The following is a 59,175-nucleotide window of genomic DNA, read 5'->3' on the forward strand; positions in this document are numbered from 1 at the left end:
CCAACATTTCTTTTCCTAAAGACATTTCCATGACCCTCCCCCTACAATTAGGTCAAATCTTTCTGTCTTTTCATTGGAAGTATTTATTACGAGTTTAATTGAAGGACCAATTATGAGCACTTGAGGAGAGCCTCTAACATGAAATATGTAGAATATGAAAAATGGGAAAACACAGAGAAAGCAAAGATTATTCATGGAGAATAAAACTTCAGTAAAACTCATTTTCCTCAGAGAGATAAGGGAATATATCATAAACATGAAATAATATACTACCAAAATTTAAAAAAGAATTCAGACAGAACTAAACAGAGTATATGAAATTTAAAAGTGTGATATTGGAAATGAAAAATTCATGGAAGAGTTGGAAGATAAAGTTGAGAAAATCTCCCAGAAAGAAGATATTAGGGACAAAAATGAGACAATCATGGCACCAGTCCAAGAAACCCAACATCAAAATAATGGCAGTCCCAGAAAGAGAAAACTGAGGGAAAAAAAAGAAAAAAGAGGACTTCCCTGGTGGCGCAGTGGTGAAGAATCTGCATGCCAATGCAGGGGACACGGGTTCGAGCCCTGGTCTGGGAAGATCCCACATGCCGTGGAGCAACTAAGCCCGTGCACCACAACTACTGAGCCTGCGTTCTAGAGCCCGTGAGCCACAACTACTGAGCCCGCGTGCCACAACTACTGAAGCCCACGTGCCTAGAGCCCATGCTCCACAACAAAAGAAGCCATCGTAATGAGAAGCCCGCACCACAAGGAAGAGTAGCCCCCGCGCGCCGCAACTAGAGAAAGTCGTACGCAGCAACAAAGACCCAATGCAGCCAAAAATAAATTAATTAATTAAAAAAAATTTTTTTAAAGGCATGCCAGGGTTTCCCTGGTGGCGCAGTGGTTGAGAGTCCGCCTGCCGATGCAGGAGACACGGGTTCGTGCCCCGGTCCGGGAGGATCCCGCATGCTGCAGAGCGGCTGGGCCCGTGAGCCATGGCCGCTGAGCCTGCGCGTCTGGAGCCTGTGCTCCGCAACGGGAGAGGCCACAACATTGAGAGGCCCACGTACCGCAAAAAAAAAAAAAAAAAAAAAAAGGCATGCCAGTGGTGTGATTCAGGGAGTCAGATTTGGGCTATTTCCATCCAAAGGAACTTGGGCAGGGGCTGCTGACAAAAGTACTGGGGAGAGACATTACTGAGCTCAACCCTTAGGTAGTCACTGCTGGGGACAGAGAGCAGAGGAAAACATTTCCTATCAAGGTTGCCTAGGAAGGTGGGTAGCAGGGTAGTGGGTGAGAGGCACTTAGGTCCCACTGATTGGCTGAACCCCACTGACCTTCAGCAATCAGAATCCTTTCACAAGGTCTTCGGGTGTGAACATAGGGGTGGGGGTTAGATTTCTTGTAGACAAGCATCAGCTTGTCTACTGAAGCCTGCACACCTAGAGTCCGTGCTCTGCAACAACAGAAGCCACCACAGTGAGAAGCATGTGTACCACAATGAAGAGTATCCCCCACTCACCACAACTAGAGAAAGCCCACGCGCAGCAATGAAGACACAACACAGCCCTCCCCCCCCCAAAAAAAAAAAAAAGAATCCGCCTGCCAGTGCAGGGGACACATGTTCAATCCCTGGTCCGGGAAGATCCCGCATGCTGCGGAGCAACTAAGCCCATGCACCACAACTACTGAGCCGGCGTGCCACAACTACCGAAGCCCACATGCCTAGAGCCTGAGTTCCACAACAAGAGAAGCTACCACAATGAGAAGCCCACGTACCACAAGGAAGTGTAGCCCCTGCTTGCGGCAACTAGAGAAAGCCCACGTGAAGCAACGAAGACCCAAGGCAGCCAAAAATAAATATATTAATTAATTAATTAATTAAAAAAAAACACTGTAAATCAACTATAATTCAGTAAAAAAATAAAAATAAACATAAAAAGCATTTAAAAAATAGTGCCTAACACAGAGTAAATGCTATATAAGGGCTAGCTATATAAGGGCTAGCATACACAATTATGTAAATATTGAGTATTAGTCTCACCAAAAGACTAATGTAATCATATTGAGAGGGTGGGGTAGTGGAAGGGTGTACATGTGTATGAGAGGCCAAGGGGAGAGTTGGACTTCCACCATTTTTTTTTTTTTTTTTTGGTCTTGCCACGCCGCTTGCGGGATCTTAGTTCCCCAACCAAGGATCGAACCTGCTTCCCCTGCATTAGAAGGAGGTTTCTTAACCACCCGACCACCAGGGAAGTCCCTACTCAAACTTTCTGAGTCTGGGTTTCTCATAAGTAAAATGAGGATAATAATACCTATTTTGTAAGGTTGTTTTGAGGGTTAAATTAGCTGATTTATTTATTAACTTTTTATTTTGAAATACCTTTTAGGCTCACATGGAAGTTGCAAAAATAGCACAGAGTGCATAAAGATAAACATATAGATCGATGGGATATAATTGAGAGTCCAGAAACAAACAAATGGTCAGCTGATTTTTGACAGAGAGGAAAGAGTGCCTTTTTAACAAATGGTGCTGGGACAACTGAATATCCACAGGCAAAAGAATGAATTTGGACCCCTATCTCACACCACACACAAAAATGAACTCAAAGGGAATCATAGACCTACAGGTAAGAACTAAAACTATAAAACTCTTAGAAGAAAACATAGGATTACATCTTTGTGACTTGGGTTAGGCAATGATTTCTAAGATTTGACACTGAAATCACAAGCAATAGAAGAGAAGATTTGATGAGTTAGACTTTATACAAATTAAAAACTTTTTTGCTTCGAAGAATACCATCCAGAAAGTGAAAAGATAATTCAAAAAACAGGAGAAAAATTTTGCATATCATATATATGACATGGAACTTGTATCTAAAATATGTAAATACAACTCAATATTTAAATAGGCAAAGGATCTGAAAAGACATTTCTACAAAGAAAATATATATGTGTTACAACAGGGATGAACCTCAAAAACATGCTAAGTAAAAGAAGCCAGTCACAAAGTGACAAGAGTCACTATTCTATGATACCCTTTATATGAAATATCCAGATCAAGCACATCTGTAGAGACACAAAGTAGATTAGTAGTTGCCTAGGGCTGAGGAGTAGGAGGTGGGAGGAAGTGGGGAGTGAGTGCTAAGGAGTACAAAGTTTCTTTTGGGAATGATGAGAATGTTCTGGAACTAGGTAGAGATAATTGCACAATTCTGTAAATATACTAAAAAACATTGGATTGTATACTTTAAACAGGTGAACTTTATGGAATGCAAATTATTTCTCAATAATGCTGTTTAGAAAATAGTACAAAGAGTTCCTGTGTACTCTTCACACACTTGAGAACTTCTTACATAACGATAGTAGGACAATCAAAACTAGGAAATTGACATTAGTACAATACTATTAATGAAAACAGACATTAGAATTTTACCAGGTTCTAGAATAATGCCTGGCACATAGCGGACCTTATACAAGTGGTAAGGACTTCACTACAGTGACGATGATGAACATCATAAAGATGATGCTGCACTTTCTATTGCAGCCAGGTTGATTGGCTGCCTGTTTTCCTAACATGCCATGCTTGTTTCTCTTTCTAAACTCTAACCCTAGTAGTTACCACTACCTGGGATTCCTTTTTCCTTCCTCTTTCTCTACCTCCTCAAATCCTTCATATCCCCCACCTCCATCACATCTTTAATAATGCTCGTCTCTCTTCTTTGAACTATATGAACCTCCACACCAGTCGGTATTTGCCTGGACTCTCCTTTGCATACTTCTCATTTTCTCTTTTGAGTCCCAAATTCCCAACTAGATGAAGAACCTGTATGGGTTACAAGTCCTCTGCATCCTCCATAATAAACTTGGTGTGAGTTCAAACAAACTTATCTGTTAAGTCAAAGTTGTTATCAGAAAATAGAGCAAGAGGCATGAAAATTAAAACAAGGAAGGCAGGAGATGGAGGGCAATTCAAGCAGCAAGACATAGACAGAGCCTGAGGGAGTCAATAAGCATTTATAGGGTATTCATTATACACTTCATAGGGTAGTCGTTGCCAGAGAGAGAAAATAGGAATGGAGATGGAGGGGGAAAAACACCCGGCAAAGTTGTTCCCCAAGGCCTCTTTTACTTTGGTAGGTTCATTGACTAACTCCTCCTTGACATGATAGGCAGGGTTATATACCCTGGCCCCGAATTCCCATCACGGAACATTGTGAGAGCCTGGGTTCTCGTCTACCACTCAGTTTCCTGAGGAGCTCCTTGAGGTTGGCTTCCCCCTCCCACCCCCCGCCCCTGGCGCCCTTCCCCTCTTCACCGCCCCACCCAACGCTTGATACAATAGTAGGCATTCAGTAACTGATTGTTGAATGAATGAATGAATGCATGAACAAAAGACTGATTGACTCGGAGTTAGTACTGCACCTCAAGTCTACATATATGAGACTAGACACAGAATAAGGTGCAAACTTCGACAAATTTAGTAAAACTCTGGAAGCCTGGGCTTCTGTCAGACGAACGCGAGCCGCTGCTGAGGCCCCAGAAACAGCTCCAGAAACGCGGAAGGCGGGGCTTCCACCTATTCCGACCACACCCCCTCGCGTCCAAATATTTCCGCCCGTGGATCCGCCCCCTCCGGCACGAATTGCAATTCTAACTGGTGAGCTCTCTAATCCGTCTGAACACACCGGCGCCTATTGGGTCAACTGCTGAAACCGGGTTGCGCACTTCCTGGCTTTAGCAACGCGGAGGGGACGTCGGCTTGCCGCCATTGCCCTGCAGGGAAGCGGCTGTCTGTGTGAAGGGCTGTAGGGGTACGTGGCGGGCTTTAAGGGCCGGGCTGCGGGAGGCGCGGTTGGGGTCGGGCTGAACGGCCGGAGGGATCGGGCCGGGCTGGACGCACTCTGAGCGAGGCGGGACTGCAGGCCGTGGGTTTCGACGTGTTCCTGCTGCCCCTCTTGCGGGCCCGGGCCCCGTCGTTAATTTTTTTCTTCCGCTGTTCCCCAGATTCTCCGGGTATGGCCGGAGTATTTCCTTACCGAGGGCCGGGTAACCCGGTGCCCGGCCCTCTAGCCCCGCTGCCAGACTACATGTCGGAGGAGAAGCTTCAGGAGAAAGGTGAAGAAAGCGTGCGGGAGCGGCGCCTGGGGGCGGGTGCGCGCGTGCGCGCAGCGGGTTTGGCCCCTTTCCGCGTTTTGGCAAGTGTCAAAACATTAGTGTTAGTGCAATTATTGGCCCCCATTTGTTTTTTACATCTAATCAAGTCTCTAAAACCATTTACTTAAAAAAAGTAAAAGCGTCTATTATTTGCAGGCACTGATCCAGACAATGAGGATACAATAACGATACAGACAAAACCCCTTCCCTTGCAGGGTTTAAGTTGCAATGAGGGAGATGGACAGTAAAAAAAAAAAAACTTTATGTTATGACAGAAATGGTAGGCAATGATACATGTGATGAAGAAAAAAAAATAAAGCAGAGCGAGTAGACAAGAGAATTGTCAGGGAGTGCTTCTGCCCGGTGCCTGCCCTCTGTCATACATCCTGACAGGAGATTACCCTAGGGCAAGAGGCGGGGGTGGTTAGGGTAAGGGTGTGCCGTTCTTTAAACTGAGGTATCCTTGTAGCCCGAAAATGGCAGCAATTGCAGGCCAAGCGCTATGCGGAAAAGCGCAAGTTTGGATTTGTGGATGCTCAAAAGGAAGACATGCCTCCAGAACATGTCAGGAAGATCATTCGAGACCATGGAGACATGACCAACAGGAAGTTTCGCCATGACAAAAGGGTGTACTTGGGGTAAGGAACATGCTGGAAGTATTTAATTTGGGGTTTGGCGCCTTTCCCTTCTCCCTGTCTCTTACATTTCAGTCCTGGATAGCTGCTCTATCATTTTGGGACTTTAATGTTCTGTGACAGCTCATCTGAGTGGTTATCAAAGAAGGGAGAAAATAACTGGAATTTCGTCATAATTTCCAGATCTTCCAGTTTTGCTTTTTTTTTTGGTAAATTAATCTTTATTGGAGTGTAGTTGATTTACAACGTTGTGTTAGTTCCTCCTGTACAGCAAAGTAAGTCAGTTATACATATACATATATATATATATATATATATATATCGACTCATTTTTAGATTCTTTTCTCTGATAGGTCATTACAGAGTATTAAGTAGAGTTCCCTGTGCTGTATGGTAGGTTCTTTTTTTTTTAAATATTTTTTAATTTATTTTGGTTGCGCCAGATCTTAGTTGCGGCACGCGGGATCTTTAGTTGCAGCATGTGGACTTCTTCTTAGTTGCGGCATGCCTGTGGGATCTATTTCCCTGACCAGGGATCAAACCTGAGCCCCTGTGTTGGGAGCACGGTGTCTTACACACTGGACCAACAGGGGAGTCCCAACAGTAGGTTCTTATTAGTAATCTGTTTTATATATAGTAGTGTGTGTATGTCAATCCCAGTCTCCCAGTTTATCCCTCCCCCACTTCCTCTTTGGTAAGCATAAGTTTGTTTTCTACATCTGTGACTCTGTTTCTGTTTTGTAAACAAGTTCATTTGTACCACTATTTTTTAAGATTCTACATATAAGCGATACCATATGATATTTGTCTGACTTACTTCACTCAGTATGACAATCTCTAGGTCCATCCATGTTGCTGCAAGTGGCGTTATTTCATTCTTTTTTATGGCTGAGTAATATTCCATTGTATAGGTGTATCACATTTTCTTTATCCATTCATCTGCCGATGGACATTTAGGTTGTTTCCATGTCCTGGCTATTGTAAATAGTGCAACGGTGAGGATCAGGGTGCATGTATCTTTTAGAATTATGTTTTTCTCTGGATATACGCCCAGGAGTGGGATTGCTGGATTATATGGTAGCTCTATTTTTAGTTTTTTAAGGAACCTCCATACTGTTTTCCAAATTGGCTGTACCAATTTACGTTACCACCAACAGTGTAGGAGAGTTCTCAGTTGTGTTCTTTATTGCCCTGATTTTTTTTCCTGATCTGGGACTGGAGCTTTATTTTATTTTATTTTTTTATTTATTTATTTTTGGCTGTGTTGGGTCTTCATTTCTGTGCGAGGGCTTTCTCTAGTTGTGGCAAGTGGAGGCCACTCTTCATCGCCGTGCGTGGGCCTCTCACTGTCGCGGCCTCTCTTGCTGCGGAGCACAGGCTCCAGACACGCAGGCTCGGTAGTTGTGGCTCACGGGCCCAGTTGCTGCGCGGCATGTGGGATCTTCCCGGACCGGGGCTCGAACCTGTGTCCGCTGCATTGGCGGGCAGACTCTCAACCACTGCACCACCAGGGAAGCCCTGGAGCTTTTAATTTGTCCTGTTGATGCTTTGATAAGATGTCTCTGTCTTTGAGTGAGTTAAAGCCCAGAGCAGGACACCTGTACATTCCTGTTTCCTGTAATTCCTAAGTGACCAGAATCTTCAGGTTCGGGGGTAGTTAACTCCTGAGGTCTTTGTACTCTTGTTTTTCTGTGTCCCCAAGGTGGATGAGTACAGCTACAAATGCCTTAGCAGATCCCTTTTCTATTTTTACACAAAAATGTTAGCCACTTGGGCTTCCCTGGTGGCGCAGTGGTTAAGAATCCGCCTGCCAGTTCAGGGGACACAGGTTCGAGCCCTGGTCTGGGAAGATCCCACATGCCACAGAGCAGCTAAACCCGTGCACCACAACTACTGAGCCTGTGCTCTAGAGCCCGCGAGCCGCAACTGCTGAAGCCTGCGTGCCTAGAACCTGTGCTCTGCAACAAGAGAAGCCACCGCAATGAGAAGCCCGCGCACCTCAACAAAGAGTAGCCCCCGCTTGCTGCAACTAGAGAAAGCCCCCGCGCGGCAGTGAAGACTCATCACAGCCAAGAATAAAATAAATAAATAAATAAATTTATTTTTAAAAAAATGTTAGCCACTTAATGAACTGGTCTAAGACAGCTGTGGAAGTTTTATTTCAAAAATATTTTTGAGATCTGTGCTGTGTGCCAAGGATATAGCAGTGAACAGGAAGTAATGGTCTTTGTGGAGCTTATAGCCTAGTGACATAATAGACAATGGTTAAAGTAAAGTGTGGTAAATATTTTATTATTTTTTATGGAAAGCTACAGAGAGAATAGACTGTGAGGTAGCCTAAAAGCTGTCTGTTAAGGGAACAGCTGTTGATTTAGAGGGACTGACACCCAGTACTGTGGGACAGTGATGTTTAAGAAGCAAAGTGGCACAGCTGGAGGTGGGGAGGCAGAGTTCCTGGTCACGGAGGGCCTGTGTACTAACTTTGGGGGTTTGGACTGTAAGACCGGTTTTCTGTGGAATGTGATACTGTGCTACCTTGTGGCTTCTCTGCATGGTACAGGTAGCAGAACACCTTGTCACTTCGAATCCTCTGTCTTCCTGTTGTTGCAGTGCCCTTAAGTACATGCCCCATGCAGTCCTCAAACTCCTGGAGAACATGCCTATGCCTTGGGAGCAGATTCGGGATGTGCCTGTGCTGTACCACATCACTGGAGCCATTTCCTTTGTCAATGAGATACCCTGGGTTATTGAACCTGTCTACATCTCCCAGTGGGGGTGAGAAGGGCTGGAACATGGTGTGTGGTGGTGGTGGTTGTGGAGGCAGTGGGTATAAACCGTTATGTGACATTGTCGACTTCCAGGTCAATGTGGATTATGATGCGTCGAGAAAAAAGAGACAGGAGGCATTTCAAGAGGATGCGTTTCCCCCCTTTTGACGATGAGGAGCCGCCTTTGGACTATGCTGACAACATCCTAGATGTTGAACCACTGGAGGCAATTCAGCTAGAGCTGGACCCTGAGGAAGATGCCCCGGTGTTGGACTGGTTCTATGACCACCAGCCATTGCGGGACAGCCGGAAGTGAGTGATGGTTGGAGTTACCACTCCTGTGAGGGTTTTGGAACTCTGAGTATTTTGGAACTTCAGAAGGGGTCCTGGGAGAGCAGTGGGTAGTATGGCTTGGCTAGCTAGCATACCTACCTGACATGGGCCTCTTTTTTTCCCTAGGTATGTGAATGGTTCCACTTACCAGCGCTGGCAGTTCACACTGCCTATGATGTCCACTCTCTACCGCCTGGCCAATCAGCTCCTGACAGACTTGGTAGATGACAATTACTTCTATCTGTTTGATCTGAAGGCCTTTTTTACCTCCAAGGCACTCAATATGGCCATTCCTGGAGGCCCCAAATTTGAGCCTCTTGTCCGAGACATCAACCTACAGTAAGTTGGAGAGAGTAGAGATTTTAGGCACCTTGGGTTAAATAAAATCTAATCTTTTTTTAAAAAAAATTATTTATTCATTCATTCATTGATTGGCTGCGTTGGGTCTTTGTTGCTGCACCAGGCTTTCTCTAGTTGAGATGAGCGGGGGCTACTTTTTGTTGCAGTGCCCAGGCTTCTCACTGCGGTGGCTTCTCTTGTTGCGGAGCACGGGCTCTAGGCTCACGGGCTTCAGTAGTTGCAGCCCGCAGGCTCAGTAGTTGTGGCTTGTGGGCTCTAGAGCACAGGCCCAGTCGTTGTGGCGCACGGGCTTAGTTGCTCCACGGCACGTGGGATTTTCCCGGACCAGGGCTCGAACCCGTGCCCCCTGCATTGGCAGGCGGATTCTTAACCACTGCAGCACCAGGGAAGCCCCATAAAATCTCATCTTGATCCTTGAGATCCAATTGTAGTTTCCAAACTGCCCAACTAGTCTGCTTATCTTTGATTTTGCACCCTAGGGATGAAGACTGGAATGAATTCAATGATATTAACAAGATCATTATCCGGCAGCCCATCCGCACTGAGTACAAGATTGCTTTTCCTTACTTGTACAACAACCTTCCACACCATGTCCACCTCACTTGGTGAGAGAGCTAGAACCCAGCTGGGGGAAAGGGGAGGTGGGCGTTTAGGTTGGCCAGGGCAGGAGAACCTTGGCTGACTCTTCTTTCATTTTAGGTACCACACTCCTAATGTTGTGTTCATCAAAACTGAGGATCCTGATTTGCCAGCTTTCTACTTTGATCCTTTGATCAACCCAATTTCCCATAGGCACTCTGTCAAGGTGAGAGGAAGGGACGTTTGACATCAGCTCTTCAAGAGAGACTTCCTGTCCGGGCAGAAGCGTTACTAGATAAAAATTCAGCTAGAGGGAGACGTGTTTTCCATCCTTAAGTGTTCCCCTCTAGCTGTAAGCTAACGTGAGAGTTTGGCACTTGGTTCAGACCAAGTTATTGGTATAATCTTGTTTCTATGATTATCCATTTGGGTTTTATCATTTCTCCTCTGGGACTCTGTGTGGTCTTATTCTGGTCTGTTTCCAATGTGTTCTTTTTTTTTTTTTTTTTTTTAATCCTTTATTGAGCTGTAATTCACTACCACACAATTCACCTGTTTAAAGTGGATAATTCGGTGGTTTTTCGTTTATTCACAGACTTGTGCAACCATCACCACGGTTAATTTTAGAACATTTTCATTGCCTCAGAGAGAAACCCTGCACCCATTAGTAGTCACTCTATTTCCCTTGAATCTTCCTTGCCTAGGTAACTGCTAATCTGCTTTTTGTCACTGTAGATTTGCCTGTTTTGGACACTTCATATAAATGGAATCATACAGTATGTGGTCTTTTGTGGCTGAGTCTTAACACTTAGCATAATGTCTTTGATGTTGATCCACGTTCCATTATGTTCTTAACATGAACAGATCTCCTTCCCCAAGCCCAGTTTTTGGAGCTTGGACAGAAGGTGATTGCAGTGTTCACCTCTTCCTGGTAATGGGGGGTCCCCTAGGAGACCTTCTGTTGGTGAGCCAGTTGGGATGTGAGGAGTGCTGCTTGCTTTCCTGGTTGGCTCTGCCTTGTTCTCTGCTCCCTTGGCCCCCTTTGCCCTGGCCCTTCAGGGATTCTCTTGTCAGGCAGCTCAGTTTCCATGGCAGATGTAGCCACTGTACTTGGCCCCAGAGAGTTTCCCTCTGATCCCAAGTGTCTGCCCAGATCAGCGGGAGCTAAATAAACCCTCGGGGGTTCTTCTTTCAGAGTCAGGAACCATTGCCAGATGACGACGAGGAGTTTGAGCTTCCAGAGTTTGTGGAGCCCTTCTTGAAAGACACACCCCTCTATACAGACAATACAGCCAATGGCATTGCCCTGCTTTGGGCCCCACGGCCCTTCAACCTACGCTCTGGTCGCACCCGCCGGGCTCTAGACATTCCCCTTGTCAAGAACTGGTAAGGCTTCTACCTGGGGGGATAGTAGTGGATGTACAGGAGGAAAGACTCCAGCTGGGTGGGCGTACATCCTTTAGCAGAGCGGCTGGAAGAAGAGATGGGCCAGGCTCTGGTGGGCTTGTTTTTTCAGGTATCGGGAGCATTGTCCTGCTGGGCAGCCTGTGAAAGTGAGGGTCTCCTACCAGAAGCTGCTTAAGTACTATGTGCTGAATGCCCTGAAGCACCGGCCCCCTAAAGCGCAAAAGAAGAGGTGAGGTGTCCTAGGGCCCCTGCTCAGACTTTTTCCATTCCAGAGATGATCAGGAGTCTAGCTCTCACTCCTTCTTCCCACCCCAGGTATCTGTTCCGTTCCTTCAAAGCCACCAAATTCTTTCAGTCTACAAAGCTGGACTGGGTGGAGGTGGGGCTACAGGTTTGCCGCCAGGGCTACAACATGCTCAACCTTCTCATTCACCGTAAAAATCTCAACTATCTGCACCTGGACTACAACTTCAACCTCAAGCCTGTCAAGACGCTCACCACCAAGGTACCTGCGTTGGACCTTAGGGGTCTCCTGGGCTGAGGGATAGACTGGGTTTGCTCTGGCCTCTAAGGAGGGCATACATCCAGTCCAGACTATTGCTGACAAATGTTGTTTCTGTCCTTGGCCTCTTTTCCAGGAACGAAAGAAATCTCGTTTTGGGAATGCTTTCCATCTGTGTCGAGAGGTTCTGCGCTTAACTAAGCTGGTGGTGGACAGTCATGTGCAGTATCGGCTGGGCAATGTGGATGCCTTCCAGGTGAGGCTAGGAATGCCCAGTCCTGGCTCCAGGTGGGGAAGCTGGGTGAAGCCTGGGCTGATCGTGGATCTGGCTCTAGCTTAAAGCCTGATGGGGCAATTGTGTTGCAGCTGGCAGATGGGTTGCAGTATATCTTTGCCCACGTGGGGCAGCTGACGGGCATGTACCGGTACAAATACAAGCTGATGCGGCAGATTCGCATGTGCAAGGACCTGAAGCATCTCATCTATTACCGCTTCAACACGGTAGGACCCTGCCCTCGGATATTCATGTTCTCAGATCCATCTTCAGTTTTACATCGAGTCAGGACTCTTTCCAGGCACCTGTTTGGAGAGAGGCTCTGAGTGTTTCATTACTGCTCTCATCTTGTGAATCTCAACACTTCCCCTCAAAGCCCACTTTTGGGTCTAAATAGAGAATCTCAGTGACTGGTTTCTTCATTTACTCCATTTTAGATATGGAGGTCTCAGAGTTTTCCCATTTTTTCCCTTAACTGCCATACGTGTGCTCTTTGCCTCACCTCTGCCCAATTTTCTGTTGTTGTCTGAATGCATTGGTAACTTGTATTCCTGATTTCTGCTTGGAATCCTAGGGCCCTGTAGGGAAGGGCCCTGGCTGTGGTTTCTGGGCTGCTGGCTGGCGAGTCTGGCTGTTCTTCATGCGTGGCATCACCCCTTTGCTGGAGCGATGGCTGGGTAACCTCCTGGCCCGGCAGTTTGAAGGTAAGTGGTTTTCTCCGTGTCCAGCTTCTCCCATTATCACTTCAAGGGTAGATCACGTGTGTTCCTGTACTGTCCCTTGTCCTTGTTTGAGACTGAGAATCCCTTCCTGTTGGATTGCCTCTAAGACCCAGTCTCCAATGAGTCTGACCTCGTATTCTGGGTCTTGGGCTTCGCTTTGGGGCCTTGAGGCTATCGAGCATTTACAGGATGGAAATTCCTCAGAAGCGTAGTTCTGAATATCTGACGTATCTTGTCTTGCATGTGCTGGGCTTTGTTTATACTTACTGATTTCATTATAACCGTGGTAAGCAACGGCATGCAGGTAGAGACGCTTATTAGGAGCAACAAATCTTGCTTTTACTCGCTTTCACTTCTAGGCCGACACTCAAAGGGGGTGGCAAAGACCGTAACAAAGCAGCGAGTGGAGTCACATTTTGACCTTGAGCTTCGGGCAGCTGTGATGCATGACATTCTGGACATGATGCCTGAGGGGATCAAACAGAACAAGGCCCGGACAATCCTGCAACACCTCAGTGAAGCCTGGCGCTGCTGGAAGGCCAATATTCCCTGGAAGGTGGGCATCTCCCCAACTGCGAGGAGGCATAGACATCATCTTCCTGCGCTCAGGATTACCACTTCTGGAATGTCTTAGGGGGGCATGTGGCTCGCATCACTTTCTCATTGTGCCTTTTGCACTTTTAGGTCCCTGGTTTGCCAACACCTATAGAGAATATGATCCTTCGATACGTGAAGGCCAAGGCTGACTGGTGGACCAACACTGCGCACTACAACCGAGAACGGATCCGCCGTGGGGCCACTGTAGACAAGACTGTTTGCAAAAAGAACCTGGGACGCCTCACTCGGCTCTACCTGAAGGCAGAACAAGAGCGGCAGCACAACTACCTAAAGGTTGGGCAGAGTAGGCTGGGCTTGGTGTGTGGGGGTAGGCAGGAGGGTGGAATGTGAAGTTGGGACCATACCTTGCCCTGGTGGGATTGGGCTATGGTGGGAAGCTAATTCTCATGTCCACTTTGCAGGACGGGCCTTACATCACAGCAGAAGAAGCGGTGGCAGTGTATACCACCACTGTGCATTGGCTGGAAAGCCGTAGGTTCTCACCCATCCCATTCCCCCCACTCTCCTACAAGCACGACACCAAGTTGCTCATCTTGGCCTTGGAGCGGCTCAAGGAAGCTTACAGGTGAGGAGTAGAGTAGACAGGCTCCTGTGGGGAGGTCATGGGGGAAGAATGGCATCATCGTCAGAGTCCAAAGAAAGAAGGCCTTCTGGGGATGGCTTCCTCTTGGTTTTCCCTTTCACCTTTACTCTTGCCTTGTTAGTGTGAAGTCTCGGTTAAACCAGTCGCAGAGGGAGGAGCTAGGTCTGATCGAGCAAGCCTATGACAACCCCCACGAGGCATTGTCCCGCATCAAGCGTCACCTCCTCACACAGAGAGCCTTTAAAGAAGTGAGTCAGATACCCTCCACATTTCCTTTGGCTTTGTGGTTCATTCACGGCACCCAGGTGGCAGGTTGCCTCAGGTGATTGGTGGGTTGGTGTGAGCCAGCTTCCTTGTCCCACAGGTGGGCATTGAGTTCATGGATCTCTATAGCCACCTGGTGCCAGTGTATGATGTGGAGCCACTGGAGAAGATAACTGATGCCTACCTGGACCAGTACCTGTGGTATGAAGCTGACAAGCGCCGCCTGTTCCCACCCTGGATCAAGCCTGCTGACACAGAACCACCTCCTCTGCTTGTTTACAAGTGGTGCCAAGGTAAAACTTTTCTGGGCTTGCCCTCGAGGAAGGGAGATGAATTAAGTTCTGTGTGAAATTTCTCATCCAGTCAGCATAGTTAGTTTACTGTCTTGGTGCGTGGTACCCAGGGAACGGTGTTGAGGTTATGTTGAGCACAGCTGACTCTCCTAGCAATACAGATGAATGAATAGAGTGGTTGTGTGATCGGGTTATGAATGGGATATAGCTCTTGTAGGCACTAGTTCTGAAACGGAATTTCTAACCTGCTGGAGACCTGTGTTTCCTACTCCTCAGGCATCAATAACCTGCAGGACGTGTGGGAGACAAGTGAGGGCGAGTGCAACGTCATGCTGGAGTCCCGATTTGAGAAGATGTATGAGAAGATAGATTTGACCCTGCTTAATCGGCTGCTGCGCCTCATCGTGGACCACAACATAGCCGACTACATGACAGCCAAGAACAATGTCGTCATCAACTACAAGGTGTGTCTTGGGGGCAGGGTGGCAAGGAATTGGGGGAGGGGTGGTCGTCTGGCCCACTGAGTTGGGATTTGCTGTGGGGAGGGCAAAAGAGGATGGGCCCCGAGAAGCCTGGGACTTGGCTGTGGTCAAGAGTTGTCTGTCTTTCTAGGACATGAACCATACGAATTCATATGGGATCATCAGAGGCCTGCAGTTTGCCTCATTCATCGTACAGTACTATGGCTTGGTTATGGATTTGCTTGTGTTGGGATTGCACCGGGCCAGTGAGATGGCTGGTCCCCCTCAGATGCCAAACGATTTTCTCAGTTTCCAAGACATAGCCACTGAGGCTGCCCACCCCATCCGTCTTTTCTGCAGATACATCGATCGCATCCATATTTTTTTCAGGTGAGGGCTTGCCTGGATTGTTATCCTTGCAGGGTGTTGAGGTACATGCCCAGCTTCTGGAAGCAGCTCTTGTACCTTAGTTGACTTGCTGCTGGGTTGGGGCTCTAAAATGGGATGAAGTCCTGTGAGTAGGGTGCAGGTTGGGGGTGGCCCCCATCTGTGGAGCTGTAGGCCTCATGAGGTCGCAGTGTGCTTGGCCCTCAGCATCGCACCTTGTCTGGTGTAGGTTCACAGCAGATGAGGCTCGGGACCTGATCCAGCGTTACCTGACAGAGCACCCTGACCCCAACAATGAAAACATCGTTGGCTATAATAACAAGAAATGCTGGCCCCGCGACGCCCGCATGCGCCTCATGAAGCATGATGTCAACTTGTGAGTCTAAGTTGGGGCCGTGGGAGCTGGAATCAACCTGAGGGACCCAGAGGACAATTAGAGGGAATTTATAAGGTGGTGTCCTGGGTGGGAGGGTGTACTCTGTTGGGATATCATCAGTCTGGCCTTTGAAGGGAAGTTCCTTCTAGGAGACTGATGTGACCCTATGTTCTCTGTGGGCAGGGGTCGGGCAGTATTCTGGGACATCAAGAACCGTCTGCCACGCTCAGTGACTACAGTTCAGTGGGAGAACAGCTTCGTGTCCGTGTACAGTAAGGACAACCCCAACCTGCTGTTCAACATGTGTGGTTTTGAGTGCCGCATCCTGCCTAAATGCCGCACCAGCTATGAGGAGTTCACCCACAAGGATGGGGTCTGGAACCTACAGAATGAGGTACAGCCTGGAGCGGGACCAGGGGGTAGTAGGAGTAGCATTACCATGCCTGTACATCCTGCGCAGGTGGGGGTGACGTATACTGCGCACCTTTCCATTGTCAGTCAGTTGAGCTCTGTTGGGAGGGTAGGGCTCAGTGGTGGTTCTTGTTCCTGTGGCAGTTCCAGAGATAGTTAACCTTGACCTTATGGTTTAGGTTACTAAGGAGCGAACAGCTCAGTGTTTCCTGCGTGTGGATGATGAGTCAATGCAGCGCTTCCACAACCGTGTGCGTCAAATTCTGATGGCCTCTGGCTCCACCACCTTCACCAAGGTACGTACAGCAGTAGTGTCTTTTGTCTGTCTCACAGCCCTTTCAGCTCTTCCCTCCTTTGCTCTCCTTTTTTCCCAACTGTGTCCAGTGTACTAGTCTCCGTGCTTTATGGTACAGCAGCTTAGAGTGTCAAATCACCCCACAGTTGTTTCCTGAGAATTCCCTGTAGGAAATCTATAGCCTACTTCTGTGTAGTTGTGATGATTCTAAGTTAAGGTCAGGGTAGAAATTGGATTTTTAAATTTGAACAAAAATCACCATTTTTGCATTGTCCCCAGGCTTGTTATCCAGGTCATACAGTTCATCTTTTGACCCGTAACATAATGTGCATGTTAAAAAGCAAGTATAATGAGCTATATCTCAGTGTTTATTTCCCCTTCAGTTGTTTCCAAAGGCCCAGCCGAAGGCAGCTGGAATTGAAAAAGAGTAATCTGAGGATTTGTTAACTGTGTGTGCTTAAGTTTCTGCAAGGTTTAAAAAGTCGCCTTGCTCTTTTCTGCTGCCTTCCCGTTCCACTAATGGTGCACATGAATGTCCTAGCTGATACTCTCAAGGGCATCAGTAATGCCAAAAAGAGAGGGAAGTGCTAGGTTGTTATTAGGTTGTGTTCCAAAGTCACTGTCCAGTTTCTAACTGTAATAATGAGGCAGGGTTACACTGGTGAATTTGAAATCATTGATGATCACAGAGTGGGCAAAACTGTGAATTTCACAGGCAAGTTAAACAAGTGATGTGATCAGCCCCGGATTTGCTGTGCAACTCAAAGATCTAGAAAAATAGCAGAATATTCTGCTCTTGCCCTATCAGTTTGGTTTCATGTACTGACAACTCAGCTGGCATTGTGGACCACAAAGAAGCAAGACATAAAAACACACAGGGAGTATTCTTTTTCTAGGAACGTTATATATACATAGAAATAAAATGCCTCAGTGGATTAAAAAAAAATCGCGTCATCCTGGTTTCTCTTAGAATAACTCTTAGTTGTAACATTTTCTCTCCTTCTGGCCTTCATATCCCTTTAAATATGCAGCATATAAAGAAGGTTTCCAATTTTTTAATAATAGTTCTGTTAAGGATACTATATTTTGCGGTACACGGGCCTCTCACTATTGTGGCCTCTCCCGTTGCAGAGCACAGGCTCTGGACGCGCAGGCTCAGCGGCCATGGCTCACGGGCCCAGCCAGTCCGCGGCATGTGGAATATTCCTGGACCGGGGCACGAACCCGTGTCCCCTGCATCGGCAGGCGGACTCTCAACCACTGCGCCACCAGGGAAGCCCAAGGACACATTTTTTTTATCTTAATATTCCTTACCTCAAGTCCCTCATGATACTTTTTTTTTTGAGTATAGTGCAGGGAAAAAGTGTTTTGTCTTTTTAGGTTGGTTTATATTGTCCAAGAGTCAGATAACAGGAATTGTGTAACTCATTCATTGCATTTGTTGATAGCCACTGTGTTCAAGGCGTTACACACACACTACATGTGACATACAGTCTCTGCCTTCCAAGAGCTCACTACCTAGTTGGAGAGACAATGCATAGTCAAGAGAACTACAGTACAATGTGTTTATAGCTCTTGTGTTACTTGGGAATCTGTGAGAATCCTCAGGTTCATGACTGTAGCCCAGTCTGGGAGAGGAAGAGAGAAAGACTTCCTGAAAGAAATAACATGTGAGAGGCAGGTGAGGGAGAGCATTCTTTCAGCCAGAGGTATGAAGAGGTAGCCAGCGTGGTACATGTGAGGCCATAAAAAGTTTGGGTTTACAGCAATAAAACTGTGGAGGAGATGGAGGCTGGGTAGGTAAGCAGAGCTAGATCATGGAGGGCATCGCCTGCCTTGTTAAGAATCCCATAAGAGTCCCAGGGGACTTCCCTGGCAGTCCAGTGGTTAAGACTCTGGGCTCCCAATTCAGGGGACACAGGTTCGATCCCTGGTTGGGGAACTAAGATCCCACGTGCCGCATGGCGTGGCCAAAAATAAAATTCCATAAGGGTCTTGAGCATGGGAGTGACTTTTTCAGATTTCCGTTCCGTGTTAGGTGGTTCACTCGTGCAGCTGTGGGGAAGATGGATTCAGAAGAGGAGGAGGAAAGATGAGGTTTGGGGACTACTGCTGAAGTCCAGATAGAGATGATGAGAACCGTGAACGTACGCAGAGGGGAACAGATTGGATAAATAGTAGATACAGTCAGCAGAGCTTCATTTTGGTGAAATGCCAGAGGGAAAGGAAGTCAAAATAACATTCAGTTTGTGGCATGGGTGGCTAGGTGAATGTTGGTGCCATCAGCTGGAAGACTGCAGAAAGAAGAGCAGGTTTAGGAGAGAAGATAAATGAACTCAGTTTAGGATATGAAAAGTTTGACATTCCTGAGAACATCCAGATAGAGGTTCCAGCGGGCACTTATTTGTATCGTATTTCTTCAGTTCCAAAATACATATATGGGTGTGTGTATTTAGTGGTACCTCTTAGATTTGATGAAAAGCATTATGAGTTTGAAGCTCCAGGGAGAGAAATGAGAAGAGAAAGTAAGAGCGACTAGGGGCAACTTAGAGGTTCCTATAGGATGTCCAAGTGGAGATAACTTTGGAATCTGAAGCTTAGGGAAGATGTCTGGGTTGCAAATATAGATTTAGGGGTCAATATGAAGGAGATGGTTGAAAACTCAAGAGTGAGCAAGATTATCTGGGGAAATTGTAAGGAGTGAGAAGAGCAGAGGGGTGAGTTTGGAACCGTAGGGAACACTGAGCAGCATGGCCAGACTGGGAGAGCGCCGGGCCATGGATGCCAAGCCTGTCAGGAATTGGGATGGGCACTTAACAGTGTCAGTTGCCTAAGTGTGTTTCAGTCAGATAAGGCCCGAAGTATCCATTGGATTTGGCAGTCAGGATGTCATGGATGACCTTAGCAAGAGCTGTTTCAGGAATATGGGGATAAATGCCAGATTGCAGTGGGTGAGGGTTTATGGGAAGTGAGGGAGTGGAGACGGCAAGGACTGTCAGTTTGCCAGAGCAGGAGGAGGAGGAGGAGGGACATTAGACGCCACCTAGAGGGAGATAGAAGTCAAGGCAGGTATTTTAAAATGGGAGTGATGGGAGTATGTGTACAGTAAGGAGCCAGTAGCGGTTCAGAGTGCAGCAGAGAATCCTGGTAGGTGATGGAACGGTGTCTGCTCCGCAGGGATAGAGTAAAGGGAAAACAGAGGGAAGCATCCTCTGAACCTAGTAGAAAGAGGTCTGCATAGTTGTGAATATAGATAAGTTTAGTGGGAAGTTATAACAAACCTTGCATTTTTCAGCTTCACCTGGGCTGGAGTGAGGGGCAGGGGGTGCTGGACTTGAGCACAGTGGTGAGGGTGGGATTCGATTGTTGAAGAAACTGCACTGAGGGTTTTAAGAGAGTGAAGACAACTGAGAGTGAGTGTGGGCTCTTCCCAGAACTTTTCAGCTTCTCAAGCTCTCAGCAACGGGCTGGAGAAGGTGGATAGATTGTAGTGCTGATTTAGGACTAGGGTTTTGCCAGAGGGCTGTTGTGGAGTGGTAAGGGGCTGGATGCAGGGGAATCAAGGGTGCTAGCCCCTATTGGAATCCTGGATATTGGGAGGGAGAGAAGGAAGAGACCAGAAGAGGCCAGTGGCCTTGGGAAAAAATACAGGGATCAAAGGAATATATGTATGAGAGGTAAGAGCCTGAGTAAAGGAGGACTGTCAGAGGTCAGGTAGGCAGTTTAATATAGTCCTTAGAATAATGGGTTCTGGAGTCAGACTAGGTTTAGTCATAGCTCTACCACATTACTCTTGGGATCTGGGTTAAGTCACCCACCCACTCTGGGCCTTAGTTCCCTCATCCATAAAATGGGGGTACTGATATGCTAGCTAGCTCAGAGAGCTTTTGCGAGAAATGATGCTTATAATAAGCTATATTACTCAACAGATTTTGTAATAAATGTTGTCGTTGATTAGAGGCATCTCAGAGATTATGATCAGGTAGTACAGTATTGGAATTTGTTTCCTGAGGTGTGTTAAGGTAAAGCAGTTCTTGTAATAAAATTTCTTGGTCCTCCAAGGTTGATAATAGAAGGGAAATCTCCAGTAGGGCTAGAGGTGGCTGGACCTTATGGCGCTATTCTTGTCCTTCCCCCCAGACTCACTTGTAGTTATTACTGATGGGGGCACTTTAGGTGCTACCCCCATTCTTGCTTTATGTACATGCAGTGCAGTAGCCCAGGCTTCGAGCCAGGACTCCTTCAGTCCTAGTAGTAGCTATGAAATAAGACTGGAACATTTAAACAAGACTTTGATATGGGCCAGGAATAACAGAAGGAAAATAGAAATGCACCACATTAGATCATATGACTTACAAGGTGCAGCCTACTTAGCTTTAGCTTATGAAGGACTGTAAGGCCACCTTCCTGCTGAGTTCCCTGTCTTCCCACAAACAGCATTCTCTCTGTCCTTCTCCAGGGAATCCCTTTAAGCATGTGTAGATGACTTAAAGTCTAAAGCCAAGAGGAAAAGAACATCTTTGCCTGGCAGTAGATGTATTTCTCTGTTCTTGTTTTGTTTTGACTTTCATTTTACATTATTTATTTTTTGAAAACTTTGATTTTTTAGAGCACTTTTAGATTTATAATAAAATTGAGAGGAAGGCACAGATTTCCCATTAACCCCTGCCCCCACATGTGCAGAGCCTCCTCCATTATCAACATTACTCACCAGAGTGGTACATTTTTTTTTTACCAAGGATGAGCCTACATCGACACATCATAACCACCCAAAGTCCTTAGTTTACCTTAGGGTTCACTCTTGGTGGTATATATTCTGTGGGTTTGGGCAAATGTATAAGAACACATATCCATCATTAAAATATCATAGAGAGTATTTTTGCTGCCCTAAAAGTCCTCTGTTCTCTGCCTGTTCATCTCCCCTGCCCCAGCTATGTGTTTAGTTTTAGATGGAAAAAATTTGTTGTCTAATGTACCATGGTTCAAAAGGACACAGTAAAAGTTCCCATTAATTTTTTACCAGTTACGTTTTCACTTACAGTAAAAAGAAATTAAATACTAACAGAACCCAGAAAACACCCAGAATCCCATCATCCTAACATCAGTTTTATTTTCCACATTCCCATCCAAGTTGGTCATGTGCCATGATGGGCAGGTTATGTGAATTGAATTTGTTTTTTTTATGAAGACTTAATCTGTGTGAAGTTCTTACCATGGTACCTAGTACATGGAATCACTCAGTGTTATTCTCTTTCTTGCCTCCCCTCATCCCCAGGAACTTCTGCTATTCTTAAAGGAATGTGATAACTCCTTGGGAATTCATACTTACTCCCTAATGGGAATAAAGCACCAGTAACTGCAGCAGAACTGGAGTGTTCTGTGATACAAACCATGCAGCTTGTGATTCAAAGGACCAAATACAGTCAGAGAACTTACTAAGACTCGGAGTTGTCTTACTGAAGTCTATTTGCTTTATTCCCAGATCTAGCCCATTCTGGTCCCCAGCTCTCCGCTCTCGTTGCTATAGGTCTGTTGCCTTGGTTGTCTCATCCTGAGCACAAGCTAGATGCTCCGTTTTGCTTTTGTGATTTGATTCAGGCTGTTACCTCATCCAGGAGTCACTTCATCCTGCCTGTCTGAATACTATTTGCTCAAGGCTAATTCCTGTGATAACTCCAGCCAATGTGATCTTTCACTTCAAGAATTGCCTAGCAAACGTATTCCTTACCTTAAAGTGTTGATTATATCGTTTGGTATTTTGTGGTTGCTCTCTTTTTCAAAGATTGATCTTTTGGTTTCACTGACTTTTTTTTAAATTTAATTAATTTATTTTTGGCTGTGTTGGGTCTTTGTTGCTACGCGTGGGCTTTCTCTAGTTGCAGTGAGCGGGGGCTACTCTTCATTGCGGTGTGCGGGCTTCTCATTGCAGTGGCTTCTCTTGTTGCGGACCATGGGCTCTAGGTACGTGGGCCTCAGTAGTTGTGACGCATGGGCTTAGTTGCTCTGCGACATGTGGGATCTTCCCGGACCAGGGCTCGAACCCGTGTCCCCTGCATTGGCAGACGGATTCTCAACCGCCACCAGGGAAGCCCAGTTTCATTGATTTTTATTTTTCTCTTTTCTATTTCATTGAGTCTGCTCTTTTGCTTACTTTGGGTTTAATTTGCTGTTAGTTTTCTAGTTTGTTAAGGTAAAAGGTTAGATGATGACAATTTTGGACCTTTCATTTTTTTTTTTTTTTTTTTTTTTTGCGGTATGCGGGCCTCTCACTGTTGTGGCCTCTCCCGTTGCGGAGCACAGGCTCCGGACGCGCAGGCTCAGTGGCCATGGCTCACGGGCGCAGCCGCTCTGCGGCATGTGGGATCTTCCCAGACTGGGGCACGAACCCGTGTCCCCTGCATCAGCAGGCAGACTCTCAACCACTGCGCCACCAGGGAAGCCCTGGACCTTTCATTTTAATAGAAATATTCAGTGCTGAAAAATCTCCTTTTAATAAAAGCACTGCTTTAGCTGCATCCCTCAAGTTTTTTTTTTTTAATTAATTTATTTTTTATTTATTTATTTTTGCCTGTGTTGGGTCTTCGTTGCTGCGTGCCGACTTTCTCTAGTTGCGGCGAGTGGGGGCTACTCTTCATTGAGGTGCCCAGGTTTCTCATTGCGGTGGCTTCTCTTGTTGCGGAGCACAGGATCTAGGCACGCGAGCTTCAGTAGTTGTGGTACGGGGGTTCAGTAGTTGTGGCTCGTGGGTTCTGGAGCGCAGCCTCAGTAGTTGTGGCACAGGGGCTTAGTTGCTCTGTGGCATGTGGGATATTCCTGGACCAGGGCTCAAACCCATGTCCCCTGCATTGGCAGGTGGATTCTTAACCACTGTGCCACCAGGGAAGCCCTGTATCCCTCAAATTTTGATAAGTTTTCATTTTCATTCAGTTAAAAATGTTTTCTAATTTCCCTTGTGAGTTCTTTTTTTGTCGTTTTTTTTTTTTACTCAAATTATATATGTATTTTTAAATTTTATTTATTTATTTGGCTGCATCAGGTCTTAGTTGCGGCACGCAGGGTCTTCAGTCATGGCATGCAGGATCTTTCAGTTGCAGCATGCGAACTCTTAGTTGCGGCATGAATGTGAGGTCTAGTTCCCTGACAAGGGATCAAACCCGGGCCCCCTGCACTGGGAGCGTGGGGTCCTAGCGACTGGACCACCAGGGAAGTCCCTCTCTTATGAGTTCTTATTTTACCCATAGGTTACTTAGAAGTATGTTGTTTAATTTTCAAATATTATTTGAGGGGTTTTCCAGGTGTTTTTCTTCTATTAGTATCTAGTTTAATTCCATTATGGTCAGAAAACACTCTTTAGGATCTTAGTTTTCTCAAGTGTATTTAGACTTGTTTTATGGTTGAGCATATATAGTGACTGCCTTCTCGTGTACTGGAGAAAGAATCTGTATTCTGCTTTGTTGGGTTTTACAGATGTCATTTAGGTTTAGTCAAGTGATTGTGTTGTTCAAGTCCTTCTATGTCTTTCTTTTTCTTATGTCTATTTCTGTCAATTACCGAGAGAAGATTGTCATAAGTCGTGGATTTATTTCCCTTTTCAGGTTCCTCTTTTTATTTTGGCTTTAGAGACACCATTCACTTTGTTAAAGGCATCCAAGCTTATAACATAAAGACACATGACATTTTTTCAGAAATTTATATCTTTTTTGAGCACAGAAGAACGTCTGAAGTTCAGACTGCTCTGGTAGCTTTTAAATATTTAGTCAAAGTTGGGCAAAGCATGATTGGCTTGGCTTACAGGTGGAAAACCAGGAAAGAGTCGTCAGGAGATTAGCAGGCTTAGGGGATAGGGAGCCATCTCATTGAGACCAAAATGCAAACTGACAAACTTTTTGTCCAAGAACCTGCATATGGGTGATGACCAAGGAGTTGTGCCAGGTGGAATGCTGTATCATGTACCTGAAGATACAGCTAGAATTAGAAATGAACTTTACAACTGATGCACACATAGACATTTCAATAGATAGAAGCAACTCTGTTGACACCCCAGCAAGAAATATGTATTGTTCATACTGTTGGGCATAATTATTTAAGTTTTTTTTGAATCTTATGCTTAAACAGGTCCATGATATTTTGCTTCATATATTTTGAAGCTCTGCTATTAGGTGTATAATACATTTATTATTTTTTTAAAGATTTAATTTTATTTTTTTGCTGCGTTGGGTTTTGTTGCTGTGCGTGCGCTTTCTCTGGTTGCAGCGAGTGGGGTTGCTCTTTGTTGCCGTACACGGGCTTCTCCTCACAGTGGCTTCTCTTGTTGTGGAGCATGGGCTCTAGGCCTGCGGGCTTTAGTTGTGGCATGCGGGCTCCGTAGTTGTGGCGCACGGGCTTAGTTGCTCCATGGCACGTGGGATCTTCCCGGACCAGGGATCAAACCCGTGTCCCCTGCATTGGCAGACAGATTCTTATCCACTGTGCCACCAGGGAAGTCCCTAAGTATGTAGTATATTGTGAATTACTATATCTTCTTAAGGAATTGACTCCTTTATCATCATGAAATATTCCTCTTTATTCCTTGTAATATTCTCTGTTCTGAAGTCTACTTTGTCTGATATCAGTAGTGCCCCTCTAGCTTTGTTTTGTGTGTGCATGGATGTCTTTTTCCATCCTTATACTTTTAATCTGTGTCGTTATAATTAAAGTTAACTTCTTATAGATTGCATTTAATTGGTTCTTGCTTTTTAAATTCAGTTTAACAATCTTTGCCTTACAAATAGTCTAAACACTCCAGTTAAGTTTACTATGACTGTTAATGTCGTTGAGTTTAAATCTGCCATCTCATCCTTTGTTCTTTATTCTGCTTTTTCCTCTTTTCCTGCCTTCTTTTTAATTTATTTTTTAAACAGGAGAAAATCAAACGAAAGTTTCATAACATATATATGTGGGAGAGACCCAGGAAAACTGAGTAACTCATTTTCCTGCCTTCTTTTGGATTGAGTGGGGTTTTGGTATGATTTTAATTTATCTCCACACTTCGCTTATTAACTACACTTCTTTGTTTTTTATTGGTTTCTCTAGGGTTTACAGTATACATCTCTGACTTACTGTGACCACTAGTCTAGTATCACGTTACATATTGTACGAGAACCTTTCAATAATGTACTTTCATTTTCCTCCTCATTTTTTGTAGTGTTTGTGTTTTTTTGTTTTTGTTTTTTTTGGCCACGCCCCACAGCATGCAGGATCTTAGTTCCCTGACCAGGGATCAAACCCGTGCCCCCTGCAATGGAAGTGAGAAGTCTTAACCACTGGATGGCCAGGGAAGTCCCTGTAGTGTTTTTGTTATATGTTTTAACTGTACCTGTATTATAAACACAGTGATACTTTGTTACTGTTTTGGCTTTAAACAGCCTTTTTATCTTTTACAGAAATTACAAAATGAAAAAAAAATGTCTTTTACATTTTACCCACATACTTACTATTTCTGGTGTTCTCCATTACTTTATTAGGTCCAGGTTTCCATCTGGTATTGTTTTCCTTCTGCTTAAAGAATTTCCATTAACATTTCTTGTAGTAAAGGTGTACTGGCAGTGAATACACTCTGCTTTTGTTTGTCAGAAAAAGTGTTTATTTTGCCTTCATTATTTTTTCTGCAGCTTTACAATGTTGTTAATCCCATCTGTACATTTTAAAATTTCAAATATTGTAATTTTTATCTCTAAAAGTTTCATTTGGGTCTTTAACATCTTCTGTTTCTTTCCTCATTATGTTCATGTTTTTCTTTATATACTCAAGCATAATTATAAAACGTTCAATAGCTGTTGTAAGATCTTTGTCTACTAATTCCATCATCTGTTGTTTCCAGGTCTGTTTGTACTGATTGATTTTTCTTCTGTTATTAATTTAGGTAATTTATTTTTCTTCTGTTATTAATTTAGGTAATTTATTCCTGCTTCTTTGTATGCATCCAATATTTGATTGGATGCTAGAAATTGTGTAATTTATATTGATTTATGGATTTTGTTATATTCCTTTAAAGAGTGTTGGGTTGTGTTCTGGTGTACAGTTCAGTAACTTGTGGTTTAGTTTGATCCTTTTGAGGCTTGCTTTTAATTTTAAGCTTCTTAGTTATAGTGAATCCAGAGCACCCTTTCTTCTGGGGCTAATTTATCTCCACTACTAAGTTGATAACTTTCTATGGACTATACCTAATTCCCATTTATTATGAAGTCTCTGTATGGCTGGCGGGGACACAAACTGTTGTCAACCTTATGTGAGCTGTGGGACTTGTTCAGCTTACTGATCTGGTGGTGGTTTTTTCTTTGACCTCGGAGGGTTTTTTTGTTTTGTTTTGTTTTCAACATCTTTATTGGAGTATAATTGCTTTACATTGTTGTGTCAGTTCCTGCTGTATAACAAAAAAATATGAAATGCTTCATGAATTTGCGTGCCATCCTTGCACGGGGGCCATGCTAATCTTCTCTGTATCGTTCCAGTTTTAGTATATGTGCTGCCGAAGCAGGCATGACCTCAGAGTTTTATAGCCTGCAAATGGATCCCTTCATGGGTCTTCAGAGATCTGTCTCTTGTTTTTTTTTTGGTTGCGCTGTGCAGCTTTTGCAGTATCTCAGTTCCCTGACCAGAGATTAACTGGTGCCACAGCAGTGAAAGCCCAGAATCCTAACCACTAGGCCACCAGGGAACTTGCAGATCTCTTTCTCTTTTTTTTGAAGTATGACTGACTTACAATATTATGTTAGTTTCAGGTGAACAATATAGTGATTTGCTCTTTTTACACATTACAAAATGATCGCCAGGATAAGTCTAGTTACTATCTGTCACCACACAAAATTATAATATTCCCTATACTGTACATTACATCCCCGTGACTTACTTGTTTTATAACTGGAAGTTTGTACCTCTTAGTCTCCCTCAACTATTTCACTCATTCCCCCACCCTTCCAAGTATCCGTGTTGTTGCAGATGGCAAGATTTCATTCTTTTTTATGCCTGAGTAATATTTCTGTGTGTGTGTGTATACATACCACATCTCCTTTATCCATTTATCTATCAATAGACATTTAAGTCGCTTCCATATATTGGCTATTTCAAATAATGCTGCAGTGAACATGGGGATGCACACATCTTTTCGAATTAGTGTTTTTGTTTTCTTCGGATAAATACCCAGGAGTAGAATTGCTAGATTGTATGGTTGTTCTATTTTTAATTTTTTGAGGAACTTCCATACTGTTTTTTATAGTGTCTGCACCACTTTACATTCCCATCAGTAGTACGGTAGTACACGAGGGTTCCCTGTTCTCCACATCCTTGTCAACGCTTGTTACTTGTCTTTTTGATAATAGCCATTCTGGCAAGTGTGAGGAGACATCTTGTTGTGGTTTTGATTTGCATTTCCTTTATGATTAGTGATGTTGAGCATCTTTTCATGTGTCTATTGGACATCTTTATATCTTCTCTGGAAAAATGTCTCTTCAGCTCCTCTGCCGAAAAGACATTTTAAATCGTTTTTGTTTTGTTTTTTTTTATGTTGAGTTGTATGAGTTCTTTGTATTGGGTTGGCCAAAAAAGTTCGTTCATAAGATGTTATGGAAAAACCTGAACGAACTTTTTGGCCAACCCAATATTTTGCGTATTAACCCCTTATCAGATATATCATTTGTAAATATCACCTCCTGTTCAGTGGGCTTTCTTTCCATTTTGTTGATAATTTCTTTTGCTGTGCAAAAGCTTTTATTTATTTATTTTTGGCTGTGTTGCGTTTTTGTTGCTGCGTGAGGGCTTTCTCTAGTTGCGTCCAGCGGGGGCTACTCTTCGTTGAGGTGTGCAGGCTTCTCACTGCAGTGGCTTCTCTTGTTGAGGAGCATGGGCTCTAGGTGTGCGGGCTTCAGTAGTTGTGGCTCGTGGGCTGTAGAGCACAGGCCCAGTAGTTGTGGCACACGGGCTTAGTTGCTCCACAGCATGTCGGATCCTCCTGGACCAGGAATCAAACCTGCGTCCCCTGCATTGACAGGCGGATTCTTAACCACTGCGCCACCAGGGAAGCCCCTGTGCAAAACCTTTTTAGTTTGATATAGTCGCATTTCTTTCTTTTTTTTTTTTTTTTTTTTTTTGCGGTACGCGGGCCTCTCACGGTTGTGGCCTCTCCCGTTGCGGAGCACAGGCTCCAGACGCTCAGGCTCAGCGGCCATGGCTCACAGGCACAGCCGCTCTGCGGCATGTGGGATCTTCCCGGACTGGGGCACAAACCTGTGTCCACTGCATCGGCAGGCGGACTCTGAACCACTGTGCCACCAGGGAAGCCCCGTTTGTTTTTTGTTTTGTTTTTCTTTTCTTTTCTTTCTTCATTTTATTTATTTATTCTTTTCCCCATTTCTTAATTTTTTGTTTCCCTTGCCTGAGGAGACATATCCAAAAAAGTATTCCTAAGACTAAGGTCAAAGAGAGTACTGCCTGTGTTTTCTTCTAGGAGTTTTTGGGTTTTTTTAATAAATTTATTTATTTTATTTTTTGCTGCATTGGGTCTTCATTGCTGCGTGCTTTCTCTAGCTGTGAGCGGGGGCTACTCTTCGTTGCAGTGTACGGGCTTCTTGTTGCAGAGCACGGGCTCTAGGCATGCGGGCTTCAGTAGTTGTGGCTCGTGGGCTCTAGAGTGCAGGCTGAGTAGTTGTGATGCACGGGCTTAGTTGCTCCGCGGCATGTGGGATCTTCCTGGACTGGGGCTCGAACCTGTGTTCTCTGCATTGGCAGGCAGATTCTTAACCACTGCGTCACCAGGGAGGTCCCTCTTCTAGGAGTTTTATAGTTTCAGGTCTTACATTTAAATCTTTTATCCATTTTGCCTTTATTTTTTGTGTATGTTGTGAGAAAATCCAGTTTGATTCTTTTGCATTAGCTGTCGCTGTCTTTTCCCCAGTGTATATTCTTGCTTTCTTTGTTGTAGATTAATTGACCATAACAGCATGGGTTTATTTCTGGACTCTCTATTCTGATCCATTGACCTATGGGTTTGTTTTTGTGCCAGTACTATACTGTTTGAGTACCGTAGCTTTGTAATATAGTTTGAAATCAGGAGCTGTGATACTTCCTACTTTGTTCTTTATCAGGATTGTTTTGGCTTTTCAGGGTCTTTTGTGTTTCCATACAAATATTAAAATTATTGGTTCTAGTTCTGTGAAAAATGTCTTTGGTATTTTGATAGGGATTCCATTGAATTTGTAGATGGACTTGAGGGTGTGGTCATTTTAACAATATTTTTTTTTTTTTAATGTATTTATTTTTCGCTGTGTTGGGTCTTTGTTGCTGCACACGGGCTTTCTCTAGTTGCGGCGAGTGGGGGCTGCTCTTCATTGCAGTGCATGGGCTTCTCATTGTGGTGGCTTCTCTTGTTGCAGAGCATGGGCTCTAGGCACATGGGCTCTGTAGTTGTGGCATGTGGGCTCAGTAGTTGTGGCTCGCGGGCTTAGTTGCTCCGTGGCATGTGGGATCTTCCCAGACCAGGACTCGAAGCCATGTCCCCTGCAGTGGAAGTGTGGAGTCGACCACTGGACCGCCAGGGAAGTCCCTCACCAAGTTCTTACAGTTTTCCAAGTACAGGTGTTTTATCTCCTTGGATTGAGTTATTCCTAGTTGTTGTTTGGTTTCGTTTGGGTTTTTTTGGTTTTTTGTTTTTTAGATTTTTTTTTTCCCCCTTGGTCGTACTGTGCAGCATGTGGGATCTTAGTTCCCCAACCGGCATTGAACCTGTGCCCCTTGCATTGGAAGCATGGAGTCTTAACCACTGGACCACCAGGGAAGTCCCTGGTTTGGTTTGGTTTTTTGATGCAATCATAAACGGGATTGTTTTCATAATTTCTCTTTCTGATAGTATTCAGAAATGCAATAGATTTCTCTACGTTAATTTTGTATCCTGCCATGTTACTGAATTCATTGATGAGTTCTGATAGTTTTTTGGTGGTGTCTTTAGGATTTTCTATGTATAATATCATGTCATCTGCAAACAGTGACAGTTTCACTTTTTTCCAATTTGGAATTTTTTTTTAATTATATTTATTTATTTATTTTTGGCTGCATTGGGTCTTCGTTGCTGCGTGTGGGCTTTCTCTGGTTGCAGCGAGCGGGGGCTACTATTTGTTGTTGTGTGAGGGCTTCTCATTGCGGTGGCTTCTCTTGTGGAGCACAGGCTCTAGGCCTGCGGGCTTCAGTAGTTGTGGCACGTGGGCTCTGGAGAGCGCACGCTCAATAGTTGTGGCACATGGGCTTAGTTGCTCCACAGCATGTGGGATCTTCCCAGACCACGGCTCAAACCTGTGTCCCCTGCATTGGCAGGCAGATTCTTAACCACTGCGCCACCAGGGAAGTCCCTGGATTTCTTTAATATCTTTTTCTTGTCTGGTTGCTGTGGCTAGGACTTTCAATAATGTGTTGAATAAAAGTGGTGAGAGTGGGCATCCTTGTCTCACTTCTGATCTTAAAGGAAATTCTTTCAGCTTTTTTTTTTTTTAATTTTTTGGCTGTTCCGCATGGCATGTGGGATCTTCCCTGCGCCACCAGGGAAGCCCAACTTTATGTTTTTATTGAAATGAAATTCACACTTTTAAAGTATACAATTCAGTGGTTTTCATTATATGCATAAAATTGTGCAGCCATAACCACTAATTCCAGAACATTTTCATCACCCCACAAAGAAACCCTATACCCATGAGCAGTCACTCACTCCCCATGTCCCTCCCTGCCCCAGTCCTCTGGCCACCCCTAATCTACCTCCTGTCTGTATGGATTTGTTTCTTCTGGACATTTCATATAAATGGATCATGTATGTGACCTTTTTCATTTGGTTTCTTTCACTTAGTATAATGTTTACAAGGTTTATCCATGTTGTAGCATACATCAGTATTTCAGTCCTTTTCATGGCTAAATAATATTCCATAATATGGCTGTACACCATTTTGTTTATTTGTCAGTTGATGGACATTTGGTTTTTTTCTATTTTTTGGCTATTATGAATAATGCTTTTGTGAACATTTGTGTACGTATTTTTGTGTGGACATATGTTTTTATTTCTCTTGGGTATACACCTAGGAGTAGAATTGTTGGGTCATATGGTAACTCTCTTTAACCTTTTGAGGAGCTGCCAGGCTGTTTCAATGTGGCTGCACTATTTCATATTCCTACCAGCAGTATATGAGAGTTCCATTTTCTCCACATCCTTGTAACTATCTTATAGCCATTGCAGTGGGTGTTAAGTAGTATCTCATAGTGATTTTGATTTATACACACTTCCCTAATGACATTGAGCTCAAATCTTTCTTGAGAACTAGGGAGAATATGACTAATTGTATCTGGTGGTTCCTAGCCACACACCCTGTCCCTGCAATGACTTATCTATAATTTACTTCTTTTTCACTATCTTCAGATTGTGAATAAGTGGAACACAGCTCTTATTGGCCTTATGACATACTTTCGGGAGGCTGTGGTGAACACCCAGGAGCTCCTGGACTTGCTGGTGAAGTGTGAGAACAAGATCCAGACACGAATCAAGATTGGCCTCAACTCCAAGATGCCGAGTCGCTTCCCCCCTGTCGTGTTCTACACCCCTAAGGAGTTGGGTGGACTTGGCATGCTCTCAATGGGCCATGTGCTCATCCCCCAATCTGACCTCAGGTAGGACTTGGCTGAAAATCTTGCTAGACCCTGAGGGAAGGAGATGTTTCTTTATTTTCAGTTTTTATTTTTTATCTAATCTTGGTTGTGTCCCCAAACAGGTGGTCCAAGCAGACAGATGTAGGTATCACACACTTTCGTTCAGGAATGAGCCATGAAGAAGACCAGCTGATTCCCAACTTGTATCGCTACATACAGCCCTGGGAGAGTGAGTTCATTGATTCTCAGCGGGTCTGGGCTGAGTATGCACTCAAGAGACAAGAGGCCATTGCGCAGAACAGGTGGGCATCCAGGAGGGCATAGCAGTCCTTTTGAGTGGTGTGACCTTTGAGTCCTGCCTGGAGGTCAGGAGTAGAGCATGCCGTATTTTTATGGAGTCGAGGAAGTAGGTTGTATGTCTGACCCTGTTTATCCTTGGCCAGGGAGGAATGCTGAACTCTTCATATGAGTATTTGTTTTAACTTTGATCTTTTTTCCTTGGCAGACGACTGACCCTAGAAGATCTAGAGGATTCATGGGATCGTGGCATTCCTCGAATCAACACCCTCTTCCAGAAGGACCGGCACACACTGGCTTATGATAAGGGTTGGCGTGTCCGAACTGACTTTAAGCAGTACCAGGTACGTGGAGGGGATAGTGGAGAGATTTTCCCTGAATCAGGAGAGTCTGTGGCCATGCTGGGAACCTGGAGCAGTGGGCACCCAGAAGCTTCACCGTGCCTACCTTGCCATCTAGGTTTTGAAGCAGAACCCTTTTTGGTGGACACACCAGCGGCATGATGGAAAGCTCTGGAACCTGAACAACTACCGTACAGACATGATCCAGGCCCTGGGTGGTGTGGAAGGCATTCTGGAACACACTCTCTTCAAGGGCACTTACTTCCCTACCTGGGAGGGGCTTTTCTGGTGAGGATTCTGTTCTCCCCTTACAGTGACCTCTCACATGTCACAGCCCTGTGAGCTCATCCCTCATATGCTTTTGTGTTCTACTGCGGTGTTTCCCACACAGCCACCCCAGGAGGTCAGCAGTGCTCTGGGGGATGGCAGGATGTCACTTTACCTCGTCTCTTCTGCTTCCCAGGGAGAAGGCCAGTGGTTTTGAGGAGTCTATGAAGTGGAAGAAACTAACCAATGCTCAGCGATCAGGATTGAACCAGATTCCCAATCGTAGATTCACCCTCTGGTGGTCCCCAACCATCAACCGAGCCAACGTGAGTGTGATTGATAGACATGGGAGATGGGAAGCTAAAAACAAGAGTTTCTACTTCCTTAATTATGTCCTGAGAACCTCTCGGTCTCTAGTGTCGCTCTTTTTTTCCGTCAGGTATACGTAGGCTTTCAGGTGCAGCTGGACCTGACAGGTATCTTCATGCACGGCAAGATCCCCACACTGAAGATCTCTCTCATCCAGATCTTCCGAGCTCACCTGTGGCAGAAGATCCACGAGAGCATCGTTATGGACTTGTGTCAGGTGGGCTAGAATTGAGGGCAGACGATGCCACAAAAAGTCAGGTCGGCTCTCTCTTTTGGGTATGGGAAATCCACCCTCAGAGCTCCAAGGATGAGACTTCTGTTGTGGTCCCAGGTGCCACATTATCTTAAGTTCTATGAGCCCTCATTCTAAGTGGGCTTCCATAACCAGTCATAACCTTTCCACCTTTGCCTCCAGGTGTTTGATCAGGAACTGGATGCACTGGAAATTGAGACAGTACAAAAGGAGACAATCCACCCCCGAAAGTCCTATAAGATGAACTCTTCCTGTGCAGATATCCTGCTCTTTGCCTCCTATAAGTGGAATGTCTCCCGGCCCTCATTGCTGGCAGACTCTAAGTAAGTGCCTTACGACCCAGCCCTAGGCATCTAAGAAGCTTAGTTTTACTATTCTAGCAGCACTACTTTAGAAATTGTCCCTGGTTGCCTTTCTTTCTAATTTGAAACAAGTTCTACCCCTGATTCTGTTAACACCCTCAGCCAGGTCTGCTAATTCTCTGGTGGGTCTTCTGATCTGGAACAGGCAGAGGGGTTGGTTTTGAGATTCAGACGTAGTAATTGAGAGTTCTTGTGGCTCTGGGGATATTGGTTGTGCCAGTGTCTTCCTGGAAGCCTAGACTCCTGACCCCCTTCCACTGTCAGGGATGTGATGGACAGCACCACCACTCAGAAGTATTGGATTGACATCCAGTTGCGCTGGGGGGACTATGATTCCCATGACATCGAGCGCTACGCCCGGGCCAAGTTCTTGGACTACACCACAGACAACATGAGTATCTACCCTTCGCCTACAGGTGTGCTCATTGCCATTGACCTGGCCTATAACCTGCATAGGTAAGTTGAGGCTCAGAAGCATGTATTGATATTTTTCATCAGCCCCACACTTTGTTGTATTTATTTGTTTATTTTTTAAAGATTTATTTATTATTTATTTTTGGGTGCGTCGGGTCTTAGTCACGGCACGCGGGATCTTTGTTGAGGCATGCAGAATCTTTTGTTGTGGCACACGGGCTCTTCGTTGTGGCACGCGGGCTTCTCTCTAGTTGTGGTGTGCGGGTTTTCTCTAGTTGTAGCACGCAGGTTCTAGAGTGCATGGGCTCTGTAGTTGTGGCGTGTGGGCTCTGTAGTTTGCGGCGCGCAGGCTCTCTAGTTGAGGTTCGATGATGAAGATGGCCCCATTGAGAGGCTTGGTGGTCAGGTTCCCTTCAAAGGTCTAAGGAATGAGTGAGAGCTCAGTAGTTGTGGCGCACGGGCTTAGACACGCCGTGGCATGTGGGATCTTAGTTCCCGGACCAGGGATCGAACCTGCGTCCCCTGCATTGTAAGGCGGATTCTTTACCACTGAACCACCAGGAAGGAAGTCCCTTAATTTTTATTTTACATTGCAGTATAGTTGATTTACAATGTTGTGTTAGTTTCAGGTGTACAGCAAAGTGATTTAGTTATATGTATGCATATATCTATTGTTTTTAGGATATTTTTCCCATATAGATTATTACAGAGTATTGAGTAGAGTTCCCTGTGCTATATACAGTAGGTCCTTGTTGATTATCTATTTTATATATAGTAGTATGTATATGTTAATCTCAACCTCCTAATTTATCCCTCCCCCCCTGCCCCGTAGTTTAATATACACGTGTTTTTTTTAGTTTGCCCAGGTGAGGTGAGGTTAGCCGTTTCCTCCACTGGTGTCACTGACTCTTTCTTTCCTGCCTCTATGTACATGAGCAGGCACTCATTCTCAGCCTGACCAACAGCCTTTTCTTCCTCTGTAGAGTCGCAGTTTGCCTTGTTCCTGGGACTGCCAGCCTGGTCTTGACCTTTCTTGCCTCTTCCACCCTCACAGTGCCTATGGAAACTGGTTCCCTGGCAGCAAGCCCCTCATACAGCAGGCCATGGCCAAGATCATGAAGGCAAACCCTGCCTTGTATGTGTTACGTGAACGGATCCGTAAAGGGCTGCAGCTTTATTCATCTGAGCCCACCGAGCCCTATCTGTCCTCTCAGAACTACGGTGAACTCTTTTCCAACCAGATTATCTGGTTTGTGGATGACACGAATGTCTACAGAGTGACTATCCATAAGGTGAGAGTTAGATGCAGCGTGTGGGTGTGGGGCTCTGTATATGCCTGTGGGAGGGTGGCCGGGCAAGTGTGTGCATATTGCGAGGAAGGCAGGCTGGTTGTGTCTAGACTGTGCTAACTGATGTAATCATTCCTTAGACCTTTGAAGGGAACCTGACCACCAAGCCCATCAATGGGGCCATCTTCATCTTCAACCCACGCACAGGGCAGCTGTTTCTCAAGATAATTCACACATCTGTGTGGGCTGGACAGAAGCGTTTGGGGCAGGTGAGCATGTTAAAGGGTAGAGAGGCTGTAGAACTTCGCTGCCTCTTACTCTTTGGTATGTTGGGGGGGGGGGTGTATGTGAGAGAGAGAATCTCCCGTTTCTCTCTTTGTAAGATTCAGGACATCTCATTTAAACTTTTTTCCTGAATTACTTAACTTGGGAAGTGTTCTTCTATAAGAGGTCCAAGAATATTTGAGGTCCTTCATTACCTACAAGCTGGCATCTCTGCTTCTTGAATCTCCCATCTCTAACCTATCTTGAAGAGAGCTATGAAAAATCATCTTTCTAAAGGGAACAAGCACTCTTAAAATGTCATTTTCACCAAATCTCTTCTCCTCCTCAAAGCCTTTGGTAGCCCCTTTCTTTTTGCTGAATTAACTTTTTGGTTTCCTAGATGCTTAACATCTGGTTGGCCTGTAACCTGTCTGGCCACAGTTCCTCTTCCTCTGTAGCGTGTTTCCTCCGGCAGTCAGTCCAGGATCCTGGTATCCCAAACCCTGATGAGCATCTCCACCTCTGTGGCCTTGCGTATAGGTCTTTGCTTCTAGAATGAACTCTTCTCTTCTGTTAATCACTGTCTTACTCATCCCTTAAGACTTCTTTATTTGTGCAGCTTTTTATGACCTTAGCCTTAATTTCTCTTGTCCCTGACACAGCGTGTATATAATCAAATACTAGCTCGTGGCATTGTGTGAGCTTTGTCTGGCCAGCGAGGTTGAAACACCCTTCGGGGCAAGACCATTGGACGTTTTTTCTATACCTCTGAAGTACCTAACATTCAATAGCAGTGTGTGATAGAGACATAGTCTAATTGTTTTAAGACTAGAATTTTTAGTTCTAGTTAACCTGGGAGGGTGGAGACTGAGTTTCCATGTTCTTCTCTCTTGCTGTTTAGTTGGCTAAGTGGAAGACAGCTGAGGAGGTGGCTGCCCTGATCCGATCTCTACCAGTGGAGGAGCAGCCCAAGCAGATCATTGTCACCAGGAAAGGCATGCTCGATCCATTGGAGGTGAGAGGTGGTGAATGAGGTAGAAGGAAAGAGGGCTGAGACCTGCTGGTTCTGTTTCTAAACTTGGACTTGATCTTGTCTCAGGTGCACTTGCTGGACTTCCCCAATATTGTGATCAAAGGATCAGAGCTCCAGCTCCCCTTCCAGGCTTGTCTCAAGGTGGAAAAGTTTGGGGATCTCATCCTTAAAGCCACTGAGCCGCAGATGGTTCTCTTTAACCTCTATGATGACTGGCTCAAGACTATCTCATCGTACACGGTATGAAGCCACCTCACGAGGAGGGAGGGCCACTCTAAGAGGAGTGGGTTTGGGGTCATAGGAAGGTTCTGTGCCTTAGGTTTTCCCACAGGCCTCTTATGGGGCCATTTTCACATCTTCAGCCTGTGCATGGGCCAGTGACTCTGCATATCAAGTTGACTCATGGTGAGGGGAGCACCGTAGGGTTTGAAATGGGTTCTTGGGTCTCCTGAAAGGATAGGATGGAGGCGAGGGGAAGAACATCAAGTAGCCGACCTCCTCCCATGCTGCCACATCTCTCCCCAGGCTTTCTCCCGCCTCATCCTGATTCTGCGTGCCCTGCATGTGAACAACGACCGGGCGAAGGTCATCCTGAAGCCAGACAAGACTACGATCACAGAACCACACCACATCTGGCCCACTCTGACTGACGAGGAGTGGATCAAGGTGGAGGTGCAGCTCAAGGACCTTATCTTGGCTGACTATGGCAAGAAAAACAAGTGAGCAGTGGTGGGGATACAGATGAGAGATCCAAAAAGGGTAAAATGGGTGGCTCAGTATATGCCTTCTTGGTTTTTTGCAACATTTTAAGCTCAGAAGTTTCTCAAGAAATTGTCCTAGAGATGCCTATAGAGGAGAGGTAGGTAGTCAGTGTCTTCAGATGGTATAGGAAGTGTCCATGTCTCAGGGCTCAGGCTGACACTTGGGCGCTATTCCTTAGCAGAGGCACTGTTGCCATTTTGAGCAGGACGTTTCCTTACTGTCCATACATGGCAGGAAGTTCTAACGTCCCAGACCCCCAGATACCACAGCTAATAACACACACACACACACCCCTTCCTTCTCTCTCCTTCCTTGTCATTGTGGCAACCAAAAATGTTCACCCAGTAAGGGTGTGGACACACCAACTGTGATCGAGAACTTGTTCTAGGATTTCCGTTTTTGAGAGTTTTCCGGTTCCAGGGCACTTTTTGTTGAGGAAAAGTGGGAGGTATGGATGCTGAGCAGGTTTGAGCATGGCTGAAAGGTGTACAGGCACAGGGCCAGCCTGGGATGTGACAAATCTTATCCGTATTAGTGTATTTCCACTTCACACTTCAAGTGTCAATTGAAGGTTATCTGGGGTCAGAGTATGGGCTCCCCTGTCCCACCAAGTTACACCTTGCCGTTGGGACGTAAGTAACCAAGGGGAAGGGATCCTTGTGGTGTGACCCACACTGTCCCCACAGTGTGAATGTGGCATCACTGACACAGTCAGAAATTCGAGACATCATCCTGGGTATGGAGATCTCTGCACCATCACAGCAGCGGCAGCAGATAGCTGAGATTGAGAAGCAGACCAAGGAACAGTCACAGCTGACTGCAACCCAGACTCGTACTGTCAACAAGCATGGCGACGAAATCATCACCTCTACCACCAGCAACTATGAGACCCAGACTTTCTCATCTAAGACTGAATGGAGGGTCAGGTAGTATAAGGGGCAAGAGGGGTAGGGATGGAAAGGCCTCTGGTGCTACCTGAGGTGCTTGAGTTGATAAATGCCAACATTCTCTACCTGTTTTTAGGGCCATCTCTGCCGCCAACCTGCACTTAAGGACCAATCACATCTATGTGTCATCTGATGACATCAAGGAGACTGGTTATACCTATATTCTCCCCAAGAATGTGCTGAAGAAGTTTATCTGCATATCTGACCTTCGGGCCCAAGTGAGTATGTTTGTTCAACTAGGCCACAGTGTGTGCCAAACATTTTATGTGCCTAAAACTCACCTGAGATTTCCTGGAACTGGAGGTGCTGGTTTTGAAATTGATAGATGAGTAAATATACAAGGAGAGCCAAAACAGGGAGGGAGGAGGGTTTCGGCCCCCACCAGATACCGAAACATTATAAAGTTATGGCAATTGAGAAATGATGTATTTCCTAGAAGTTATTGGAAGAGGATATATAGAAACAGATTCGTGTGTATATAATAAATGTGTTGTATCACCTGAGGACCCACTGCATCTGTGGGATTAAGCGCGCCCTATGACCCTGAAACAGTCAGCAAAAGGAGGCTTGATCCCTGCCTCAGCACTTAACAGAACTCAAATCCAGGTGCAGTACAAATCTGAACGTAAAATACTAAACTGTAGTAGAATATTAGAAGAAAACATTTATCGTCTTAAAGTTAGGATAACCTTCTTAAACAAGACACAAAGCCATCATCAAAATTAATAATTTGTGCGTGACAAAGGGTACCACAAAAGACAAACTAAAAACAGGAAGAAAATATTTGCATAACTCTTAAGATATAGTGGGATCTAGAATAGGGAATTCTCAGAAGTTGATTTTTGTAAAAGATAACTGTAGAAGAATGGTGCGGCAAAGGAGTATGAAGGTAGTTCAGAAAAGGAACTGAAGGTGGAAAATATATGAAAAGATGGTCAACTTTACTAGTAATCAGGGAGAATCATATTTTATAAAACACCAACTTGTGGCCTCAGTCTGGTGAATTTGAAGATTGTTAGTATCCTGTGTTGGGTGAGTTTATAGGAACACAAGTTTTCTTACTTTGTTCATGACAATGTAAAATTTAAAGTACTGCTGAGTGCTGATTTTATAGATGTGTTCAGTTTGTGGAAATGCATGAGCTCTGTGCTTGTGTGCTTATTTGTTTATGGACACTATACTTAAATAAGCAACTGGGGAACGTGTGAGCAGTGCCGATTCCTGGACCCCACTTGAGATTCTGATGTGCTGAGTCTGAGGTGAGGTCTGTGTTTAACGTTTTGAATAAGCACCCCTGGTAAGTCTGAGGTGAGGTCTGTGTTTAACGTTCTGAATAAGCACCCCCAGGCATTTTTGATGCAGGAGATTCTGGCCACATTTGAGAAACTCTGTCCTTGTTCTTGGAGAAGGGAATTAAACACAGGGCTGACGGCCCCAAATCTGGGCTGGTACTAAGAATCTCTTTGGCTCTTGACCCCCTTGTCTCCAGATTGCAGGGTACCTCTATGGGGTGAGCCCACCAGATAACCCCCAGGTGAAGGAGATCCGCTGCATCGTGATGGTACCACAGTGGGGCACTCACCAGACTGTGCACCTGCCTGGCCAGCTGCCCCAGCATGAGTACCTCAAGGTTAGCGGGGGTGTAGGAGAACCGGGGCTTTCTGCTCTCAAGGTGGTGGAGGGAAGGCAGGGGTGTTACTCTCACGGGTGGGATTCCTGTCTGCAGACGGGGCTCTAAATAGCTTTTCACTGCTCTACCCATAGGAGATGGAACCCTTAGGTTGGATCCACACTCAGCCCAATGAGTCCCCCCAGCTGTCACCCCAGGATGTCACCACCCATGCCAAGATCATGGCTGACAACCCATCTTGGGATGGCGAGAAGACCATTATCATCACCTGCAGGTGGGGTTGGGCCGCCTTGGGAGGAAGTACGATGGGGCAGGCGTTGCAGGCCAGGGCCCAGGAATGGTGGCCTGAGCGCTGACTCTGTCCTCATTCCTCTTCCAGCTTCACACCAGGCTCCTGCACCCTGACAGCCTACAAGCTGACCCCCAGTGGCTATGAATGGGGCCGCCAGAACACAGACAAGGGCAACAACCCCAAGGGCTACCTACCCTCGCACTACGAGAGGGTCCAGATGCTACTGTCAGACCGCTTCCTTGGCTTCTTTATGGTCCCTGCCCAGTCCTCGTGGAACTACAACTTTATGGGTATGTGAGGCAGGGTGTGGGGGTGGTGGCGGGGCACACAGGATGGTGGGCTTGGGGTTAGGCCATCACCCTTAGCACTTGGGGCCGGACTCTGGTTTGGAGATGGCCCAGGACCCAGCAGGGTGAGGCAGGTGGACCTTGTCAACACTGGCCCTTTCCTTCTACTCCAAGGTGTTCGGCATGATCCCAACATGAAGTATGAGCTGCAGCTGGCAAACCCCAAAGAGTTCTACCACGAGGTGCACAGACCCTCCCACTTCCTCAACTTCGCTCTCCTGCAGGAGGGCGAGGTCTACTCTGCGGACCGAGAGGACCTCTATGCCTAGTTGTCTCCTCACTTCCTGCTTCAGACTCCCCAGAGGCTAGAGCCTTTTACCCTCACAGACAAGCTGGTGACATTCAACAGCTTGGCCCCATTTTCCTCTATTTTGTGCTTATGTTGTTGACCTCGTGGTGACTTGTAATTCTGAACAAAGCATAATAAATTTTGTATAAATAGGAGTTGTTGAGGTGTTTTTTTATTCCCTCAGCTCGAATTCTGGGTGTAAGGGTGGCAGAGGCCAGACTTGTTCACAGCAAGCTGCTGGACTGATCCTTGAGGCCCCCTGATATTCAGGAGCTATGGGGGTAAATATTCTCTAATCTCAGAGAACTGAAGGGGACTTGGGCCTTCACACTCCTGCTGCCATGATGACATTTGCCAATTTCCCTCCAGAATGCTGGGGAACACTCCCCGCTTTCCAGCATCTCTTGGAGCAGTCTGCAGCTGTGGTGCCCAGCCTAGCCCTTTAAGCTTTGTGTCACTCTCAATCTGTCTTGGAAACAGGCACATGGCTGGACAGTCGGCTGCCTCTGGTTGGGGCCAGTGACAGCTCTCCTACCTCTCACCTCTTGCCCGGAGAGTTGGCAGCCAAGTCAGGCCCCATGACTCCAGACACAGGGGTGGAGCCTGGTGTGGGCACTGTGGGGAGGGCTTGTCGAAAGTGACCACTTACAGCCCTGAGCCTCAGCTCCTGGACACCTGGCTGGAAGTTGGCTGTCCTGCTTCCTGTGACCTTGGGGGCTTGAACGGGACAGGGAGCAGGGCACTGAGACTCTCCTTCCCCAGCCTTTTTCCCTTAATCGCTACCCCGCCCTCTACCGTCCTAGACTGCTTCCTGGGCAAGGACTGGTTGGCCTTTTCCTTCCCCAGTTGTGGGGAGGAGGGTGTAGCAGCCCTAGTCGCCTTCGGGGGACATGGAGCCCAGGAGGGTGGGGCCTGGGGCGCACTGCTGGGGGCCTCGGGTGGCCGCGGGGTCGGGGACGGCTGCGGAGCTCGTGTACCACCTAGCGGGGGCCTTGGGCACTGAGCTGAAGGAGCTGGCGCGCCGCTTCGGGCCGGAGGCGGCGGCCGGGCTCGTGCCGCTGGTGGTGCAGGCGCTGGAGCTCCTGGAAAAGGCGGCCGTGGGGCCCGCCCCGGACTCGGTGAGTCACGGCGCCCTCCCGTAGCCGCCCGCGGGCTGGCGGGGCCCGGCCCTGACGGCGCGGCCTCTCCAGCTGCAGGTATCCGCGCAGCAGGCCGAACTCGAGCTGCGGCAGCTGCGGCAGGAGAACGAGCGCCTCTGCAGAGAGTTGCGCTCTGGGCCACAGGGTGAGTGCGGGCCTGCCGGGGACCGGGGGCGGGGAGGCTCAGGGCCTCTCCCCGCGGGCCGCCGCTGAGAACGCCCCTTCCTCAGAGGAGCGCGCTCTGCTGCGGCAGCTCAAGGAGGTGACCGACCGCCAGCGGGATGAACTCCGGGCGCACAACCGCGACCTGCGGCAGCGCAGCCAGGAGACTGAGGCGGTGAGGGCAGGGCGGGGCGACGTGCGGGGGCGGGGCTTTCCCGGCCCTCCGGCGCCCCGCCCACCAGCCCCCTTTGCTCCGCCCACAGTTGCAGGAGCAGCTGCAGCGCCTCCTGCTGGTGAATGCGGAGTTGCGGCACAAGCTGGCCGCAGTACAAACCCAGCTGCGCGCCGCGCGGGACCGCGAGAGCGAATCAGAGCGGCGGCGCGAAGCGACCTTGGAGCCCGCGCCAGAGCAGGCGCACGGCCAGGCCGCGGCGCCCGGGTGCGAGCAGAGGCAGGAGCCCGAGACGGCAGCCACGGGCACAGGAGCCCCGGGGACCCCTGAGGACCGGGTGAGTGCCTGATGAGGTCAGGGACCGGTCCGGCACTCGGGAAAGGTTTGCTGTGCTGCGTAGTTAGGGCCACCGGGAAGTTGGAAGGTAGCACGAGTGTGCGCCCCCAGCCGACCTCCGCCCCCAGTCTCGGCCAGAGCACCGGTCTGGCATCTATTGTAGCGCCCTGGCCTCCCAAGTCTCCCTGCCAGTCACCCTCTAGCGTCCCTCTCCAACCGAGGCGCCCCCCTGACCAAGCCTGTCCTTCCGCAGGCGGATGCCCTGCCGCCGCCAGGACGCCCCCCCAAGGTAGGGCAGTGCGGCTTCAGTCGAGAGGAGGTTGAACAGATCCTTCAGGAGAGGAATGAGCTCAAAGCCAATGTGTTCCTGCTGAAGGAGGAGTTGGCCTACTTCCAGCGGTGAGGGCGCAGGACAGGGGTGGGGAGGCTCGGGGGCACCACTTGCACCTGTCCCCAGGCCTCGGTTCACCCTCCTCATTCTTTGGGTCATCGATATATCCACCCTGTCGTGTGCCGGGCACTGTGCTGGGCACTGGAGGACGAGACTCGCAAAGCCCCTGCCCTCCTGGAACTTCTTCCACATGGGGTGGGCCGTTGCAAAGGGTCACAGCCGCCATCAAGGAAGTATTCCTAGGAGGGGTGACATCTAAACTAAGGTCGGGACGAGACCTCCTCTTGGCATCCCCACTGCTTTTTCTCTGCCCCTCCCCCTCCTCTGTAGGGAGCTGCTCACAGACCACCGGGTCCCCGGGCTTCTGCTCGAAGCCATGAAGGTGGCTATCAGGAAGCAACGAAGGAAGATCAAGGCCAAGATGTTAGGGACCCCAGAGGAAGCAGAGAGCAGGTAAGTCCCTGCCTCCATTCCCACTGAGCCTGGTCACCTTCTGAGCCTGTTGCCTCAGACTGTACCTGTCACCCCAATCTAGTCACACCTTGAGCCTGTCACCTAGCTTAGTCACTTCTAGAACCTAACCTGGCCTGGTCATCCCCTGAGCCTGCCGTCCTGAGCCCACCACCCTTCTCTCTGGATCGCACTGCTCCCACCTGCCATGCTCCCCGTACATCCTGCTGAAGAAACCTGCTGATTCTGCTTCTCCACAGTCAGTTTTCGGTTTCTTGTCTTGGCCGCATATCTGTTTGTTCTCAGATGGGTAAGGCTGTATCTGCAGTCTTGTCAGGGGCCTGCTGTATGTCAGGTTAGAAAATAAAAGCCTCAGGAGGGGGTTTCCCTGGCGGGCCAGTGGTTAAGACTCCGTGCTTCCACTGCAGGGGGCACGGGTTCGATCCCTGGTCGGGGAACTAAGATCCCGCATGCCGTGGGGCACGGCCAAAAAGAAAAAAAATCCTCTAGTTGTCCTCCGTCTCCCCTGCTCTTCCTTGTCTCCAGCTTTGGGGCCCCTGAAGTCTCTTTGTCTTCCCCTGCCTGCTCCTGGGGGCTGCACAGAAGGCTGAACATAGCTGGAGTCCCACTGTCCCTCAGGGCCTTGACAAATGACCCTCACAACTCCTCTCTCCTCTGCCTCAGTGACGATGAGGATGGCTCATGGCTCCTGCTCTCCAGGGATAAAGGAGACCACCTCCAGCCCCCACCCCCTGAGTCCAGAATACAGAGTTTGTATGTCGGGGGAAGAGGAAGGACAAATGTGGTGGGAGTGGAGGGACCCCACCTTTCCCACTCCACTGCGGCTCACCCAGCCGCCCTGAGCTCTGAGCATGCCTGTCCCCTCCCACTCCTCTGGTGGCCCCTTTACCTCCCCCTGCCTCATGCTGCCCTGTCGTCCTCTTGAGTCCCCTTTTTACAGCACCCCCTGCCTTTGGCCCCTATCCTTGACCTCCCTGGCATCCAGGCTCACAGCACCTCTTGGCTCTCCCCCCAGCTTGGGCCTGTGGTGTCAGGGTGGAACAGAGGCCCCTGAGGCTGAGGCCAGCATTGCGGCTACCAGCGAGAATACGGGGAGGAGAGGAGGCTCCACAGCCACCCCCATGGAGCCTGTGGGCAGCCTGACAGCCCCCAACTCCTGACCGGCCCTGCTCTGCTCTCGATGAATATCTTCATCTGGGGTCTCAGCTGCCCCAGAGGCCTGCCTGACTCCGGAGTCTGTCTGGGGGTGGACGTGTGACCTCAAATGAGGACAGGGCTCCCTCCTTCCCCGCCCTCCCCAGGCTCCTTTCTAACCCTGGCCTGAGCCAGGGTGTGACGGGGAGCTCAACCTACCTTCCTTCCTGTATCTCTGTGCCAAGCCTCCAGGGCCAGACAGAAGTGCTGCTTCTGTGAGTTTCAGTTTCCCCATCCATGAAATGGAGAGTTGACTGCCTCCCTCCCAGGTGTTTGTACGGATGGCCTAAGCTAATGTAATAAAGCAACTGCCCATGATACCCAGGAACTGCTCCATGTCTGTCTGTCAGTGGTCTGCCCCTGCCCAGCTCTGCCAGGAAGTTCCCCTTGGTTGTCACTGGCTGGGGAGGCTTCTCCCAGCGTGGACCTCCACTGGGGAGTGTGACCTAGTGGATATCCATGGCTCAACCTCTCGCCTATCCCAGTACCCGTAACTTACAGCCTCATCTTCCTGCCCCCCGCCCAGACTGAGACCAGACCCTGAAGCCCCTGCTCAGCCCTCACCATTGGCCTTCCTTTTCCTTTCTGTACGCTGGTGTCTGGTCCTCTCTGCGCCTGCCCACCCTCTCAGGGAGGTGCCTCATGGCAGCCCGCCCCTCCGGCCTGGTTTCCTCAGGAAAAGCCTTGGGAGGAAGCAGGGAGGGGGTTGGGAGCTGTGGGGGCCAGACTAACCCAAGCCCTCCCACTGCACTGGCCGCCATGGGGCTGGGGCTCCTGTTCCTTCTGCTGCTGCTCTGGACTCGGGGGACCCAGGGGTCTGAGCTGGACCCCAATGGGCGGCACGTCTGCATGGCCAGCAGGTGGGTCTTCTGGGGGTTTGATGGGGGGGAGGAGGACACGAGGAAAGAGGGGCTAAAGCGAGAGGGGCTCGGGGACAGCCTAGAGGGTGGTGGGTAGTGGGGGCAGATGGTGGGATGGCCAGGGACAGAGCGGGAAGGGGTCGGGGACACGGGGGCTGTGACCCTTGGCCAGGCCTGCCCGATGGGGCTGAGGCAGCATCCCATGTCTCAGGGAGACAGTGATCCACCTGCGGAGCCAGGCTGCCCCCCGGCTGACCCCTCTCTGCCCCACAGCCCCTCTGCTGAGCTCCACTGCTGCCCAGGCTGGAGGCAGAATGATCGAGAATGCACCACCCGTGAGTAGCCAGGATGCACCCCCCCACCGGAGGAGAAGGGAGGACAGAGCCCAGTGACCCTTCCTTCCTACCCTCCTGGGGTCTGTTTGCCCTCCTGAGCCCTAGAGCTAGGGTCCATGCCGTGGCCCAACCCCCCAGCCCTGAGGAAACAGCTCTTGAGGGGGACAGGCCACTGGGAGTCAGTGAAAAGGGCAGAGTGTCCCCTGGCCGCACCCCAGTCCTTCCAACCTGGGTGGGGTGTTTTTCAGCCATCTGCGAGGGGCTGGACGTCTGCCGGGAAGACGAGGTATGTGTGAAACCAGGCCTCTGTCGATGCAAACCTGGATTCTTCGGGGCCCGGTGCAACTCGCGTGAGTCCTGAGTCTCTCCTGAAGGATGAGGTTGCCGGGCAGGACTGGGGGAGAGGGGAGGCAAAGCTTGTAGGAATGTAATCTTAGAACAGCAGGGCCAGAATCCCTCCAAGCTTCGCTGAGGAGACTGAGGTCGAGACAGGAAGTGACGCACTCTAAGGGGATGTCCTGAGTCATCTGGTTTTTATCCCATCCACAGAGCCCTCCCACAGGTTCAGTTCTGGGCCATTCATCTTCCCTTTCAACTTCCAGAAAGATGCTGTGGATCCCCATTAACTGCAGAATGGATGCATTCTTGGTCTCCCCGTATGCGCGTGTAGAGGGTGACTGGAATGTCCTCCCTCTCTGGCAGAAAGTGGGGCATGGGAGAGGGGTTGGTGGGCAGTTTAGCCAGAGGGCAGCCTGGCTAGGAGTCAGGGTTGAGAGGAGACACTGGGGGGAGTGTGGCTTCTTCTTCGACCCGGATGGGCAGCATTCAGGCGGGGGAAGACACAATGGGGGAACCCAATGAGAGGAAGGAGGGGCATAAATGAAGGCACACCCACTTCTGTGTGACTCTGGGCAAGGCCCTTTGCCACTAGTGATCTTTTTTTTTTTTTTTAATTTTTTTGCGGTACGTGGGCCCCTCACTGCTGTGGCCTCTCCCGTTGCGGAGCACAGGCTCCGGACGCGCAGGCTCAGCGGCCATGGCTCACGGGCCCAGCCGCTCCGCGGCATGTGGGGTCTTCCCGGACCAGGGCACGAACCCATGTCCCCTGCATCGGCAGGCGGACTTTCAACCACTGCGCCACCAGGGAAACCCATCCACTCGTGATCTTTAAGTGTGTTCTGGAATGTGGAAGTGGGAGGCTGGGCCAGTGGTAAAGATTTGTGTAGTTCAGAGTCTGGGGCAGGAAGTAAGCTGTGCCCCAGGAGGACAGGCTGTCCCCGGCTCTTGGAGGGCGGGCCCGGCCCCCCCACCTCTTCCTTGTGGAAGGGGTCGCAGGGCGAGGATCCGTGGTGCCTGACCCTGAGCCCGTTGACCCCCTTCCCTTACCCCGACCCCGCAGGCTGCCCGGGCCAGTACTGGGGCCCCGACTGCCGGGAGAGCTGCGCCTGCCACCCGCACGGCCAGTGCGAGCCGGCCACGGGCGTGTGCCACTGCCAATCCGACCGCTGGGGCGACCGCTGCGAGTTCCCGTGCGCCTGCGGCCCCCACGGGCGTTGCAACCCCGAGACCGGCGCGTGCCGCTGCGAGCCCGGCTGGTGGTCGCCCACGTGCCGCCGCCCGTGCCAGTGCAACCCGGCGGCGGCGCGCTGCGATCAGGCCACCGGCTCCTGCCTGTGCGAGCCGGGCTGGTGGGGCCGCCGCTGCAGCTTCCGCTGCGCCTGCCACGGCTCGCCGTGCGCGCAGGAGTCGGGCCGCTGCGCCTGCCGGCCCGGCTGGTGGGGCTCCGAGTGCCGGCAGCCTTGCGAGTGCGTGCGCGGCCGCTGCAGCGCCGCCTCCGGCCTGTGCACATGCCCGCCCGGCTTCCGCGGCGCGCGCTGCGAGCTGCCCTGCCCCGCAGGCCGCTACGGGCTTCAGTGCCGCGACAGGTGAGCCGGGGCAACGGGGGGTGCGGGGAGAGAAGGGAGGGAGGAGGGCGTGAGAAGGAAGGGGAGAGAACGGGAGGGAAAGGGGATGAGCCGGGGGCGCAGGGAGAATGTTGCGCAGAAACAGACAAGGATGGGGTGAAAGGGGAAAAAGAGTCCCTCGACGCCCTAAAGGCCAGCCTTGCCCACCACTTTCATCCGCTTACTGTTAAACAAAATACTACTACTAGCAAGCCGTAGAAACAGATAAAGAATCAACATTGTGGCAAAAGGATTGCAAAGTCCCTCTGAAACTCAATGGTTTTCAAACTTTGACCAGTTCCACCCACAGTAAGAAATGTTTTACCTCCCATTCATATATAATATATGATGCGATATATATATTAACTGAAGTAAAAACTTAACCAGACAACACACATATGTACACCGAAATGTTTTCTATTCTCTCTCTCTCTCTCTCTCTTTTAATACTGGTCAGGATCTGCTAAATTGCTTTTATGAACTCCCTTCCTCACCCTACTAATGAGTCTGATCCAAGCTCGTGATCCCAGATAATTAAGTCTCTGGAGGGAAAAACTTAAGGATCAGTGAGATATTAAGATAAGATAAACCTTATTGGAAAAGTTGCTAAAAGAGTAGATCCTAAGTGTTCTCATCACAAGGAAAAAAACTTTTTTTTTCATTTTTTGGTATCCATATGAGATGATGGATGTTAACTAAACTTTTAGTGGTAATCATGTCACAGTATGTATGTGAGGAGGTCATTATGCTGCACACTTGAAACTTATACAGTGCTGTATGTCAATTATAACTCAATAAAACTGGAAAAAATGTAAGATAAAATTCTAGTGGTGAAAACAGACATTTTATGCGTTTTCATAATGCATAAAATGGCATAGAGGATACACTACTGAGGACTGCTCACGCCAGACCTCCGAGATGGCATGGGCGGAATGGGGGAAGGGGAAAAGGGAAGGAGGGGAACCCTGGGCAGAAGGGAAGCAGAGGTTGAGGTCGTAACTTGGCTTCCCTGGCTGGGCTGGGAGCTCCTGGTGACCCTGGGACCCAGGGAAGGATGGGGCTCAGAACCAGGGGTTAGGAAAAGGCTGGAATCCTACTAGAGCCCACAGAGATAGTCTGCCCAGCCTCTTTGTTGTACAACACGGGGCAGCTGAGGCTCGAACCTGCCTGAGTGGCCCAGCTGGCACCGGGAGGCTCTCCTAGTGTTGCATGTACTCTTTCTCTTCCCAGCTGTGGCCACTGCAAGCAGAATGAGCCATGTTCTGCAGACACAGGTAGCTGCGAGTCCTGCGAGCCGGGCTGGAATGGGACTCAGTGCCACGAGCCCTGCCCTCCTGGCACCTTTGGCGAGAGCTGCAGGCAGCAGTGCCCCCACTGCCGGCTTGGGGAGGCCTGCCAGCCAGACACCGGGCACTGTCGACATTGTGACCCTGGCTGGCTGGGGCCCAGGTGAGGGGGCCAGCCTGCTCAGGGTGAGGGTATACCTTCCTTCTAGATCCTCACCGCAGCGGCTCCCTCAGGGAGAGCGGCCTCCTCCCGCAACGCATACATTCACACAGCCCTGGGGGCCCGCCTGAGGTGCGAGAGATGGGTGCTAATGGGGCCCTGGGCACAGTTTCCCTCCAGTTCCCTCACCACTCAGGCTTCCCGCCCTCTTCTCGTCCAGGGATCTGTAGTCTGTCACCTACTGGGTCTGGCCTCAAATTCAAGGCCCTGTTTGCGCCTGAGCTTCACTGCTGAAAAGTAGACAACTGGGTCTCTGAATCTACAAGTGTGGGCAGATGGGTGAGGCCCCTCTGTGGGGTCCAGGCCTGCCCTGCTCCCCATTCTGAGTCTTGCCTCACCTCAGGTGTGAAGACCCCTGCCCGATTGGCACCTTTGGGGAGGGTTGTGGCTCTACCTGCCCCACCTGTGTCCGGGGGGCCTGCGATGCTGTGACTGGGGAGTGTGTCTGCAACGCCGGCTACTGGGGGCCCAGGTGAGGACTGGGGCCCTGGAAGGAGGCAGGGGCCTAGGTCGGGCCTCTGTGCAATCCGCTTCCCAAACTTACCTTCCTGGGCTTCTCCATCTCCCAGATTCCCACCCAGCATCCTCATAACTAAGAAGTTATTCCTCTTGTTGTGGGGTCTGCATCTTCCAGAGGAGGGTCAGAGTGATGCTTAATCTAAAAGGCCTGGCTCCTGAACTAGAAGTTACTTAGGAGGAGGGCGCCAAACCCCACTGCTGTTTCCCTAAGGTCTTCAGGTGGCAAAAACATAATCAGTGTCACTATCTCCAATGTCAGGTTTTTCCCACCTATAGGATAGAATGTAGTATCAACTGGAAGAGACCTCATTTTATAGAGGAGAGGACCGAGGCCCAGAGAGTTAGGGGCAGGGCTGGGGATGGCTCAGACCTCCAAACCCTGAGGAAGTGTCTCCGGATTCCATTGGCATCTTGCTTATCTCACATTAGCGCCAGGTGGGCAAGGGATGAGGCTCATGAGAGGTGGGCCCTGACTGAGACTTCCACCCTGGGGGACCTGGGAGCCAGGGGGCAGTTTGTGGGTGGTCTCTCTGGAAGATGGGCTTGGGGGCTAAGGGATTCTTCCAAACACTGCTAGGGGTGCTTAGAATGTGGCTGAGAGGTCAGAGGAATCTGCGTGGGCATCACCCAGGGAAGTCTGTATGGCAGGGGGTGGGAAGCAGTGCCCAGAAATGTACCCCCCCCGTGCCCTGCCCACCTCCATGCCTTCTCACCCAGCCTTCAGCCTGTCTCTCCTGTCACCCCAAAGCTGCAACACTTCGTGCCCATCTGGCTTCCACGGAAACAACTGCTCTGTTCCCTGCGAGTGTCCAGAGGGAAACTGCCACCCTGTCTCTGGGGCCTGCCAGCTGGGTAAGGTGGAAAGAAGGGTACAGGGAGAAGTAACCGGGGAAAGAGTGGCCCTTTACATGGGCTCCGGGGCCTCATTACTTGCCAGAGAGGCTGGGCCCTCTTCAGAGATGTTCTCTTTACTTGAAATCTGTATGGGTGCTTTGGGGCCCCCTGAAGATGTGACAGAGCCTCTGTCCCCTGGGAAACCAGGCTAGCACCCAGGAAATGAGCGGACAGGGCCGGACACCGGGATGTCTCATCAGGCCCGAGAACTGAGGGCAAGGGTTTGCGGAAGAGGCCGTGGACCATCGGGAGAGGACCAGTGGGGAGGCTGCCTGGAGGGGGGGGCCTCCAGGCTGAGCAGAGTCTACTTCTCTTAGAAGAGCGGGAGGGGCCCACAGGTGGAAGGTTCCCAGGATCTCCCCAGAGTAGGCAGTTCAGAGCTAGAGATGAGACATGACGTATGGGAGACAACATGGCCCTGAAGAGTCGCCCGTCCCTGGCTCTCCCTAGGATCTCATGGTCAGGATGCCGCCCTCCTTGCGGGCATTCTTGTGCCTCTGCTGCTTCTCCTCCTGGCCATCGCCTGCTGTGCTTGCTGCTGCTGGGCTGCCCGGCTGGATCCCAAGGACAGGTGAACCCTGGCCCCTTCCTTCCCGATTCCACAGCTCAGGCCATGGGTGGAAGCAAGGTGGCATCTGGTTTCCTCTCGGGGTGGGGAGGGGCTGGCTTTGTCACACACGTAGGTCAGAGGTAACGAGGTAGCTGGCAGTGGCTGTGGCCTGGAGACACCAGGTCAGCCATCTGCCCTCCTCAGAAGCCTTCAGTGGGGGAGGTTCTGAGTCACGCGTGAGCAGGGGGCCCCGGGCACCAGGATGGCAGAAGGCAGAAGCACCGGGACAGGTCTGGGCAGGGAGGGGAAGAGACCAGGCCTCAGAAGGGAGAGTTGCCATAAAAGCCCGAGCAGTGGTTTAGCAGAGAATGTGGCTTTTCGAGAAGAGGAGAGGCGAGGAGGGATTTGAGCTCGCAGGCTGCTGCGGGGAAGCGGGGAATATTCCTTGCACAGAGCTTTGTTCCTTCACAAAATCTCTTCGTACTTCTCAGCACCTTGGAGGCTCACAGCAGCATGGAGGTTTGGAGCGGGGCACGTGGGGCAGGAAGATTAGCATTCTCAATTCCCAGGAGGACAAGGTGACCCAGCTAGTCACTGGCACGCACAGAGCCCGTGGCCGGTTCTCTGGACTCTTTGTTTTGTCCTGTGTGCTCGTATTAGTTCACACACTACCCCTTGATCATGTCCCCCTCTGGGCTGTGGGGCATCCTCAGACCAGCAGACCCAGTAGCCTCCCCGCAACCCCGGGGCATAGAACCTGGAGGTGGGGAGAAGCCCCTCACAGGAAGACCGGGACATGTGCACAGACTGTCTGAGGAATGGTAATGATTGAAGCTGTCACTTCCAGCTTCGGGGCGGGGACAAGAGTGGGCTTCCTGGAGGTGGTGTCACTTCCAGAAAGATAGGTGAGCTGGGCTCAGCTGGGATGATAATAACACACTGCTGCATTTTGGGGCAGCCCCACCAGGTAGCTGCTGCTGTGCTGGGTCCTGAAAGAAGTTCTGATAGATAGCAGTTGTCCCCATTTTACGGATGAGGAAGCTGTGGCCCAGAGAGGCAAAGTCTGAGCCACAGTTGCTGCCTCGTGACTCTGGCGCCACGCTGCCCTCTGCGACAGGCCCAGATCTCAGGGTCAGTAGTTTGGACTTTACTCTGTAGTCATAGAGAGTCACTGAAGTAGACACAGTCACTCTGTCACGTGAATCTCGGGACCAGAATGGTCCTGGCCCTTTATTGCTGCCCCCGTCCCGCCCCAACCGGGGTCTCCCTCACTGACGACTCTCCCGTGCCCTCAGGCCAGTGAGAGATGGGACCGCTATGTCCAGGATGAAGCTGCAGGTCTGGGGGGCACTGACCTCCAGCCTGGGCTCTGCGCTGCCCTGCGGTTCCCTCAGCAGCCACAAGCTTCCCTGGGTGACAGGTAAGCGGGTGCTGAGGGTCAGGGGCTGCAAGGGGACAGGGCTTCCCCTGGGGCTCTGCGCCTGACCTAGAGCCTCCCCCTGCCGCCTCAGTCTCGCACCATGATCCGGAGATCCCCTTCAACCATAGCTTCATCGAAGCGCCCTCGGCTGGCTGGGCCTCGGACGACTCCTTCTCTACTGATCCCGAGTCTGGAGAAGAGGACGAAGGTCCTGCCTACTGCGTGCCACCCCAAGAAGGTAGCCCCCAAACAGCCCACTCAGCCCCTGAGCAGCCTTACTCATCACAGCCTCTCCTTTATTCCTTCAGCAAACGTGTATCAAGCTCCCGTCCCGTTCCATGCCCTTCACAGTTCCTGGCAGTGGGATGCAGCAAAGAACAAGATAGATTCCTGTCCTCCCCAAGCCTGTAGTCTGGTGGGCAGTAATCAGACACATGTGGGACAGAGTGATACATGCTTTCATGGGGGACATGCAGATCGGGGCTCGGAATCCAGCCACGTCAGGGATGACTGGAGTCAGGGAAGATGTCTCGGTGTTAGTGGTGTTGGAGTTGAGCCTGGCAGAATCAGTGGGAATTAGCCCTGGGAAAGTTAGGGAGAGATGGGAATGATGTTTCAGGAAGAGCGAACAGTATACCCAAAGGATCAGAGGTAAGAGGGACGTGGCCATGTGGCGCTGAAGGAGTTTTAGCATGGTTAGGGTGTGACATTAGTGCAAAGTAGGGTGGGTGGTGAGAAAAGAGGGTAGAAGCAGTAGCATCTGCCCGAATAGGCCCTTCCCCTGCCTCTCTGCATCCTCACGCTCTCCCTTGCCCCATTTGAGGGGCCTCCCAGAAGATGCTGAGCTGGGTAAGCAGGATGGATTGGGGTAGCCAGCCCAGGTTTGGCCAAGCTCTTCTGTCTCCTTTGCCAGGGATGGTCCCTGTGGCCCAAGCAGAGTCACCAGAGGCCAGCCTGACCGGAGGTCCCTTCCCTCCCGCTGAGGATGCCTCCACGCCGTTTGCCATTCCGCGCACTTCCAGCCTAGCTCGGGCCAAGCGGCCGTCAGTCTCCTTTGCCGAAGGCACCAAGTTTGCACCACAGAGTTGCCGAGGCTCCGGGGAGCTCTCCAGCCCTCTCCGTAAGCCCAAGAGGCTCTCCCGGGGGGGCCAGCCAGGTCCTGAAAGCCAGGAGGCCGAGGAGTCCACAGGCCCAGAGCAAGCAGAAATGAACGGGGCCCCTCCAGGTGCCGCCAGCCCCAGGGATTCAGCCACTGGCCGCCGCCGGCTCCCGCTTAGTGGCCGGACAGTGGCTGAACGTGTGGAAGCCATTGAGGGCAGTGTCCAGGAGAGTGCAGGCTCTGTGACCACAATCTACATGCTGGCAGGGACACCCCGGGGATCTGAGGGCCCCGTCCGGTCTGTCCTCCGCCGTTTTGGTAGCTTCCAGAAAGGCCAGGCAGAGCCTAAGGTCAAGAGTGCCATCCCTAAGCCTCCACGCCGGGCCCTGAGTCGGAACAAGGGCAGCCCCGGGCCGGCCTCTGGCTCTGCCAATCAGAGCTCCAGCTCAGCCCCAAGTGAGGAGCTGACAGGGGCCTTGGAGTCTGCAGGGACTGGGCCAGAGGAAGTGGCCAGGGGGCTAGGGGATGGCATCAAGAGCTCAGGGAGGGGCCAGGAGCTGGTCCCTGAGGGTGGTCCCCTAGAACAGGATCCCCAGAAGCTGGCTGACGAGGAAGGGCAGGAGGAGCCCCAGTATGAGAATGTCGTACTCATCTCTGGGCCGCCAGAGCCCTGAGGACCTTGAATTTCGTGAGTGGGAAGACTGGATGGTGCTTAGGCATCTGAACTGCCCCGAATTAGATGGTGTTTTGTGCTGGGAAAAGATCCCAGGGCCAGGAAAGACACGCTGGAGCCCCTGCACTTCCACCGGGACATGTCAGAGCTGGAGGCCAGTTGGCTCTGGCCCTGGCCATGCTCTGGGAGTGGGTCTGGAAGGCCTGGGCAGAGACCCCACAGGATGGGGTCAGGAAGGGGAAAGAGATGGCTGCAGGGACTTTTTCTCTGTTGTCCTGTACTCTGTTTGCCCCCAAAGGCTATTCTTTCCTTCATTTGCAAAACATTTTTCTGAAATGGGAAACAACCTAAATGTTTGATGCCGAAAGATTAATTAAAGAGCTATTCCTTATGAAAGGTTCCTAAACAACCATAATAAATCAGGTCGTGTAAGAATATTTACTATGGGAGCATGTTCACACTATCCTGCTACGTGTAAAAAGTAAGTTTTCTTTTTACAAATTTCATTCCTTTTGGCCTCAGAATACGTTTAGAATTCTTCCATTTTTTGTTTATTTTGTGACCCTTTTACAGACTTTTTAAAAAAAGATGGATGTGCATAAAAAAGATTTGAAGGGGCTTCCCTGGTGGCGCAGTGGTTGAGAGTCCGCCTGCCCATGCAGGGGACGTGGGTTCGTGCCCCGGTCCGGGAAGATCCCACATGCCGCGGAGCGGCTGGGCCCGTGAGCCATGGCCGCTGAGCCTGCGCGTCCGGAGCCTGTGCTCCGCAACGGGAGAGGCCACAGCAGTGAGAGGCCCGCGTACCACAAAAAAAAAAAGAAAAAAGAAAAAAAAAAGATTTGAGGGAAAGGCATCAAATGACATTTTTCTCTGGGAGACGAGATTGTGGCAGATATTTATTTTCTTCTTAAATTTTTGCATAATTTGCAACTTTTCTACAGTGAACGTTCTTTTCACTTTTCTCACTAGGTTGAATATTTAAAATTATAATAGGCAATATTCTTCGTTAAAAATAAAAAGTACTAACATTATAGACATGTCTAGAGTAAAAATGAGATTTCTCTTCTCCCCAGAGGATTCTGGGGGATGAGGGAGGGGCCAGACTTAATTTTCACGGAGTGCCTGTTGGTCTAGTTCTGAATACTTTCCTCACATACTTGTATTAGCCAGTCAGGAAATAAAGAGCAAGTCCCTCCGGCCCAGTGTGCAGAGAATCTCATGAACAGGTTAGATGCTTCCTTTCAAATGTTTTTCTGTGCGCGTGAAAATAAAACAACATACCGTTCTGCAATTTGCTTTTTTACTTAACAATATAACCTGGCTATCTTTTGATGTCAGTAAATATAAAGCTACCTCTTTTTATAAAAAATGGCTGCATGGGATTCCATCATGTGGAAATAACACAGGTTATTTAAACCATCCCCTGCCTATGGGGATGTGGGTTGTTTCTAATTGTTTTGATACAATAAATGATGCAGGGGACAACTCGGTCTACATTTCCTTTTGCATTAGTGCTAGGTTTTCTGTAGAAGAGCTTCCTGGAGGTGGAATTGGTGGGTTATGGGGTAAGAAAATTAAACATTTGAGTATTTACTCCAATTGTCCCTCCGCAAAAAGTTGAATGGCTTTGTGTTCTCATAAATTATGTTGACATCTATTTCCCCACACCCAATCTGATAGGTTAAAAGTGATATCTCATTAGCTTAGCACGCACAAAAAATAACTAAAGTAATAACATTTTTAATTATTAAAAAGTTAAACTCTTTGTACAGATAAAAGTTTTGGGTTTTGTTTTTTGGCCGTGCCAAGCAGCTTATGGGATCTTAGTTCCCCGACCAGGGGTTGAACCTGGGCCCTCAGCAGTGAGAGCGCAGAGTCCTAACCACTGGACAGCCAGGGAGTTCCCCAGATAAAAGTTTTTTGTTTGTGGGGTTTCTGTTGTTGTTAAGTATCTTCTTTTTTTTTTTTATATAATGTTAATTTTTTTCTTTTTTTTATTATTTTTGGCTGCGTTGGGTCTTCATCGCTGTGTGTGGGCTTTCTCTAGTTGCGGCGAACTGGAGCTACTCTTCCTTGTGGTGTGCAGGTTTCTCATTGCGGTGGCTTCTCTTGTTGCGGAGCACGGGCTCTAGGCACGTGGGCTTCAGTAGTTGCAGCATGCGGGTTCAGTAGTTGCGACACGTGGGCTCAGTAGTTGTGGCACATGGGCTTAGTTGCTCCACAACATGTGGGATCTTCCCAGCCTGGGGATCGAATGTGCGTCCCCTGCATTGGCAGGCAGATTCTCAACCACTACGCCACCAGGGAATGCCTGTTTGCGTTTTTTAACTATCAAAAATGGTACCATTTGTGCACCCAATGTTCACAGCAGCACTATTTACAATAGCCAGGACATGGAAGCAACATCAGTATCCATCAATAGATGAATGGATAAAGAAGGTGTGGCCTAGGACTTCAGGTTCGAGCCCTGTTCTGGGAAGATCCCAAATGCCATGGAGCACCTAAGCCCATGAGCCACAATTACTGAGCCAGCACTCTAGAGCCCGTGAGCCACAATTACTGAGCCCACGTGCCACAACTACTGAAGCCCGTGCGCCTAGAGCCTGTGCTCTACAACAAGAGAAGCCACCGCAATGAGAAGCCCACGCACTGCAACGAGGAGTTGCTCCCTCTCACAGCACCTAGAGAAAGCCTGCACACAGCAAGGAAGACCCAACACGGCCATAAATAAATAAATAAATAAATAAATAAATTAAAAAAAAAGAGGACGTGGTCTATATACAATGGAATATTACTCAGCCATAAGAAAGAATGAAATATTGCCATTTGCAGCAAAATGGATGGACCTAGAGATTATCATAGTAATTGAAGTAAGTCAGACAAAGAAAAATATCAAATGAGATCACTTATATGTGGAATCTAAAAAAATAATACAAATGAACTTATCTACAAAAGAGAAATAGACTCACAGACATAAAGACAAGATTAAGGTTACCAAAGGGGAGGGAGGGAGGGATAAATTAGGAGTATGGGATTAATATATATACACTACTATATATAAAATAGATAAACAACAAGGTCCTTCTGAATAACACAGGGAACTATATTCAATATCTTGTAATACACTGTAGTGAAAAAGAATCTGAAAAAGAATACATATATATATTGGGAATTTTCTGGCGGTCCACTGGTTAGGGCTCCACGCTTCTACTGCCGGGGACAAGGGGTTCGATCCCTAGTCAGGGAACTAAGATCCCACATGCCGTGCTGCACAGCCAAAAAAAAGAATATATGTATATATATATATATATATATATATATATATATATATATATATATATATATAATTGACTCACTAAAAAAAGTGAAAAAAATAAGATCATTAAAATGTGAATTCTATGATTATTCTAAGACTGAGCTTCTTTTCATATCTTTAAAGTTATTTGTATTTTTCCTATAGATGATTTGGTTATATTCTTTCCCCAATTTTCTTTTTCTTTTTTTTTCTAAATTAATTAATTTATTTATTTTTGGCTGCATTGGGTCTTCGTTGCTGTGCACGGGCTTTCTCTAGTTGCGGCAAGCGGGGGCTACTCTTTGTTGCAGTGCACGGGCTTCTCATTGCAGTGGCTTCTCGTTGCAGAGCACGGGCTCTAGGCGTGCAGGCTTCAGTAGTTGTGGCATGCAGGCTCAGTAGTTGTGGCTCGCGGGTTCTAGAGTGCAGGCTCAGTAGTTGTGGTGCACGGGCTTAGTTGCTCCACGGCATGTGGGATCTTCCTGGACCAGGGCTCAAACCTGTGTCCCCTGCATTGCAGGTAGATTCTTAACCACTGCACCACCAGGGAAGCCCTTTCCCCAATTTTCAATTGAGATGTTCATTTTTTTCTCATTGATTTATAAGTGCCTTTATATCAAGGATATTCTTTTTTATTTTTATTTAATTTTTTTTATTGGGATACAGTTGTTTTACAATGTTGTGTTAGTTTCTACTGTACAGTGAAGTGGAGTTCCCTGTGTGCCATACAGCAGGCAGGTTCTCATTAGTTATCTATTTTATATATATTAGTGTATATATGTCAGTCCCAGTCTCCCAATTCATCCCACCCCCACTTCCCCACTTGGTGTCTATACATTTGTTCTCTACATCTGCGTTTCTATTTCTGCTCAAGGATATTAATTCTTTGCCCAGTTTGTAATTGGTCTTTAATGCTGTTTATAGTTTCTTTCTTCTTTTTCTCCATAGAAATTAAAAGTTTAAATTTAGACAAGTCTTTTTCTTTTTGACTTC

The 59,175-nt window shown here is 48.5% G+C and overlaps 3 protein-coding genes across 3 annotated transcripts; all 3 read left to right on the plus strand.

Moving 5' to 3' along the window:
• Positions 1–4,713: 4,713 nt before the first annotated feature.
• PRPF8 (pre-mRNA processing factor 8) lies at positions 4,714–41,395 on the plus strand. The gene is made up of 43 exons (XM_079903761.1): positions 4,714–4,802; positions 4,996–5,106; positions 5,615–5,783; positions 8,391–8,555; positions 8,642–8,860; positions 9,008–9,220; positions 9,721–9,846; positions 9,941–10,046; positions 11,016–11,206; positions 11,337–11,456; positions 11,543–11,732; positions 11,866–11,985; positions 12,096–12,230; positions 12,578–12,707; positions 13,085–13,281; positions 13,410–13,616; positions 13,745–13,908; positions 14,048–14,174; positions 14,291–14,483; positions 14,760–14,947; positions 15,096–15,334; positions 15,561–15,707; positions 15,891–16,101; positions 16,298–16,414; positions 31,841–32,088; positions 32,190–32,369; positions 32,573–32,708; positions 32,824–32,993; positions 33,169–33,298; positions 33,412–33,558; positions 33,757–33,917; positions 34,221–34,412; positions 35,425–35,662; positions 35,800–35,928; positions 36,825–36,938; positions 37,023–37,196; positions 37,482–37,675; positions 38,405–38,644; positions 38,742–38,883; positions 40,155–40,295; positions 40,430–40,569; positions 40,675–40,877; positions 41,049–41,395. Exons 2-43 carry the CDS (start codon positions 5,007–5,009, stop codon positions 41,201–41,203), a joined length of 7,008 nt encoding a protein of 2,335 aa, XP_079759887.1. The 5' UTR covers positions 4,714–4,802; positions 4,996–5,006; the 3' UTR covers positions 41,204–41,395.
• A 718-nt stretch (positions 41,396–42,113) lies between these two features.
• On the plus strand, positions 42,114–45,403 carry RILP (Rab interacting lysosomal protein; the record flags this gene model as incomplete). The annotated part of the gene is given in 10 exon segments (XM_079905487.1): positions 42,114–42,341; positions 42,414–42,507; positions 42,593–42,699; positions 42,788–43,033; positions 43,286–43,431; positions 43,754–43,876; positions 44,558–44,647; positions 44,910–44,960; positions 44,962–45,011; positions 45,014–45,403. Coding segments are annotated over 10 exon segments (1,176 nt in total). The 3' UTR covers positions 45,055–45,403.
• A 402-nt stretch (positions 45,404–45,805) lies between these two features.
• SCARF1 (scavenger receptor class F member 1) lies at positions 45,806–56,576 on the plus strand. Its single transcript, XM_079905576.1, has 11 exons — positions 45,806–45,948; positions 46,222–46,283; positions 46,532–46,633; positions 47,683–48,208; positions 49,457–49,675; positions 50,076–50,204; positions 51,000–51,103; positions 51,596–51,716; positions 52,991–53,115; positions 53,207–53,353; positions 54,029–56,576. Exons 1-11 carry the CDS (start codon positions 45,848–45,850, stop codon positions 54,886–54,888), a joined length of 2,496 nt encoding a protein of 831 aa, XP_079761702.1. The 5' UTR covers positions 45,806–45,847; the 3' UTR covers positions 54,889–56,576.
• Positions 56,577–59,175: the final 2,599 nt, after the last annotated feature.

This window comes from Stenella coeruleoalba, assembly GCF_951394435.1.
Source record: "Stenella coeruleoalba genome assembly, chromosome: 19".
In the NCBI taxonomy this organism is placed as follows: domain Eukaryota; kingdom Metazoa; phylum Chordata; class Mammalia; order Artiodactyla; family Delphinidae; genus Stenella; species Stenella coeruleoalba.

Excerpts from the sequence above, each read along its gene's own strand:
- PRPF8 (XM_079903761.1), top strand. The coding sequence starts at position 5,007 with ATGGCCGGAGTATTTCCTTACCGAGGGCCGGGTAACCCGGTGCCCGGC. Across the intron at positions 14,948-15,095 it reads ATGTCGTCATCAACTACAAG|GACATGAACCATACGAATTC; the intron begins GTGTGTCTTGGG and ends CTGTCTTTCTAG. Across the intron at positions 35,663-35,799 it reads ACAGAGTGACTATCCATAAG|ACCTTTGAAGGGAACCTGAC; the intron begins GTGAGAGTTAGA and ends ATCATTCCTTAG.
- SCARF1 (XM_079905576.1), top strand. The coding sequence starts at position 45,848 with ATGGGGCTGGGGCTCCTGTTCCTTCTGCTGCTGCTCTGGACTCGGGGG. Across the intron at positions 45,949-46,221 it reads CACGTCTGCATGGCCAGCAG|CCCCTCTGCTGAGCTCCACT; the intron begins GTGGGTCTTCTG and ends TCTGCCCCACAG. Across the intron at positions 53,354-54,028 it reads CTGCGTGCCACCCCAAGAAG|GGATGGTCCCTGTGGCCCAA; the intron begins GTAGCCCCCAAA and ends CTCCTTTGCCAG.